Source organism: Scleropages formosus, unplaced genomic scaffold (genome assembly GCF_900964775.1).
Source record: "Scleropages formosus unplaced genomic scaffold, fSclFor1.1, whole genome shotgun sequence".
NCBI lineage: Eukaryota > Metazoa > Chordata > Actinopteri > Osteoglossiformes > Osteoglossidae > Scleropages > Scleropages formosus.
The window spans coordinates 140,762-212,384 of record NW_021641046.1 but is presented as its reverse complement, the minus strand read 5'-3'; the positions used below and the strand labels follow the sequence as shown (position 1 = coordinate 212,384).

At 45.9% G+C, this 71,623-nt stretch overlaps 3 protein-coding genes across 3 annotated transcripts in view; 1 reads left to right on the top strand and 2 right to left on the bottom strand.

Annotated features, from left to right (window-relative positions):
* plekhg7 (pleckstrin homology domain containing, family G (with RhoGef domain) member 7) overlaps nt 1-5,789 on the bottom strand; it is a 13,944-nt gene extending 8,155 nt beyond the window's left edge. The window contains exons 1-3 of the mRNA XM_018751233.2: nt 5,558-5,789; nt 4,161-4,898; nt 3,266-3,288 (exon numbers count right to left, since the gene is read on the bottom strand). Of these exons, the coding sequence (XP_018606749.2) occupies nt 3,266-3,288; nt 4,161-4,805 (668 nt within the window). The 5' untranslated portion in view covers nt 4,806-4,898; nt 5,558-5,789. The remainder of the gene's footprint in view (nt 1-3,265; nt 3,289-4,160; nt 4,899-5,557) is intronic.
* Nucleotides 5,790-37,971: 32,182 nt separating this feature from the next.
* LOC108933879 (class E basic helix-loop-helix protein 41) lies at nt 37,972-41,095 on the top strand. The gene is made up of 5 exons (XM_029249581.1): nt 37,972-39,205; nt 39,345-39,408; nt 39,512-39,619; nt 39,731-39,842; nt 40,135-41,095. The coding sequence occupies exons 1-5, from the start codon at nt 39,144-39,146 to the stop codon at nt 41,058-41,060; spliced, it is 1,272 nt and encodes a 423-aa protein (XP_029105414.1). The 5' UTR covers nt 37,972-39,143; the 3' UTR covers nt 41,061-41,095.
* A 4,467-nt stretch (nt 41,096-45,562) lies between these two features.
* LOC108933935 (ras association domain-containing protein 8-like) lies at nt 45,563-70,254 on the bottom strand. Its single transcript, XM_018751360.2, has 5 exons — nt 70,123-70,254; nt 52,584-52,747; nt 50,869-51,818; nt 50,095-50,230; nt 45,563-47,015 (listed from the first exon to the last, which is right to left on the bottom strand). The coding sequence occupies exons 2-5, from the start codon at nt 52,699-52,701 to the stop codon at nt 46,894-46,896; spliced, it is 1,326 nt and encodes a 441-aa protein (XP_018606876.1). The 5' UTR covers nt 52,702-52,747; nt 70,123-70,254; the 3' UTR covers nt 45,563-46,893.
* Nucleotides 70,255-71,623: the final 1,369 nt, after the last annotated feature.

Below are 71,623 nucleotides of genomic sequence, written 5' to 3'. Positions count from 1 at the left end.
AAACTCTACTTGCGGTGCTAGGAGTTGCATAACGTTTTTGACATTCCCTGGAGTGCTGACGTAAATATAACAATGTTGATTTCACCTGCAGCACTGGCATGCGTAGACCTGCAGTCCCAGATCTGACCGAGTATGTATTTAGAGATTTCTGCTGTTTTTGTTTATTCTGTCCTAGCCTTTCACTGGCACAAACTGGGGGGGGGGGGGGGGGGGGGGGAAATCAACCACACAAGTCCAAAGAGAGGAAAAACATGTTCCGGCCTTTTGGCCTCAGCACGCATTAGACACCCCTGGCAGGGCGATTTACATTTATTCAATCTGTGAGCACCTTTCTCCAAAGTGATGTACGTCTCAGAAAACAATACAAGTACTTTACGTAAACAGCGGGAGAGATGTCAGGCTGATCCGGCCCTTTGAGAAGTACTGACAGCAATGCGTGGCGATAGATCTCTCTGTTGTGTCGAACCTGCTCATCACGGTCCCAGCTCTCGCAGACACAGATACGCAAGCATTCTTACTCATTCCCCTGCTTACCGTCTACTTGTTTCACTTCCTCTACAGTATTATACTTTTTTTCTTCATGAAACAGCGAGGACAAACATGACAGCTGAGACTTTTCTGGTGTGGCTCTGCTCAACTGCCATATAGCACAGGCAGGTGTGTTCAAAGGAATGCAACCCTTTCTAACAAAAGCCACATCACCCCGCCTGTGGCAGGTGAACAGGTTAGCGCCGCCCCTGCACCTGATTCTCCTGGGAAGCAGCACACATGCTTGGTAACCCCCACAGCTGCCCTCCTCCCATATTCCACTCCCCTCCGGATGGTTGTTTCGAGGTTGAGCACATAGTACCAGAGGCTCCACTAACCGTTCTCAGGCCTGGGTTCGAAGCGCTTGATAGCAGGAGCTTAATATTTTATAGCATCGGAAGATCTTTGAATGGTATGGGAAAGTCAAGGGCCTAAAAATGCACAAACTCTTCTTTATCCTGACCTGTGGGCTACAAAAAACACACTGCTGAATCACACAAACATACGTAAACACCCTAGCTCTAAAAATAACTCTTTCTCCAGCTCCCAAGACAATGAAACAGCAAGGATGTTTGTTACACTCTCAGATCAGCTATTTTGGAACGCTTTGTTCTTTGCTCAATGCTTTTCTGTTTGATGACCATTATAAATGGCATATTATGCTGTCAGAGAGTCTGATATCCAATGTTTTTTTTCCACTTGGGATGCTCCGAGTTACTTATTATTTTTTTAGGACTTAATTTGTGGGAGCTGTGGAATGGCCTATATGATCTCAGGCCACATGTCCCACCCTGCACATCTAAAACGTTAGAGTAAACTTGTCCGTACGTATTGCAAAATCTTTACTGTATATCCTTAAACTCAATTTTTATAGACAGTTCAATTTCAAAGGGCAGGACAGACATTTAGCTGAATCAGTCTTGACTCATGGTGGGATTATAGTCGTTTAAATAAGATAGAAGATTGTTCTTCTAAATGAACTTGTCACAGGTTACACACGGATAACGACGGTTTGATCTCATCTGATTAAATGCATTTTGTGGCTGCAAACAACTCAAGTTTCTTGGAAAGAGTGGCACTGCAGATTTTCTTCAGCTGTCAGACCTGCATCTTGTATAACAGATTTAATTCATCAGGCATTATATCCTGGAATTTGAGAGGAAACCAGATGAACAGGGTACTGTACAGGGAAAGACATACAGTAACACACTGAGTCTAAAACAATACAGGAAGGTGGAGCACTTTGATTCTCTCAGAGTAAAGTCAAATTTAAAATTAAAAGCAATTAAAATCAATTTCATTACAATGGGAGGGGTCGGGGGGGGCATGGTGGCGCAGTGGGTTGGACTGGGTCCTGCTCTCGGGTGGGTCTGGGGTTCGAGTCCCGCTTGGGGTGCCTTGTGTGTGTGTGTGTGTGTGTGTGTGTGTGTGTGTGTGTGTGTGTGTGTGTGTGGGAGGGGTCATAACAGTTCTCGTGCCAACGCTTCAATTTGCTCGGGCTCCTCTCTGGACCGCTCATGTAAACATAGTGCTTCGTCTGGAAAAGTACCTGTACCTCACACTGTTGCAATTATGGACTGACTACACATCTTTATATAATAATGTACACATGAAAATCATCAGCACATGTAGTATATATACAGTGTATTGATGAATGTCAAGCAGTTGATATGGATTTATATAATATGTGCAGTACAGTTATACTGATCTATACTCTGCAGTATGTTTATACTGAATCTATGCTATTTGTTGTATATTTGTATCAGCTATTATCTGAGCATACTTCTGTATTAGATGTTTTCTGCAGGACATCAGATTATGCTGCCTCCACAGCAGCAGTTCCCGTAGTTCAAATCTGGCAGATGTACAGAGGCAATGCCTTCCCTCCCCACACAATCCTCAACTTCCACCCTAGTCACCATTTCCACCACATCCACTATATCTTTCATTGACCTTTCGGCTCAATACGGTGGTTGGTCTGCTATGGACTTATTTAGGCTTGATGTGATGGGAACTGCTACACAAACACACACACATAGTTTACTGGCACATCGGCGAAGACAGCTAAAATTTCGTAATGTGCTGTAACTGGGTCAACAGTAACAATCTCCTACACACCCTTTCACAGTGGCATCCTCAGGCTAACGGGATCAGAAAACGCCACTCCTTACATCGGCCCCAGCATGGCTTCTGTCTGATGTGTACCGCTGACGCCTCTACCTCACTGGGCTCCAGCACAAGCTCCTCTTGATGGCTCTGACACGCTGCTGTGTGAGGCAGCGCCTGAAGCATGCTTTATCCTGGAGTAGGGCTGGGCAGGACCAGACCTCATTAATGGGCAGGGTGGCCAAATAAATATTCCTGGGGGGCCCTTAGGCAAACTACAGTCATGAGTAGGAGGTGCACTAATGAGGTGTAATGCAAAATGGTACATGCATTACTATCCATCCACACAACAGAGCGATGCGATTAGTTGAGTGCTTATCTGGGAAGCATAAGAACACACTCTGAGAGGCACTATCACCAATACAAGTGGAGAATGGCAATCATTTTCTTAATTCTAGCATTTACATTATATTTATCTTCTTGAAGGCTTCATATTTGTCTACTCTCAGCTCTGACATGCAAAGGAGTGTCACTAGAGCAACCAGGGAGACTGCTCTCAATCTAACCAGACCTTTGTTTTCTATATATACAAAATATTCAAATTATTCTTTTAGATACTGGGCTCACCTACCATTTGTGGGATGATTCCTTTGCCTATAAAAGTAAGAAGACATGAATTCATTAGTGGATGTAGTTCAGCTGGTAGACAGACTCATAGAGACTACTTTGGCACTGATATGATGAACACAGTAACATGTAATTTCTGCTGCTTCTACAGGAAATTCAAACCATCTCAAATGCTAAAATAACATTGTTTTGTAGACAAAATATTAATCTTTCAGACCTGGCCAATTTTCAACACCACAAAGTCTGTTGGCAGCCGTGGCATCACATCACACAATAAATAAATGATAACATAAATGTCATTAGGGGGAAAAAAAAAATTTCATCAAAGAAAGAGTGCCGCACTGTACTTGTCTCAAAGCGAAAGGGACTTTGTGAGAAACCCGAACGACCACTTATATTTTCAATATGTTTCATAATTATAAATTGCAGTGATAATTGTTTGAACGTATACTTTTTAACCTGTCAAACTGAACAATTAAACCAAAAAATTTGTAAAGCTTTGGATCAGGCACAGAACTTGAGCTCTCTGAACGCGATGCCTGTCCCCCAGGCCCATGTCTCACACTGCAGTGAAGTGGAGCACTACGGTGAACAGCTGCCTGGATGAGCTGTCACTGCTTGTAACTGCTGATCCACTGGCTGTCAAAAGATCTCCTTCTGGGTGGCTACTTTAGGAGGTCAAGCATAATAAGTGCAAGTCTATGAAAGAAAGCAATGGGAGCAAGTAACTACACCTTTCAGACGCAACAAAAGATCCACCAGTTGTACATACTGCCCTTACTATGTACGTTACCACTGGAAGGAATGACAAATTACAGACAAATTATGTATTTTTTGAGTAATAGTACCTTAAACTAGACAGACCTTTTAATACATTTTGAAATACATTTTAAAGGTACCTGATCAGAGTCATCTGTTCCTTCAGAACTATTAGATTCTTTTACGTTGAAGGACTCCTGTCTTCTGCGAATTTCACTGTTGTCAAGAGTGTTGGCTCTACTGGATCGATTTCTCACTTCAACTGGCGACAGATCAGGCTGGGCATCACGATCGTGTTTGTGGGGAGGGAAATGCTGAGGTTCAGCTAGTGGAGATCTTTGCCTTTCAGCAGGTGAAAATGAACTCCCTGACAAAGTCACCCCACACGTGGCCGAGTCCTCCCTTGTACTGTTCACTTTAGAGGGCTCTTGTCCATCAGTTCTAGGAATTCGAATGCTTGTCCTCATCCTCCTCAGGGTCGGAGAAGTGGAAATCCGAGCGGGCGCCTGCCTGTCGAAGTGGAAAAACGGAGCGACCGTTCCATCGGTTTCCACAAGAGATCCATGCTTCGGTTTCGACGGCGTCCTTTCTAAATCCATCCGCAATATGACGGGGCTGCTGGTTTGCGTTTCCTTGTCCGCCTTGGGTAGCAAGGCCGTCTGCGTGTGTATGCTCGCACGGCCCAAGCGGCCATCCCTCCGCCATCCAGCACACTGCCCATTTGGGGCACCCTCAAAGGTCGCTCCATTTTCGCAAAGTGTTGCCGCCTCTTTCACAGATGACATTTTATGCAAGAGGGCATCGTATTTGAAGTCAGCAGATGGCGATTCGTGAAATTTTATTTCCTCCTTCTTTGTCCTATTAATCCAGAGCTTCTCCTGCAAACAAGTGAAATGGAAAACAATTTCCAAAGGAAGAAGGGCAATAATAATGTTGCACAGCGAGTGTGTAGAGCACATGATTTCTAACATTGCCGTGTATTCTTTTGGCACAGATGCATATAATCTGACAGGGATTTTATGGGGAAAACAAGAGGAGCAGAGCAGCCCGTGGCACTGCGGCGGAGGCTGCGCTCCTCATCACACACACACACACACACACACACACACACACACACCTTCTTCACTCGCCAATTTCGGCGTAAAACACATAAGATACTGTTACACACTATTTGCGGTCAGGAATACAGTTTGAGGTCTTTAGTCGCCTAACAACTTGTCACGGGGCTGGGGAGTCAAACATAACATGATGATGTTGGCAACAGTAATGAATAAAGTTACACGCAAATACTGGGGGACAAGAAGACAAGTCCCAGCCCTGTCTATTAGTCTATGGCTAATAATATAATATTTCCCGTTCTTAACGCAGGCGTAGCTACAACAAAAGGAATATTTTTTTTATCGACGCGGCTCTGGCATTGAGTAAGTAACTCGTAAATAATTCGTTCGGTGATAGCGGCGCTTACACTCAGAAACAGTTACTGTGTAAAGATACGTTGTCTTCTTATCCTAAAGTTGCCAAATGTTTAATAACTTACAGTAAGAGCGTCCGTCTCCAGCTTCCCCGCGAACGTCGAGCCGCGGTCTGTCGATCGCGAGAGCTGCGCGTGCCGAGACGCGACGAGCGGCTCGAGGAAGGTCCGCGCGCGCTTCGCGTCCTTCGCGCTCGGTCACCTCCAGGTGCGCTCGCCCGCGGAAATGAGGGCGCGCGCCTGCTCCCGGCGGCGTCCGCGTTCCTCGCGCCGCTGCAGCTCCCGTCTCGAGGCAAAGGTCGCGAGATACTGGCGGCTGATGCCACGCGAGCACCTCTTTAACTTTAACGGCCGTTAACAGCTAAGTTTCAGCGCCGAGTTCGTTGCCACAAACACCGTGTGACACGCAGCGGCGGGACACAGAACTCCGCCTTCGGCACAGCGAACCGATGCGACATTTCTTCACCGTGACACACGCTCGATTTTGGAAAAAAAAAAAAAGTTGTATAATATAATATGGAGGTTGTGATACTAGATTTTTTCACGACATGATCATGTGCCCCAGTCGACATGTATCATACGTGTTATGAAGCAGAGTTTATTATTCTGCTTTTTGTGAACAGTTATTTCTACTAAAAATGATAGATACCGCGTATATTACAATTCTTTTTCACAACTGTACGTCAAAGGGATCGAAGGCGGTGAAGTCAACTGTCTAAACGGTGAAATCTGCGATAATAATTTTCAGTAATTTTGAGGTTCGGGTTGCGTTTGCCGTGAAACGTGCGGAAATTCGTGCTTAGCGGTATTCGCTGAAGCCTAATAGAGCGGGGCCCCCAGTATTTTTGCGCGTAATTCCCTTGCGTCCTATTTGCTCATGTCTTTTTTGGCCTTTTTGGAACCTGACACCTTCTCAGGCCAGTTCGTACACGACCCTGTCAAAGAGCCTGGGAGAACTGGCGGCGGAAGCGAAGAGCCGCCGTGGACGCAGCGCGACGCGCCTCACCCTCACCGTTCCCGCCAATATGGCCAACGGTTTAATTGGGGCCCGTTGAGAGCAGCGATAAGGCAGTGGCGGAATGTACTGCGAACACACGTTATCTTCACTTGGAGATATGGTATCAGTACACAATGGGAAGAAAATGTAACTCTAGGGGAATGGAGAACTAAATAAATTGCAAGATTTTTTTCTGAATATGGTAGTATATTGGTTAGTGGGGCTTCCTGGGTTCCACTTCCTGCTGCTGTACCCTTGAGAAAGGTACCTCAATTGTCTGAACCGCTCATCCCGTACGGGGTCGCGGGGAGCCGGAGCCTAACCCGGCAACACGGGATAAGGCTGGAGGGGGGAGGGGACACACCCAGGACAGGACGCCAGTCCATTGCAAGGCACCGCAAGCAGGGCTCGAACTCCAGACCCACTGGAGAGCAGGACCCCGTCAAACCCACCGCACCACCGCGCCCCCCACGTACCTTAATTGCTCTGGTAAAAAAAAAAAAGCTGAGCTGTGTAAATGGGTGACTAACTGTAGGTAGCTGAACGTTATGTGTTGTTTTGCAGAAAAGCAGCAGCTACATTTATTCATTTGGCAGACACTTTTCTCCAGAGCAACTTACAATAAAACATGTTGGTGTTTAACAGATGCCTTTTCAAGGCACCTTACAGTGATAGATACACTACCTACAGTCATCACTCACTCACTCACTCATCTACTCAACAGGGTCATGTAACACATTGTCTCATATTCTATGGGCAGTTGAGAGTCACCAGGTGACCTGAAACACAGGTCTTTGGACTGGGAGAGTAAACCCACGCAGTAAATACCATACAGGCTGAACAGGGATTGAACCCACATCCTCTCACACTATTCAAGCAGTGGGAGACAACAGAGCTGTTCGCTGCACTGCTGTGCCAGTGTGCTGCCTGCTCATTGAAAAAAAAAATGGAGAAATGTGGAATTTGCATGTTCTCCCCGTGTCTATGTGGGTTTCCTCCGGGTGCTCTGGTTTCCTCCCACAGTCCAAAGACATGTTGTTCAGGTTCACCCATAGTGTGTGAGTGAGTGACAGAGAGAGTGTGTGTGTTCCACTGATGTATGGATGAGTGACCCAGTGTAAGTAGTGTATCTAACAGTGTAAGTCACCGCGGTGAATAAGGTGTGTGGGCTGATAACACTACATAGAGTTCATTGGAAGTCACTTTGGAGAAAAGTGTCTGCTAAGTAAATAAATGTAAATGCAAATGACAGATATACGAAAAGTAAAGCACAGAGGTTCTCGGTTCTGGCTCCGCTGTGGTGGAATGACCTTGCGCTCTCACTCAGAACTCCTGAAACTCTGTCTACATTCAAGATGAGTCTGAAAACTCACCTTTTCCGGACCCATTTCGCCCAAGATCTCTCCAGCTCACGTGTGGTCTAAAAGTTTATGCACCATAACTTTGCAATCTTCCCCAGATAGGCCTTTACACAGCTGCTACTCTGGCATTGTATGTGATTCTTTGTTTGTGTACCTTATTCTTTAAAAAATAAAAACATTTTGGTAGGAGGTTATCAAGATTCACCTGTCCTGCATTTTATGCATCTACTCGATTGATGAACATCGGTACATCAAGTGGAAAGTAACAAACTAGGTTTACTTAAGAATCATGTTTCTGCAGCCATGTCTTTTTCTCTTAATGTAAAGGACAAATTGCTTGGGGTCCATTTAGAGGTGTTAGGTGTCCTGCACTAAGCTGTGCTGATAAGTACCATTTGGTACAACTGGTGGCATAGTGGTTAGAGTTGCTGCCTTTAGATCTCAAGGTCACAGGATCAATCTTTACCTCTGGCTGTAGTGTCTTTGAGCAACATACTTACCCTAAAATGCTCTAGTAAAATTACACAGCTATATAAATGGGTAAATAATTGCAACCTTAACATTGTAAGTGGCCTTGGAGAAAAGCATTAGTAACATCTAAGTGTTGCTGTGTTCAGTTTTGAACTGGGTGGTGAAACCCTCTTGTTAAAATAAATATCTAGCAGTGCCGAAAACAAAACGACTGGCAGTAAGTATTGGGCAAACGTATGACATTTTCAGTATAAGTCAACAACAGACATTCAGTGATATCCGCATTGCTGGGTGTGGCTGTAGAGATTTGTGAAATACCCACATTTGCAGAGCTTATATGTAGAGAGAAAGCTGAACCATAACAATTTACAAGTCGAAAATAAGTTCCTGTGCGACGAGGGATTGTTACTCTGACGTTATAGATATGAAACTTGCTTTGGCAGAGAAGTAAAAACTTCTGTTCCTGTAATCCAACTGTCTCATAACTGAGTTTGAAAGTTTGAAGGGTCTTTTTTCTCTGGACTCCCAGCAGTTCTAAAAAAAAAACAAAAATCGAGATTTCAGCTCAAGGGTTGTCTTATGATCACACACACACACACACACACACATTTTCAGAACCGCTTGTCCCGTACAGGGTCACGGGGAACCGGAGCCTACCCGGCAACACAGGGCGTAAGGCCGGAGGGGGAAGGGGACACACCCAGGACGGGACGCCAGTCCGTCACAAGGCACCCCAAGCGGGACTCGAACCCCAGACCCACCGGAGAGCAGGACTGCGGTCCATGTCTTATGATCACTGAATTCTATTAAGAAATGTACACTTCAAAGAGTCTGTTGACACGTGCTGTGTTCCTGTGTGTGGTGCGTGTATAAATGTGTATACTGAACACGCCATTCTGTTTTTCTTTTATATTCACATTAAAGGAATAACAGGCGATTCTGTTTTTGCACAGTTCAGTATCTGTAGGAGTGTGTGAAACACGGTATTCCAGCGTAAGGCCACTTCCTCTCCATTGATCTTATGAGGTATTTTTGACAGTTAATCTGCGGAGCCAAGCCCGTTCCTGCCGCACGATCATTTTACACTCATCCATTATGACGGAGGACAAAAGCCACCTGCTGCAGGGTTCACATGCTGGGTGTTCTCCTTTAACCATACATGTAGTCATTGCCACAACGAGAAAAACCTGACTTTCGCACAGTTGTCTTTGCTTGTACATGTTGTTTTCGTCTAAATACTGCATAAAAGGTGTATATAGAATAATGTGTACAGTGGCATTATTAACTCGTTTGCAAGCATGTTCTAGAACTCTGAACCCGATTGATGTTATTATAATGTTCTGATGTTATAGTTAAAATTTAGTATTTCTCTATTTCGATGTATGTTGCATTGTATGCAAATAGCTTTATCAGCAGTTCCAATAATAGGAATAATAATAAGGTAAGAGGTTTTGATGATGCTGCTCCTCACAAAGAAACTGTTTGCAGCTGTCAATGGCAGCTTTTAGTTAATGTAATTTTGTTTAGATCCTCTAGGTGCAAGGGGGTGCGGTGGCACAGTGGATTGGACTGGGTCCTGCTCTCCGGTGGGTCTGGGGTTCGAGTCCTGTGTGGCGTCCCATCCTGGGTGTGTCCCCTCCCCCTCCAGCCTTATGCCCTGTGTTGCCGGGTTAGGCTCCAGCTCCCTGCCCTCCCCCCATGTGACAAGTGGTTTCAGACAGTGTGTTTGTGTGTCTTCCAGGTGCTCTGTGGGGCACTGCCAATTACTGGAGCAGCGCTACCCTGACAAAAACTGTTACCTTACCTGTTAACATCATGTGCTTTAATTATTTCTTTAATATGATATCTTTGGAAGTGTATCTTTATTCGAAGGAAAGTGGAGAAATCTGGATGTTTGTGTTCTATTCTCTGAGTCCTTGGTGTAAATTCAACATGGTAAATTACTACAAGGGGTGGCATTCAGCCAATTGGGACTGTGGGATGCAAGATGTCTGGCCATAAAGAACAGATCTGTCACAGGTGCGGTGATAAATTCTGGGTAGCTGTTGTGGGCGGATGGGAGGGAGGGAAGGTGGGTAGGTGGGTGGGTAGGGGGGCTTTGTGGCACAGTAATCCTCTGTGGGCAGCCTTGTAATAGTTTACTGTTACTGCCCCCTAGTGGTAAGAGCGAGTTCCCGCTGAATTGATATATTAGTTCCTGCCATCCAGCTGACAACTGCAGTATATGAGGGTAAATTACATGTAAATACTATGTAGAACAGGCGTGGTGGTGCAGTGGATTGGACCGGGTTGTGCTCTCTGGTGGGTCTGGGGTTCGAGTCCCGCTTGGGGTGCCTTGCGGCGGACTGGCGTCCTGTCCTGGGTGTGCCCCCTCCCCCCCCCGGCCTTACGTCCTGTGTTGCCGGGTTAGGCTCCGGTTCCCTGCGACCGCGTATGGGACAAGCGGTTCAGATAGTGTGTGTGTGTACGTGTACTATGTAGAACATAGTATGGGTCCCTAAATGTCTGTGTTGAACATATTCTCTGTGTGCTTATAAATATATGTGCTTCTGGCCTCATTTGTGATGCAGATGCTGTCCTTGTACCTACAAATGTCCTCTGGTTCCTTGTGTCATGAACATTTGTGCTATGAATTTTCAAAAATACCAGCATTTTCTAGTTTATTTATGTATACTTAATAGTGTTTTGTTAACTGCTGTGTTTTCTGAGGTTTCTCTCTTTTCTGGAGTAAAATGTACATGAATGTCTGCATCCTACTGTTAGTTTTGAGCAAAACACACTCAAAAGGAATTCAGCCCTTTATTGACTAGGGGTTAAAACTTAGGGGTTAAAGTGATTTGTGAGTTATGAACAAATCAAGTTACAAACAGATGTCTGGTCCCATTTGTGTAACTTGAGGACCTAGTGTGTAACACCACTTAGGAGGTGTTGTCTCTGATGTAAATATTATCTCAAGTCCCACAATATAGACCTTTGGGCTAAGGATGCCCATGACACGTCATTCAAATTAGTAAAAAATTAGATGTAGGGAAAAACCACAGGTGATAAACATACACATTTCTCATCCTTTTTAACAACATATTCTTTATTTCCATAGCACAATGTCTTCCTCTGATGTGATTTCTCATGACAGACATTTGGTTCAATAAGGGGTCAAGCAAAACTATCATCCATAGCAATTTTTTGTATAATTTACAAGGCAATAGGATATCCGGGGGAATGTCTGAAGAAAAATCTCACATGGTAGCACTATACTGATCCCAGGATGGCCACCACTGACCAGCATGTCTGGAATTTGTCATGGGCTCCAATTTAACAAACTCAGCACAACATTTCCCTCTGCATTGTCAGTCTAACTCCTTACAAAGAAAAAAAAAATCACGTTACAAGCAGGTATACAACTTCTGTTTGTGAAATGTATTCCTTTAGAAGTCCCCTACTTTTTGGTTGCATTTCCTTTGTTATCCTACCATCTTTCATTTTTCTGTTGCTTGGAAACCAGAAATGCTAGGGTCTCCTGAGGCTTTCTGTGCAACTCCAAACTTGTGGGAAATTTGTTTCCAACAACTTTTACTGCTTTTCAAAAAAAAAGTTAAGAAGTGTCACGGCTTGTATACAAGGATCAGGTTGGGATACCGTGCGACATGCACTGTATCTCCCCATGGAGCTCTTCACCAAAGGTGGTGAGGGCCATGTAAACACCCTGCTGGGGTTACTGTTAACTTCTCATTTGAGAGTTTAATGGCAGCAGGTGTCATTTTCTGTGGTGTTCCCAAGAGCAACTGGAATTCTATAGCTTGCAACATTGTTTGTAAAATAGCCTGGAGCAAATAGCCAGTGATTTGATTTAGTGTAAAAGTTTTCAAACGCCAGTCGTGGGTTGAGTGAGGATGGTGTTAAAACATAGGAGCCTCCTAATCTGATCTTGTTGCCCTTCACCCTCCGAGACCCGGTTTCAGCACTGGAGTACTGGTCCCGGTGTGCGATGAGGTCAAAGCCCCAGTGCTGAGCTCTACGGTCTTCCGCTCAGCAGAAGTGGGGTCACGACTCTCTGTGCACCAACAGGGAGCCAACAGTGGATGGCAGTGTTTTCACTCACATCCCCGAGTCCCTGCCCTTGGTAAAGGACCATGCTGCTCGTTCTTCTGCCAGGTGGTTTTGGGTTCACTGCAGGTCAGCAAAACCGTTCAGTGCAAGTCACAAGATGTTTTGCTGCCAAAGCAAGCCTTAAATCTGTATGAGGCTATGTTTCCTTCTTTTTACCATGGCCAGTTTACCGAAATCACATGCGGTTCATTATGTAATACTGTTCCTTCTTTGAAGTGTGAAAGATTGGCAGGTTTCTAGGGTCTCGCATCAGGAAGAGTTTTGCGAGCCGTGAAGGATAATTGAATGGTTGGATCCGCCACAGGTGACTCTCGTATCCCTTGAACTTCAGAGTAGCTGCAGTCGCTGACAGCACAGTGCGAAATTTCCAAGGCTTATCAGGTGGGTCTTTGTGTGTATGTGTGCATGACCGGCTGTGTTTGCGCACACATTCTCCTTTCGCATCCCTGCCGGTGTGTACCTCTGTGTACCTGTGCACATGAAACACACAGACCTCTGTGTGGCGTTGGCTTTCTGAGAGGCTGCAGCCGGAGCAGACAGAGCTTACATAATGTCTGTGTCTCGTCCGCAGTGGGAGTGGGTGAGGAACGTGCTGTCTGCACTGCGATGGGGATGAGTCACTGACCGTGGGGGGCGGGGGGAACGGGGGGGTGAACGGGGGGGTTGGGGGGGCGAGAAGAGATGTGCATGTGATGGGGATCGTGACTTGCTGCAGGAATTAACCGTTTACGTGCCGCGGCCTCCTCTCTGCAACAGTCGGGCAGTGCCGCAGTCCCAGGTGAACAGGTGCGCTCGCAACTTGGCTCAGTAACGCTTTTGCACGTTGGCCCTCGCTGAAGTGCATCGGGTGTCCGCCGAGTTTCTTCGTCTAGGTGCAGTCCAGGTTCCTCGGATCCAGTGGATCCAGAGTGATCTGAGACGCTCCAGCTGCGTTCGCCAGCTAACACTGAGCATTCTCCGTGTCTCACTGAGACCGCGGGGAGCCCGAGTCCTGCACGATGACACACAGCAGAGTCCTGGATGTGCCATATGTGTTATGATTTGTGTAGATTTCACCTTCTGATGTGTTGCTTTGTAGCGTGGCAACCGCTTGCCACGTAGGCAAGCTGTTAGAGTGCCAGGAGGAAGTGATGGCAGCAGAGATCCCCCAGCTAATGGCACATATGCGGACGCATGCGCAGGCCTGCATCCGCATCTGCAGTCAGAGCGGGGCACACTGCAGCTTCGGCAGCAGCATCTCAATGAGCCACTGGCTAACAGCCGGCCAGATTGCCGGTCTCTGGAGCTTCCTGTAATGCACACACACACACACACGCACACACAAAGTGAAGCAGGGAGATGATGTAAAAGACACCCATCTGCCAGTTGAAATTCAAAATTACATTTTAATAATTCACTCTCAGCCTCTTGCTGTCAGTATGTGCGTTGATGGCCTAGACAATTAATTGTACATTATTGCATAAAAAGTGTTTATTTAAAAAAAATAGCTTTTGAGCAAATGTGTTTTCTGCATGTTGATTAAACAAAAAACATACGCACTGTCAACAACCGCTTGTCCCGAGCTGGGGTGCGGCAAGCCGGAGTCTTATCCAGCAACCTAGGTCGCAAGACCGAAGGGGACGCACCCAGGACGGGATGCCAGTCCGTTGCAAGGGACCCCAAGCAGGGTTTGAACCTCAGACATGCCAAACAGTGGGCACCAGCTGAACCCACCACACCGTACACCACACCATACACCACCCCACACCACCGTGAAACTAAAAGCAAAGTAATTACTGACATGAGTTCCTGAGCAGTCTAGCCTGGAGAAACGCTCTCCGCAAATCGCACTCCAGACACACAGTCCCCACCAGACCCTGACCTCCACTCACACTGATGCTGCTTGTTCACCACACTAGTCTTGCTGCTGTTGGCTTTCCAACTCACACTTGTTTTTTTTGCACATTTTTAGGGCCCTGCGAACTGCCTGCAGCATTATGCAAATGACTAAATGTACACGTGCCGGTTCTCTGCAAATGCTTGAGAGTGCAGAGTGTGTAGATGCGATATGACTACTGGGGGGGGGGGTTCATGCTGCAGTTTACAACAGCAGTCAAAAGCTGCCAGTATGAGTGCACTGCTCTCTCTAAAGGTGAGAAGCAAGTTTAGATCTACTGTCTGTATTTCCACGGAGATGCACATATAGATGGTGCTTCTCGGCACATGATGCCATTTCAGTGATGGACAGGAAAACCACATGGAAACCAGAGCGATCACAGTCAAGTGCTTTTAAGCAGCTGCAATAGCCGTCATGGTGATTTGTATCGTCTCTGTCATTAGGACCGTGGAGATCCTCCCAGAGCAGCCACTTCTGGTGGAGCACTCTCACGATCACATGTTTGGTGTGTTGCGCAAAGCAGCTCAAACGCAGCAAGGTCAGCAGGCAGAGAAGATCCCCTATTGGAGACTGTGGGGGTGAGGATTGTGGGCACAAACCAAAGCAGAAGAACTTTCATTGGGAAGTTCCCTTCTCCTTTCCAGTAAATGAAATCCTTGTAATGATTCCTCCTGCCACCAGTTGTCAGTGTTAGAGCAGCTGAAGGGTTGGGGCCGAGGGCCAATCGCCGTCACCTTGAGTGGGTCTAACCGATACCTCCGCGCCAGTGGCGACCCGGTAAAACCATAGCCTTTGAGATTCCACATGAAATATTAGAGAAAATGTCAAGCGCATGGTGCAAAGGATGCTGTTGGTGTGAGAGGGGTGGGGTTGTAAATGTCATATAAGTGAAGGTGGCCATTAAGGCAGACCAGCTGTTGCAGGGCATGAAGGAAAGGAGACCAAACCAGGGGCCTAAAAATGAGCAAAAGACCATAATTTCTGCACCGACGCTTGTCTGACTCGCGGACACTGCGTGGAAACTGAAGTCTGTTTTCCATGAGCTTCGTATTTTTGTCCACCTTGGTAAAATCCTTCATGCTGCCGCAACATTTTTCTTTAATAATCACTGCTGTTTACCAGCTTTTTTACCAGCACTTCACACAGGGTAGATGCTGACCTCTGAGCCCTACTTTGCAGAGTGTCTCCCTGTGGCTGGAGGCTCCTATTCTGTCCAGCAGAAGTGCGTGACTGCACATGATCTTAAATAATCGCAGGCTCGACCGCCCTGTCCCATGGTTTTTGTGTGAATACCTTACTTCATTTCGGTTTCTCGTGACTCTTACAGCTCAAAGCTGAAAAGGCCTTTTCACCGATGTTGTTTTCTTCTGGTCATATGGTAGTGAGTAAGACGCTGGTGACATTCCTGCTCGAATGACGGGGACGTCTGCGCGGGACCCCTGACCCGCAGTTTTGCGTTCGGTGGAGGAGGAGCGCTTGCGCTGTTGCGCACTCTTCGGTGTGTTGCATTAGGAATCACGTGTACTCCTCCCTCTGCTACCGTTGCGATCACCCTCGTCCACATTGCAGCCGCGGGGGGTATAGGAAGCAATCAGTAGACCGGCCCACCTTATGTGCTCAGTCAATAGAAACGGACAGCGGGGTTCATCATGAGGAGAGCCTTCTCGGGTTATGACAAGACCATTGCAAGGAGAATATACCTACATAGACTGTAGAGAATATACCTACATCACTATAATATACCTATACAGAGGTCAGAAGTGTGTGTGTGTGTGTGTGTGTGTGTGTGTGTGTGTATTTATATATATATATATATATATATATATATATATATATATATATATATATGCGGGCCTGTCTGTGTAATGTACATGTGTCTCCGTCGTCCACCTTTAGCTTTAGGGGTGATAAGGGGTTTCTCATAAGAGAAACTGTTGGACGACAGCACGCGTGCGTTGGTACTGATTTTCGTCCAGACCGCTGTCTGTATTGTAGTGCTGCAGCAGTGTATCTGTGCGTATTTCACGTGTGTGTGTGTGTCTGTGTGCGCGCTCGCTGCTGTCTGCAGTGTGCGCGTGTCCTCGTTGCCCTGAGTTTGGAGCTCCAGGCTGACTCACTGCCCTGGCGAGTGCGTGAGGCTCCCCCTGAGGGGCGGGGCTGGAGGCGGAGCATGTGACAGGCCATGTGAGTGGCAGGCTGGCAGGATTGGAGCAGGCCGCGTCTGCTGAGTGACTCGGGAGCCGCGAACAGCCTGTGGTTACGCAACAGCCGGCGCAGCCTGAGCCACCATCACGAGGCCTGCCATGTTCACCCCTTCCTTTTCAGTCCTTCCATCTCCCTCCCTCCTTCCCTCCCTCCCTCCCTCCCTCCCTCCCTCCCTCTCGCTGTCTCACTCCTCTCTCCCCCTCTTCTCTCACCACTGTCTGGAAACTGCCCTATCAGCAGAACGGTGTCGTTTAACCGGTGCAGGTTTCCAAGGGGTTTGGAGTTTCTTCTAGTTCGCTGGGGTTGTGTCAAAGAGTGAACGCTGGTGACTCGGTATGTAACTGTGCGCACGTGTGTCTATCAGTCAGTATCTCCTTCAAGGGAATTTTCTTTGTTGTTTTAAAACAGTTCGCAGCCAATCTTTCTCCCACACGGCCTCCTTCTGTACCCCCAGCCTGGTTCTTTCTCCACGTCTGCCTCCCTGTGTGCCCTGACTCCCACCTGCACTTGTAGCGTTTGTGACGGTACCTTTCTAATCATACCTCTTTGACTCTTTTCAGTGCTTGAATGACTGTCTGTCAATCCTCCTCAGTGACTGGTCTCTTTTTTCCTCAGCAGTATAATATACTGTCGGTTGGGTGGAATCATGGTAGATTGGCTCTCACCTGGGTGGTGCGAAGACATGGGTTCAATCCCCACTCAGTCTGTGTGGAGTTTGGATGTTCTCCCCGTGTCTGCGTGGCTTTCCTCCAGGTGCTCTGGTTTCCTCCCACAGTCCAAAGACATGCTATTCAGGTCCACCCCTAGTGTGTGAGTGACAGTGAGTAACAGAGAGAGTGTGCGTGTGTTCCACTGATGTATGGATGAGTAACTCACTGTATGTAGTGTATCTAGCAGTGTAAGTCACTGTGGTGAATAAGGTGTGTGGGCTGGTAACACTACACAGTATCTATTGTAAGTCGCTTTGTAGAAAAGCATCTGTTAAATAAATAAATGTGATATAAATGTAGATTGGAATATAATCAGTATAGTAACAAGACACGGGTAGACTAGGTGACTAGAAGATTGGAAATGCTTGGTCTATGTTCTGTGTTACTTGCATGTTGCAAATTCATTTGTCCTATAGGACAGGGGTGTGGCTAGGAGTTATTGCTGTACATATTACATATTTTTTTGCTTTCCTTCCTAATAAAATTACCTACTACTGGAATTTTTGTATGCCCTCTCCAGATGTGAGCCACTAGAATCATCTTCAGCATCACCGTTATTATCTTTCACCCCACTAGCGATGGCCCTGCTGTAGGAGTACAAGCTTCCTGTGGTTTGTTTTTCAGGACTTGGCCAGTCCCAGTGCTAAGAAAAGGGCCTCTATGGTCAGCTGACCTCGTGTGCCTCGCGTTGAAGTTATCTGTTTGTGAAGTCCCAGAGTATCGTGTCTCCAAGAACAATGTCAGTTTAGCTGGAGTTTCTGAATCACGTCCTCCAGTTGGACTGCACGTATTTCTGCCCAAAATATCCCCTTTGGATCTTCTACAACCTGTGATCTTATGTTACTCATAATAACTGTAACTGATTCCACAAACCCTGTGATTCCAAGTCATTCCAGATGTTATTAATTGGAATGTTTAACCTGGAAGTTCACGGCCTGTCACTTTCCATGCCCGAATGAAAGTCTGGGCACAGCGGTGCAGCAGGTAGCACCGATGCCTCACAGCTCCTGCTCGTACGCTCTGGGTTTGGACGTGAATTTGAAACTCTGCCATGCTTGCATGTTCTCGTCTTACATGGGTTTCCTCCCTCAGTCCAAAAACGTGTTTCAGGTGACTGTGAGAGTAAGTGTGTTACATTGGTCTGCTGTGTGGATGGATAAATAATGGTAAGTGGATTAATGCCGCATGGTACATCTAGCCTTGCAAATCATGTCGAACAAAGGAGTTGGCTAAATAGATACTTTGATGCGTTACTGCAATATTTCAATAAGCAGTCACTTTGTTGCTTTTTTAATCTCCAGGTGACATTGTGTGAATGCGCACTGATGTCTCACACAACCCTCCATCCAGAAGTTTCACATACATACACACACACACATAGTCTACAACCGCTTGTCCTAAGCAGTGTCATGGCAAGCTGGAGCTCAACCCGGCAACACAGGGCATAGGGGGCACACCCAGGACAGGACACCAGTTCATGGCAAGGCACCCCAAGCAGGACTCGAACCCCAGAGCCACCAGAGAGCAGGCACAGACCAAACCCACTACGCCACCGTGCCTCCCCCCAGCCAGACCTGAAAGAGCGAAACTGCACATAAACAGTCTACCTGTTGACTGCAACCCCGTGCAGTTACAAACTTTAATCGAAATTGCTCCGAAAATATGTTGTTTTTATTGCAATTAGGTAATTCTGGAAACTGATATTTTTAATGGAAAAATACCGTTATGGGGGGTGTGGCGGCACAGCGGGGTCTGCAGGTGCCACCTGTGGGGGTGGGTCTGGGGTTCGAGCCCTGCTTGGGGTGCCTTGCGCCGGAATGGTGTCCCGCCTTGGGTGCGTCCCCTCTCCCCTCGGTCTTGTGCCCTGTGTTGCTGGGTTAGGCTCCGGTTTGCCATGACCCCCCTTGGGAGAGGCAGTTATTGAGAATGGATGGATACCAAAATGTTTCAAAACGTAACTGATCGAAAGTATGTGTTCCAAGAAGCCAAGGTGAAATAAAGGCTGAACCTTCTGTTTAAGAGCTTTTAAAATGGAAATAGGTTCCACAGCATGGCCCAATGGCTGACTGGATGCTTCCTTCTGTTTTTCCCCACTGTGTATTGTGTCCAATGATTTCATGTGTATTATTGTATTGCTTGTGTCTCAGCCTCTGTAATTTGGGAATAACCCATGTCTTTGCTTCCTGTATCACTTGCATCGCCTAGTTTCCTCTATAATGTGTTTTATAGAGACTGGTTTCAGCTCAACCAGTGGAGAAGTTGGGTAATAATTGTTTCTGGGACTTTGCTTTCCTGACACAGAAGTGATCCATGAGAGTCCTAACAGATGCGAATAATCATCACGCAGCTGGCTTTGATTTCAGTTTGTACATTTATTTGTATTTCTAATGTATTTCTGCTTGTAATTATAGTTTGATAAAACTCTGCCAACAGATGTACGAATGTAATAATTATAATACATCACAGCACACTGAGAGTCACCAGTCAGTATAACATGGATGGATCTCCCAGCATGGTTGTCATGGCAGGTGTGCAAAGGGTCTCCTGATCCAACATTCCCCCTTTTAGAATATGGGTTTGTAAATGTTTTTGCTGACCGTGTGGTGACTTTCTTGAGGTCGGTCCCCATGGTGATGGTGAACCCTGAAAACAGATTTTGTGGAGAAATCCCCATAAATTAAAATGTTTTTCAAGTTTTTTTACGTAGTTATGCAAAAATGTTTTTGTCTGACCTTAACTTTTGTTTTCTATCTGTGATGGGGGGAGGGGCTGTTAGTCATTCATTGTGTGTGTTTGTGGTAAAGGTCTGTGTAAGTGTGTAATTGTTTGTGAGGTGGGGAAACGGTTGTGTGTGCAGTCTGCTTACGTATGCATGCAGGTCAGGAGAAGCAATTTGGCTGCACTTGGATGCAAATCTTCTGACATTTTTGTGGGTATTGTGTGTGTGGACCTGCCACTCTGTCCTCCTCAAGCAAAGTGTGTTCATGTCAGGGTTGTCTGCTAAATATCACATAAAGCAGTTTCTAAGGAAACCGCCACTTCTGATCTGCTGTTGGACGTCTGGGACCTGCGGGTTCCTTGGTCTCACTGGATGCCAGCACTTTCCCGGCAATTCCTCCCACACCCCGACGTCGTAGATCTCACTTAAGAATGACTGCTTGGTTTACAGTCAGAACCTTGATAAGCTTCAGTGGAGAATTTCAGCGAGTGATATCCTCCTTGCATTCTTTCATCGAAGAAGCAGCACAGTCTGCTAGACTCGGCCTGTGACCTCAGTGCTGGACGTGTATTTTAGGGTGTTATTCGGACACCGGTGTAACCTTCCAGAGTTGAATCAAAATTGAGTCACGCATTACCTCCAGATTCAGTGTCCCCTTAAATATAGTACATCCTAGTTCATTCTTACAGTCAAAGCAACACCCAGGTGCAAGGACAGGCAAGAATACCACTTCAGAGCTGCTGCAGGATTGGGACCATTAGTGACAGTTTGTCGTAGTTAATGTCCAAATAAATCCTTGGCTGTGAATATACCTGTTGAGGTGCTGGGTGTGGATTCCTGCACTGTAAGTATGAAATGCTGACAGGTGTTTGAAGAGTAACACTTTAAGCCAGTTTTATTATCGTTTCCCATACAGTATTATTTGCATGAAAATGGTGCCTGCCCATTTTATTACGTGTTGTGGTGAGGTGATGTTTTATTTTAATTAGTCATACATTGCTGCTGAAGAGTGTCCCGTTGGGCCTCTTCTTATTCCATGTCTTTTGTTTTCTACAGTGGATGTACGAAGGCTTGAGTTTGCACCCTGATCATTGTATGGGAGATGGAGTTGGAGGTTTATGTTCTATATATGCAGAGGGGACTATTTCAAGCAACAGACTGCAGTCTCACCAGCAGATAAGTTAGAGGAATCAAGGTGCTATGTTGGAGTTCAAACATCCAGGGCTTGGCTGGAATGAAGCTTGGGTCAGGTTCAGGGTCAAGGTCAAGCACAGAAAAGCTTTGGCTGCAGCTTGTTTCCCTCTTTGGTCTGCCTGTAGAGGAAGCCCTCCTCATGTGAAGCAAACCAGGTGACAGTGATCTAGCAGATGTGCCTTGCTGGCCAAAGTCTTGTCCCTGACGTAGGTCAGGTGAGCTTGCAGAATGCTGCCATATGGATTGAGGGGGTGCAGTGGGCAGCCAGAGAGGTTTCACAGACACACAAAGGTTTGGAGGAGGATTCCAGAGCTGACACACAGGTGAACCTGGCACTTTGATAGAGAACTGGGAGACAAATGTACAGGGAGTGTGTTCAGAATGGAGAGATACATCTTGCCAGGTATGTCTGGGAGCATGTTTCCCTTGGGGAAAACATTTCTGGAAATGGCTTTTAAAAATCCTTGTTTTGCTGACGTTTAAGAAAACAATAAAAACACATTTTACCGTAATGTTCAATAGAAGCAAAATACGAGGCTTCCAAATGGGCAGTTCATGTAGTCATGGGGCCGCTCTGCACTGACAAGCAGGATATGTGTTAAATCAACCCTCAAGGGAGCTCATTTGAACACGTTGAGACGAGAAATTTGCAGGTGCCTTGTTGTGCCTTTGAGTCAAAGACTCAGCTAAAACTCCTTAAGAAAGTATTAAGCTGCATAATTTAATAAAACGCGATGTAAAGCTTTGATGAAAGGTGTCTGCCAAGAAGTTAAATATGAATAATTAAAAAGCTTACAGTACAACTTCAGCTCACTGCATGTGGGAGTTCCACTCAAATTAGAGGCCCTTGAAATAATTCACTATTTATTAAATTATCCATCAAGACTCAGATATGGAAAAACATTTTCCCCTACGCAGTCCACTTTGGTTGCAGTATTTAGAATGGAATTTGCCATTTTTTTAGAGTTAAACTGGGCCACTCAAATAGAAGTCTTGGGGAATCCTCGAGGCCAGGAGTTGGGGACAAAAGTGACACATCAACACCTGTTCATGGCTACAGCTATGCAGGTATACACATTTCTTAAATAATTACTTTGCTGATACAGATTTGTGTATTTATCAGGGGTAATGCTGCAAATGGCATTGCGTAATATGGCTCATGGATCCGCAAGAAGATCCAGTAGTACTGGTGTGTGTCTACGTGCAAGGAGAATATGCGAGTGCAGTAGCGAGAGTGAGACAGCAGTGTTGATTGTGCTGGTGTATACAGTAGTGTGAGATGGCATTGGTGTGTATGTGCAGTAAAGAGAGTGAGATTGCGTTGGCTTTTGTACAGTAAGGAGGACGAGATAGTAATGTTTTGTGTGTGTGTAGTAAGGACAGTAAGAATTGATATCTGTCTGTATGCATACAGTAGGAAGCGTAAAATAGCACTGGTGTATGTGTGTGTGTGTGTGTGTGTGTATATGCGCAACTGGGATAGTGAGACAACCCCAAGAGGGACATAATGTCTTGCATGTACATGGTGCGCCTACATTGCTATGGTGTCTCAGCTCTCCTCTGTTCTCCTGCTTGCCCTGGGGGGTCATCAATCTGTGAATCGCTTTATCGTTAATGCATATACATGGTGCCACACACAGGCGTGGCAGCCGGAGCCAAGACTCTTTCCTGCACTTGGTTTAAAGCAGCAATTTTCACTTCAGGACAGTGATCTAACAGACTACATGGGCCACCTGCACCTGCATGTGCATCAGCTGTATGATCCATTGAAGTGAAGCTTCTTGATGCAAGATTGTGATTGAGATTGAGTTCACTTTGTATTTGGGAGTGTGAGGGGACATCTGCAGGTCCAAAGTTTAGCAAAGGCTGCATAGTTAGTCACACAGTCAGGTACGGTAATCTGTAAACCCAAGATGCAATGACACCCCAGTAATCAAAATAAGAACTGGGGTAACATTTCATGTCTGGCTCTGGAATTGAGTCCTGTAGCTGATTTTCAAAGATTTTAGACTTACATTTACATTTATTCATTTAGCAGATGCTTTTCTGTAAAGTGATGTACATCTCAGAAGGCAATACTAGTGTACTAAACCAACAGACAGAGAGGTCTAGATGCAGACATGCGATTCTTGCAGTCCAGTCAATTTGAACAATACCACCGTTTAACCAGCATGCATCACACGAGTAGCTGCGTACATAATTGGTCAGGAGTAGAGTCTTTTTTAAAAATTATTATTCCAATCAATCCATCCATCCAATTTCAATAACCGCTTATCCTGAGCAGGGTCACGGTGAGCAAGAGCCTATCCTGGGATCATTAGGCGCAAGGCTGGGTGGAGGGTACACTCCGGACAGGACACCAGTCCATCGCACAGTAGCCACACGCACACACCCCCAGTCACACACTAAGGGCAATTTAAACTCACCAATCTATGTGAACTGCATGTCTTTGGGGGGGCACCCAGAACCCCACACAGACACCGGGAAGACATACAGACTCCACAAAGTCTCACCAGGGATCGAACCTGCATCCTCTCGTACCACCCACACCACCCAGGCTTGTGGCCTTCTTTGGCTCTCCTCTGCTCTGAGGACAGAGAACAGAAGCTATTGAAACGGCAGCCTCAGGGACAGACGGAAAGCCTGCACGCCTCTCTAATCTGTTATGTAACAGGGAAAGCCCTGTGTGCCATATGGAGTTTCCTGTGTCTCCACACTCATGGCACCTTCAAAACCCTCTTGTCGACGGAACTGTCTGGAGGATTACATAAGGACCTCCCTGCTGTGTCCTCGTGTTCAGTGTGATCATGGGCCCAGCATGGTGTCTAAGCTGACAGTCCACGCAGACAGTCCGTGGTCCCTGTGTGTGATCCCTGCCCATGCCTGTATAGCCTGTGCTTGCGGTCTGTGCTCATACTCTGTGTTTACAGCATCTCTGTGGGGCATGTGATACAAACAAGTCACATGCAGAGGGTTTTGGAGATTAATGCACCTCTGCTTAGACGGAACTTTCCCAATCTAGAAAGAGCACATGGGGAATTCACAGGGAAGTATATTTTCCCTTGCCTTCAGCTCAGTGCGCACAAACTGCGCATTGTTATTCAGTAACTGTACACCGTTTCTTCAGTTACTGTTACGTGGCACTTACACAAATATAGAACACGTCTCACATTTGAGTATGCATAACATGCACTTCACCGGTAACACATTATGTGGGCATTTACTCCTCGCGTTTTTCTGAGTTTGTCTTGTGAAACGCAACTGAGCGGTTTGGCAAACGTTTGTATAATTTAATTAAAATTGATTGCTGTTTGAGGAATTTGTCATGTGCAATGCTCTCGTCTCATCTCAAATGCCAACAGAGAGACTGCTCTCTGTTGTACTGGGGGGTGTGTATTTTTCATACCACCTTTATTACATAACAGCTGATCAGGAGCTCTGTGAGCAACTCAATCTAACTGTGGGCAACAAGGCAGTGTGAGTGGCTTCGCACCTCTGGAACTGTGGCAGCAAGCACAGTGGCCGCATGTGCCTCTCAGTGTAGAAGGTGCAACCTGCAGTGCAATTTGTCACAACAGGGTATCATTTCACTTATGAGATTTTAAAACATTGTCACAGACATTTCTTGTTCATTTCCCTTTACTTGAGGAATTGGACGACTCACACAATTTTTCTCTTTCCTTCTTACACTTAATAAAATGGTGAGTTACCTGAGCATAAATATCCGAGAATTACTGATATATATGTAAAATATCAGTGTGTGTGTGTGTGTGTGTGTGTGTGTGTGTGTGTGTGTGTGTGTGTGTGTGTGTGTGTGTGTGTGTGTGTGTGTGTGTGTGTGTGTGTGTGTGTGTGTGTGTGTGTGTGTGTGTGTGTGTGTGTGTGTGTGTGTGTGGAAAGGGAGGTGTGGTGGTGCAGTGGGTTGGACTGGGTCCTGCTCTTCAGTGGGTCTGCGGTTCGAGTCCTGCTTGGGGTGCCTTGCGACAGACTGGTGTCCCGTCCTGGGTGTGTCCCCTCCCCCTCCGGCCTTACGCCCTGTGTTACCGGGTAGGCTCTGGTTCCCCGTGACCCTGTATGGGACAAGCGGTTCTGAAAATGTGTGTGTGTGTGTGTATATATATAGAAAATCTAAAAAAAAAAAAAAAAAATATTCCCCATTTGCCCCCCTTTTGCGGGCGGTCTTACTCCTTCAAGCTCGGGTCCTCTACCAGAGGCCTGGGAGCTTGAGGGTTCTGCGCAGTATCTTAGCTGTTCCTAGGACCGCGCTCTTCTGGACAGAGATCTCGGATGTTGTTCCCGGGATCTGCTGGAGCCACTCTCCCAGCTTATGGGTCACAGCCCCAAGTGTTCCGATTACCACGGGGACCACTGTTGCCTTCATCTTCCACATCTTTTCTAGCTCCTCTCTCAGTCCTTGGTATTTCTCAAGCTTCTCATGTTCTTTCTTTCTGATGTTGGCATCGCTTGGGATGGCGACATCTATCACTACGGCTTTCTTCCTCTGTTTGTCCACCACTACTATGTCCGGTTAGTTAGCCATTACCAGTTTGTCAGTCTGGATCTGGAAGTCCCACAGGATCTTAGTTTGGTCATTCTCAACCACCCTTGAGGGTGTATCCCACTTTGATCTTGGGACTTCCAGCCCATACTCGGCACAGATGTTCCTGTACACTATGCCAGCCACTTGGTTATGGCGTTCCATGTATGCCTTACCTGCTAGCATCTTACACCCTGCTGTTATGTGCTGGATTGTCTCAGGGGCATCTTTGCACAGCCTGCACCTGGGGTCCTGCCTGGTGTGGTAGACCCCGGCCTCTATTGATCTTGTACTTAGAGTTTGTTCCTGTGCTGCTATGATTAGTGCCTCTGTGCTGTCTTTCAGCCCAGCTTTGTCCAGCCACTGGTATGATTTTTCAATATCAGCCACTTCTTCAATCTGCCGGTGGTGCATACCGTGTAGGGGTTTGTCCTTCCATGATGGTTCCTGTTCTTCCTCGTCCTCCTTCTCGGGTTTCTGCTGCCTGAGGTATTCACTAAGTATCTCATCAGTCGGGGCCGTCTTCCTGATGTAGTCAAGGATCTTTGTTGTTTCATCCTGGATAGTGGCTCTGACGCTCACTAGTCCTCGGCCTCCTTCTTTCCGCTTAGTGTACAGCCTCAGGGTGCTGGATTTGGGGTGAAACCCTCCATGCATTGTCAGGAGCTTCCTTGTCTTGATGTCAGTGGCTTCTATCTCCTCTTTTGGCCAGCTTATTATGCCAGCGGGGTATCTGATGACCGGCAGGTCGTAGGTGTTGATAGCCCGGACCTTGTTCTTCCCATTCAGCTGACTTCTCAGGACTTGCCTTACTCTCTGCAGGTATTTGGCGGTTGCTGCTTTCCTTGCGGCCTCTTCACGATTCCCATGCGCCTGCGGGATTCCAAGGTACTTGTAGCTGTCCTCAACATCTGCTATGTTGCCTTCTGGTAGTACAATCCCCTCAGTTCTGACTACCTTCCCTCTCTTTGTTACCATCCGGCTACACTTATCCAATCCGAATGACATTCCGATGTCACTGCTGTAGATCCTGGTGGTGTGGATCAGGGAATCAATGTCTCGTTCACTCTTGGCATACAGCTTGATGTCATCCATGTAGAGGAGGTGACTGATGTTTACTCCATTCCGTAGTCGGTATCCGTAGCCAGTCTTGGTGATGATCTCGCTGAGGGGGTTCAGGCCTATGCAAAACAGCAGTGGGGACAATGTATCTCCTTGGTAGATGCCGCACTTGATGGTGACTTGTGCAATTTGCTTGGAGTTGGCCTCTAGGGTTGTTTTCCACTGCCCCATTGAGTTCCTGATGAAGGCTCTTAGTGTCCTGTTGATCTTGTATAGTTCTAAGCATTCCAGGATCCATGAGTGAGGCATCGAGTCATAAGCTTTCTTGTAGTCAATCCAGGCGGTGCACAGGTTGGTCTGTCTGGTCTTGCAGTCTCGAGTGACTGTTCTGTCTACCAGTAGCTGGTGTTTTGCTCCTCTGGTGTTTCTACCAATTCCTTTCTGGGCCCCGCTCATGTATTGAGCCATATGGCTGTAACCAGCCATATACCTGAGAGCAGCTTCCATGTTGTGCAGAGGCAGGTTATCGGGCAATAGTTGGATGGGACTGCTCCTTTCTGGGGGTCCTTCAGGATCAAGACTGTCCAGCCTTCTGTTAACCATTCAGGGTGGGTCCCATCCATTAGCAGCTGATTCATTTGTGTTGCCATGGGCTCATGGAGTGCAGTTAGCTTCTTTAGCCAGAAGGCATGGATCATGTCAGGGCCTGGTGCTGTCCAGTTCTTCATACGTGAGACTCTTTCTTGGATGTCTGCCACTGTGATGGTTACTGGATCCTGTTCAGGGAGGTTGCTGTGGTCTGCTCTTAGATCCAAGAGCCACTGGGCTTTGTTGTTATGTGATGCCTCCTTCTCCCATCTGTTTTTCCAGTATTGCTCAGTCTCCAACCTTGGTGGGTCCACTCTCATGTTATTACCCTGCCACTGAGTACACTTTGGATGATTCTGTGGAGAACATCTGGTTTATTCTTCTGTCCTCTATCTCTCTTGTGTACCTCTTCAGGCAGTTAGCCAAGGCTGTGAGTCTTTGCTTGGCAGTTTCTAAGGCCTCAGGTATAGACAGCTTGCTGTACTTATGCATGGTCTTCATCACCCCTTTCTGCAGTTCCGATAGCTGGCTAACTTCCCTCCATGCTGCCTTGATCTTGGCCTCTAGCCTTTTTTTCCATGGAGGATACTGCTTCTTATGCTTGGTATTCATGTGCTGTACATCAGCTGGTTGGTCTCAGTAGGAATTGTTCATAGTGCTGCATTCACATCTTCTAGTAGACTTTCAGTAGGTACTTCACTTGGTAATCAGCCACAGGGGCTCCAGGTGTCCTTCTTAGCCATGATCTTATCTCTTAGGTCAGCTGCTCTTGCATTCATCTTACAAGGGCTCATTGTTCTTGGGGCTTGGTACCCAATCTCAGAGTGTGGGGATGATGATATCTCCTCCCTGACCTGGCTCCCCCTTGCCATAACATTTGTGTTATACTTCATCAATCTCTAGTTGTTATAACACTGAGCTACTAGTTGTTTAGGCATTAGTCTTGATGTTGGGTTTCAAAGTATCCATAGGTCCCACATCCTCTTCATGTAACCCCTTTCACTGGGATTACTTGTGTAGTAGCATTCCAACAGTTCCCTATTCTCATCTCTTGTCCATGCATGCCTTGTTCTAGTAACCCACTTATCATCAGTATGTCCTGGTTCCCCAACATCTGGCAAAGACCTTGTTAATCCAGGCAACATCTGAGTCAGCATGGCTCTCTTTGTTTGTTTCACTCCAAGGTAGGCAGAGCCAAGCATAAGGAGGTCTTGCCTATCAACCCCCCTATTGGAGGTAGGCCATGACCAGGATTCAAACCCCAGTTTCCCATGTGAAAAGCAGCAATCTTACCAGTACACTATCCAGCCACTCATATATATAAATAAATATATATATATATATATTAAAAAAATAAATAAATAAATAAATATTATATAATAAAATATATAATCAGTATATATATATATACACACACACACAGTGATTTTTCTGTGTGCGGCTAGACAAGTTTTTGTGATCTTCCCCATTTCTCATGATAGCCCGACTGCCTGCAGACTTTACCCCACCTGACTCTGTGCTCTGGTGCCAAGATTATTTCTACAGGTTTAATATGACACCTGTTCGGTACCAGGGCTGTAGCTTATGTAATATGAATAAACACTGATAGATATTGTTACTCTGTGCTTTTCACACAAACCCATTTATAAATGGTGTTCATGAATAGACTTCACCCAAAAACCCATCCCAGGAAATTTGAATATGGGCTCTGGTAAACAGATCCATATTTACCTCCTTCTTATGACAGATGGCTTTTGGTAACCAACTACAGAGCAGGTCACCCTTCAACTGCAAGTTACAAACTCCAACAGCTGGTCAGACACTGACACTGTCAGTCACACACTTTATACTGCACATTATACTCTTGGACAGAGTTGCACTCTACACATGAGGTAATTTTATGTACAAAGTACAAACATACAGGCACAGGGTGTGGTGGTGTAGTGGATTTGGCTGGTGCCTGCTGTGTGGTGGGGCTGGGGTTCAAATCTTACTGGGGTGCCTTATGATGGACTAGTATCCCATCCAGAGTGTTTCCCCTCCCCCTCTAGCCTTGTGTTTCTGGGTTAGGCTCTGGCTTGCTGCTACCCCAATTGGTGCAAGTTGATGTTGGTTAGAAGTGTGGTCACCAGGTGTCCTCCATGGTGCATGTCCCTCTCATTATGTTTGGTCAGCTGGGGTGGAGAACAGGAATTTCAAAAAGCTGAATCGGTGGCACAGCAAGTAGCACTGCTGTCTCACAGCACCTGGGTGGTGCGAGAGGAGATGGGCTCAATCCCCACTCAGTCTCTGTGGAGTTTGCATATTCTCCCTGTGTCTGCAGGGGTTTCCCTCCCATAGTCCAAAGACATGCTGTTCAGGTTCACCCATAGTGTGTGAGTGGGTGACAGAGAGAGTGCGTGTGTTCCACTGATACATGGATGAGTGACCCAGTGTCAGTCTATCTAGCAGTGTAAGTCACCTTGGTGAATAAGGTGTGTGGGCTGATAACACTACATAGGGTTCAATGGAAGTTGCTTTGGAGAAAAACGTCTGCTAAATTAATGAATGGAGCTCCATGTCGCTCTACCATAAGGCATCACTCACTGAACAGTGACTGCTTACATTTATTTAGCTGACACTTTTCTCCAAAGTGACTTAAGTTATCTGGAGTCACCCATTTACACAACTGGGTAATGTTTACTGGAGCAATTTAGAGTAAATACCTTGCTGAAGGGTACTACAACAGGAGGTGAGATTCGAACCACCATCCTGCAGATTCAAAAGCAACAGTCCTAACCAGTACACTATCAGCTGCCCCTGCCTTTCATATAAAAGTAAAAAAATGTAAAGAGGAACTTTTCCAGTCTGAGCAGTAACCAAAGTTATGCTAATGAAATTAAACAATGTAAGCATACTGTCATGTCCACACCACGATCTACAGTACCTGATGCAGATCAAGCACCTGATGACAATCAGAACTTCTGGCTTTAAAAGATCCTACTCAGCCCCTTTGCACTTGTGGAATCTCACTGAGACAACTGACCCCCTTTTTGACTATGGCCTGGGCTCCTTTGTACCTACTTCCTTTTCTTTGTTCTCTGGCTTTGGCTATAGATCTTTCCTCCCAATCTGACCGCCAATTGACTAATTCTTTGCCCGTCCCCGACAATGAAAAGTCACCTGATCCCTCACTTCTAAATAAATGATCCTGCACTTGGGTCCAGCCTTCCCTGCATCTTCTGTTTCGAGTGGCAGATAGCATGTTTCTTTCAGCTGGAAAGCGCTGATTTATTTAAAATACAAAATGCAACGATTACCTCTTCCTGGATCGGGGCCTTGTCGTGGCAGAAGGGCTTGCGTGATCTAGGGATCTCCAGAGTGATATCATCGTGAGCAGTATGCTCCTGGTAGGGTCTCCCAAGGCGAACAGGTCTGGAGTGAAGGTCCAGACTAACACAATTCAAAAACTCCCCTGAAACAGGCAGACAAGACAACATTTACCCTGCCTGGAATAGGGTCACTGGGACCTACCCCTGGAGCCAGGCCTGAGGGTAGTGTTCCTAGGTGAGCGCCTGGTGGTCAGGCAGCCCATGTAACCTGGCCGGGCTCAGCCTTAAAAGGCACACCACCCACAAGGTCCTACATGGGGATCAGGTCTAATCCCTTTCAGGCAGCAGGAGGGTGCGGGGTGGCGTGTGGCATCACGGCCCCTCGCGGCAGAAACTGGCTCTTGGCACGTGGAATGTAACCTCACTGGGGGAGTAGGAGCTGGAACTGGTGCCGGAGGTTGAGCGATACCAACTAGATATAGTTGGGCTCACCTCCACTCACAGTGTTGGCTCTGGAACCAAACTCCTCAGTAGGGGGTGGTCTCTCTCCTACTCAGGAGCTGCACAGGGTGAGAGGCGTCGGGCGGGTGTGGGGATACTCACAAGCCCCCAGCTGACACTGTACAGTTGGAGTTTGTCCCGGTGGACGAGAGGGTCGCCTCAATGCGACTTAGGGTTGCAGAGAGGAAAATTCTGACTGTTGTGTGTGCTTATGCACCAAACAGCAGTTCAGAGTATTCTGCCTTCTTGGAGAAGGTGGGTGGGGTTCTGAACAGGGCCCCACCTACAGACTCCATAGTCCTGCTGGGGGACTTCAACACTCACGTTGGCAATGACTAGGAAATCTGGCGGGGGGGTGATTGGGAAGAACGGCTTGCCCAATCTGAACCCGAATGGTGAAATGTTATTGGACTTCTGTGGTAGTCATGGTTTATCCATAACAAACACCATGTTCGAACACAAGGATGCTCATAAACGTATTTGGTATCAGAGCTCCTTGGGCCAAAGGTCAATGATTGACTTTGTAGTCATTTCATCTGACTTGAAGCATTGTGTTCTGGACACTTGCGTGAAGAGAGGTGCTGAGCTGTCAACTGATCACCATCTGGTGGTGAGCTGGATCAGATGGCGAGGAAAACTGATGGACAGACTCGGTAGACCCAAGCGCATAGTGAGGGTATGTTGGGAACGACTGTTGGAGGACCCTGTCCGCAGTGATTTTAACTCCCACCTCTGCGAGAACTTCTCTAACGTCCTGGAGGAGGTAGGGTCTATGGCGTCTGAGTGAACCCTGTTCAAAACCTCCTTTGTGGAAGCAGCCAGGTGCAGCTGTGACCAAAAGCTTGTTGGTACCAGTCATGGCGGCAACCCAAGTACCTGTTGTGGACACCGGTGATGAGGGAAGCCGTCAAGCTGAAGAAGGAGGCCTTTAGGGCCTGGTTGGCTCTGGGGACTCCTGACTTAGCGGATAGGTACTGGCAGGCAGAAAAGGCAGCAGCAGCAGCTGTGGCTGCAGAAGTGAAATACAGACCATGGGAGGACTTTGGGGAGGCTATGGAAAACGACTTTCGGTCGGGTTCTGGAGAACCATCCGGCAACTCAGGAAGGGTCGGAGGAGCTTCGCCTAAGCTGGTGTCAGCAAAGGTGAAGAAACTCTGACCTCAAATGAGGATATTGTTAAGTGGTGGAAGGAGCACTTTGAGAAACTCCTAAACCCGAGAGATATGTCTCCCTTACAGGAGTCAGGGCCAGATGCTTCTGGGATATCAGAATACATCTCCCTGGTGGAAGTCACTGGGGTAGTTGGAGAGCTCCACAGTGGCAAAGCACCGGGGTGGAAGAGATTCACCCGGAACTGCTTAAGGCCCTGGATGTTGTGGGGCTGTCATGGCTGACACGTCTCTGCAATGTTGCATGGATCTTGGGGACAGTGCCTTTGGACTGGTAAACTGGGGTGGTGGTCCCTATTTTCAAGAAAGGGGACCGGAGAGTGTGTGCCAACAATCGGAGTATCACACTTCTCAGTCTCCCTGGGAAAGTCTATGCCAGGGTGCTGGAAAGGAGGCTCCAGCTGATAGTTGAACCTTGGATTGAAGAGGAACAATGCAGATTCCGTCTTGGCCATGGAACAGTGGACCAGCTATTTACCCTCTCACAGATAATTGAGGGGGCATGAGAGTTTGCTAATCCAGTCTACATGTGTTTTGTGGACTTGGAGAAGGCTTATGACGAGGTTCCCCAAGAAATTCTGTGGGAGGTGCTTTGGGAGTATGGGGTGCCAGGGCCACTACTGGGGGCCATTCGGTCTCTCTACGCATGGAGTGAGAGCTGTGTCCACCTGTCTCGGCATTAAGTCAAGCTCGTTCAATACGGGTGTTAGACTGCACCAAAGTTGTGCCTTGTCTCCACTCCTGTTTGTGATTTTCACGGACAGGATATCAAGGCGCAGCCGAGGTCAGGAGGGCATTCTGTGTGGGGGCCGGATGTCTCTGCTTTTTGCGGGTGATGTTGTCCTTTTGGCACCATCACATGGTTGCCTCCAGCACGCGTTGGAACAGTTTGCAGCTGAGCATGATGAAGTAGTTGGTATGAGGATAAGCACCTCCAAGTCTGAATCCATGGTTCTCTCACAGAAAAGGATGGCACGCCCCCTTCATGTAAGGGGAAAGAATCTGCCCTAGGTGGAGGAGTTTAAGTATCTTGGGGTCTTCTTCACGAGTGAGGGGAGAAGGGAGTGTGAGATCAGCTGCAGACTGGGTAGCAGCTGCAGCAGTAATGCGGTCACTGTACCGGACTGTAGTGGTAAAGGGGAAGCTGAGCCATAAGGCAAATGTCCCTACCGTCACCTATGGTCATAAACTCTCGGTAATGACTGAAAGAATAAGATTGCGGATACAAGCGGCTGAAATGAGCTTTCTCCGCAGGGTGGTGGGACTCACTCTTCATGACAGGGTGAGGAACTCGGCCATCTGGGAGGAACTCAGAGTAGAGCTGCTACTCCTCCACATTGAGAGGAGCCAATTGAGGTGGTTTGGGCATCTGGTAAGGATGCCCCTTGGGCGCCTCCCTTTTGGGGTATACCAGGCATGGCCAACTGGGACGACACCCCGACGTCGGCCCAGGACCCACTGGAGAGATTATATCTCCCAGTTGGCCTGGAAGCGGCTGGGAATCCCCCAGGTTGAGCTGGAGGAAGTTGCGGGGGACAGGGGCGTCTGGACTGCTCTGCTCTCCCTATTGCCACCGCGACCCTAGTAGGACAAGCGGATAAGAAAATGGATGGATGGATGAATGCAACGATTTTTGATTTGATGAAGAAATGACACCTTAAACAGGGCCTGATCTTTAAGTGTGTATCATTAGATAAATTAATCATTCTCTGTGCCAAATTAACAATAACAACTTTATAAGAAAGGCAAAAATGCTTTACACAGTGTGAGTGCACTCATCTTTACATACCGCAGGTGTCACCCAACACTCAAACTTTGGCCTGCCTGTGTAAGGATCGGTGTGTTTGTAAGCTATGTGCAGGCAGTCTCTCCTGTACCAGCCTCCTCAGCAGTTCCATGTCTTCTTCTGTTACCTTCTGCTCATTTAGCACATTATGATTAATTGCCTGTATATCCATCTGTAATCATACTTCTGCACATTCTTCAGAGACCTTGTGTTAAGCATTCTGACGAAACCATGGCAGGAAAGCTGCTATGTATAAATGAGGTGAATGGGAAAGATTAGGGTGAAATCAGACCTTTGGTTCCAACAGGCTCTTTGGCTATCAGGGCTGTCTCTCCTTCAAGTGTCCTGGTTCACTGTGGGGTCAGTGTCACTGGCCGCACAATGAGGAGGACTTGTGCAGCCTTGCCTCATGCTTGACCTTGGCCTCAGTGAGGTTGGTTGGGGTGAATCTGTGCTTCCCACAGACCTCTGGATAGTAGAACAGGCTAAAGAGCTCCCTCCCCCCAACATGGGCCCTGTCCAGAAACTGCTAGAGCCAGAAGGAGGCCTGGCAACAAGTTCCGCCGGCTCTCTTTTCCTTCTCTGGTTGTTTGCCCTGAGATTCTCTTTCCAGTTGTTTATACCTGTCATAATCTAACCAGCAAGGCTAATACAGTCTTGCAGCTTTACACAGGTGGAGGGTGTGGTGGCACAGTGGTGCAGTGGGTTTGGCCAGGTCCTGCTCCCTGGCGGGGCTGGGACTCGAGTCCCACTTGGGGTGCCTTCCGGCAGACTGGCGTCCTGTTCTGGGTGTGTTCCCTCCTCCTCCAGCCTTGTGCCCTGCATTGCCGGGTTAGGCTCCGGTTCACCGCGACCTTGCTTGGCACAAGTGGCTTCAGCCGCTGTGCGTGTGAGCTTTACACAGTTATGACGTAGAAGAGGACAAGTAGTAGCTATGAAGCAAAACCCACTTAAACTCTAAAATTGCAAGTAGTGTTTGCAAAGTCCTCTAACATTCCCAGCTAAGTAGCTAGCCGGAACACTTTTCAGTAACAGCAAACACACCAGGGAACTGTTTCCCTTTGTTGTCCAATATTCTAAAAAGTACAGTAAACAGTGAGGAGCACAAGACTCAGTCTGACATCACATTTTCCCAAAGGGGATTCAAGAGCTTGGTGAGGATGGCAAAATTCTGAAGCAATCCTGCCTATTATTGTATTAAGGCTTGAGTAGTTACATTTATCTAATACTTTTCTCCAAAGCAGCTTACAATGTTGAGATATTTACAATTATTTACCCATTCATACACACACACACGGGGTGCCTTGCGACGGACTGGCGTCCCGTCCTGGGTGTGTCCCCTCCTCCTCTGGCCTTACGCCCATTCATACAGCTGGGTAATTTTACTGGAGCAATGTAGAGTAAGTACTTTGCTGAAGGGTACTACAGCCAGCAGTGGGGATCAAACCTGTGACTTCTAGGTCCAAAGGGAGTAGATTTAACCACTATGCTACAAGCTGTTTCCAGACCTTGTTGGCTTGGCAGTCATGCATTGTAATTTTTGGTATAATTGTTGGCAATAATAGCTGTTTAATATCATGAAATGAGTTTTCAAACATAGATTTATATTTTATACAATATTTATTATGCTAATTTAACTCTCTATTAGTGAACTTTATGAAGAAGCTTGTGAATGTCGTGCACGACGAATTCTTAACATGTAACTGTCGGTTCAGTAGCCTTCTGTTGCTGTGACACAAGCCTCTTGCAAAGTCTTGTGACTGTCATACAGCACCTAATTGGACTGTTTTCCCCAGACTGTTTACAGATGGAGAACAATGCTGACATTGCTCTTTTCCAAATCACTGTCTTGTGAGAAGCTTTCTCTGGTTAATGTACATGTGCGCAGCTACCCGGTGACTTCTGGTCCACATGACACAGAGATAACGACGTTAAGCAGGTAGATGCAAGACAAACAACGTGTGAGTCTCTGCGCAGACAGGTGGAACGTGCAAGAGCAGTGAGAGCTATCCTCACAAATTGCCCGTGCGTCACATTACAATGTCCAGTCGCAGAGAAATGATTACGCCTTTCAACGTGTCTGCATTTTAACAACACGATTCTGGTTTATAAACGGAGTATCACAATGCGTACGGCTTAAAGTCTGTATCCAGCATTGCAGCAGACAAATTAGCTGAATACGATACAGCCTGGCCACCAGTCACGGCTGGATTAGCTTCATCCAGATCACTGTACAAAACTGGCTTAGCTACCCACAGCTGCATTAGGTATGGCCAGATCACTGGCAACGCAGCTAGAGTATCTATAACAAATGATTATTATTTCTGTATTTAACTGATGCTTTTTGAAAATCAGCTTAGCACTTATGGATTTATATAATGGACTTTTTATTCTATTTCTTTCTAGTTACGTCAAGAAAGCCGACAGTAGCTTAAAGGGTCCGAAGGCTAATTACAAATTTTGCAATTTGGCATCATGCTAGGTCATGACACAATATTCAGTTCTCGTAAGTTGAATTTAAAAAAAAAAAGATCTGTAGCCAAGAAGATTGGTGGGTATCTGGGGCACTTAACACCAAGTTTTAGCTGAGGTCTGAATAAGTTATTATAGTCATGTAGTTCGAGCAGGGAAGCCAGCCAAGTTCCTCCGAGAAGATGTTGGTCTTGCCACCAGCATTCAAAACACGTCAGTTACTAGAATATATAAAGTACATACTGTTTTGTAAACCTTACAGCTTGTCAGGCTTTGGGAGGACCAAAACACTTACCAGTGATACTCAGTGGTGTTACACACAAATACAGGAGGACACTTTATAGGCTAGCATGAATCTTCCATTTGTTTTTTTATTTATTCAAAACAAATTAAAAATGTAAGCAAATTTTGGAATCCTCACATTAATTCTGATGTAATGAAATATGAGCGGGATGTATAATGAGGCCGACTATAATGAGACATCTTGCTTTGTTATTCTTCTGTTACTGTGGATGTAAAGCTGCAGAACATATCAGCCTTTCCCGGAAACATACCTGGTAACATATTTAATGGACATTTTATGTTGAAATTAAAAATATAAAAAAACTGGCAGAAACATTCACTTGTAGGTGTTTTTTCAGAATTACCTAAGCTCAGGCAAAGGAACCCCAAAGGTATTTATAGCCGAAACTCAGAGAAGCGTGGTAAAACTCGATGGGAGTAACAGTGATGCTAAAGGAGGGCTCTCAGTGCAATGGTGGGTGGCGGAGAGTGTTGTTCTCTCTGACACCAGAAAGCGAGCAGGTCATGTTAGGATAGCACTGTTTTCTGTGTCTCCTGTGGCACCTGTGATTCTAGCAGCATCTGTCGATCTGCCCCTGTGGACAGCGGACAAAAAGCTGAGCCTCCTCAGGGGGATATGGAGGATATAATATATTTACAGTATTGGCAAAATAAGGTCCCCTCAGCATTCAAGAAAATCTAATGTACCCCCCAAAATATTTGTGTATAACTCCACTAAGTGCTGTTGCTAATGTTTTGGTCCCCCATTACCTGACAAGTTGTAACATCTCTTGCATGTTAAACAACCTTTCCAGAATAACTGCATTGCAGCGTCTAATGTTTTGCATGTTGAACTTACGGCCCCAGTATTCTGGATTAAAAATGCCAGAGACTGAGTCTCCGCTGGGGTTATAATATTTATTCATTTAACTAACACTTTTCTCCAAAGCAACTTAAATGTTACTTACAATTATTTACCCATTTATACAGCCGGGTAATGTTACCGGGAGCATCTTTTTTTTGGGTAAGTACCTTGTTCCAGGGTACTACAGGTGGAGGGTGGGATCAAATCTGCCACCTTTGAAAGGTTATGAAAGGCTAGTGTGACCCCCAGTATTTATGTATAACTCCACTGAGTACTATTTCGTAATATTTTTGATCTCCCCATAACACCTCAAGATCTTGCACCTGAGTGAGGTTTTATTAAACAAAAGCCACTGTACTCCTCATACTTGAGAGAACTTCTTTGATACATTTGAAAATTGCAATACAAACTCTGATATGTGGTATCTGTGTGAGTTTTAACAGTCAACCATGTCTGTTATAAGAAAATAAGAAAAAGCAGGTCTAATGTAGGATTTGTTCCACAGCTAAATGGGAGTTATTGTGAGGAACATCTGCTGAGCATAATTACTATTCTCATCAACAGAAGCTCTTTAATTTGCCAAGGCTAGTATATTGGTAGTCAGACCGTTTTTAAAGTAGTATTTCAAGTAGGCATTTGAGGTTAAGATCTGACGAGATGCACAGTTGTACTCGTGTAGACAGTTCTACTTTCCTCCATGAGCAGTGTTCCCTCCTTCAAGTCCAGTGCGATTTCACATTTAGGACTCACACAACGAAAGCAAAAGTAAAAATGAAATCCCCCCCTCGGAAAGCCATTGGAAGATGAAAATATGGCGATATCCAATGGTGGCAAGCGCGTCCTTTCTGTCCCACGTACGGCACGTGCTTGAACACGCGGTTATCTCGCTGCCATGGTTACCTGCCACAGGCTGGCACGAGGCTGGCAGGCAAGAGTTAAGGAGCCGTGTGCCAGCAGGACAGCGGAGCTAAACGCTGCACATCACAAAGGCGCCGACTGCGCGTGCCCCGGCACATTGGCGTCCATGTGGTCTCTGCAGAGGGACGAGTGCTCCGGGACCGCGCGCACTTGCTTGGACAAAACTTTTAAAGGGGGACATTATTGTTTTTTTTTTTTTTTTTTTTTTTTTTTTGTCCTCCTGTTTTGGGGAATGTTCATCTCGGGCAACCGCAGCATCACGGACTGCACGGCAACGCCACGACGTCAGCACGCGACATTTAATTAGTCGCTAATTACAAGCCCGCGCGAGCTCGCGCGTCCTACACGTGAGCTGGAAGCCGCTGGGAGATGCGCGTGCGCCGTGCTCGCGCGATTTTGTTGCAAAGTGTCGGCGGAGGCGAGCGCTTGTCAGTCTAAAGTGGGGCTTAACTGGACGTGCATCTGCTCCCTCCTTCTAGGAATAAAAAACACAAAAAAAAACTACTGCAAAGGGAGAAGTTATGGGTGACAGAATACCGCGTCTTCAGGAGAGACAATCTATCGATCACGCAAATTTCCTCGGGCAAGTTTTAATACATGATTCTTATTATTTTTCTTCTCCTTTGTTGTTATTACAAGGGACTTGTTACTCTTAAAGCATTTTGTTTGCATGCGTTCGACAGCATCTGTAACGTTACGCGGATTTAATGTTTTAATAACAGGGTGGAATATTCGTCGTTGTACATGTGCAAGTCGAAGAGAGGGATGAAAAGAGAGGAGAGCAAAGTAAGTCCGCTATTTTGTCTCCCTATTGTATTGTTCCTCTTGTTTTCATGCATCACTATGTATGTACTGTTACCGTCCATCTGAGAGTAATTTCTGTCAATAGGATGCCTATAAGTTGCCCCACAGGCTGATCGAGAAGAAGAGGCGGGACAGAATTAACGAATGTATTGGGCAGCTGAAAGATCTGCTGCCGGAGCATCTTAAACTGACAGTAAGTTTGTTCTTGTTGCTTTCTTACAGCGTGGACAGATTTTTCTTGTGCTTTAACGACTCAGCCACGGTTGCGTTAGCTGTCACTGTCGCCTTGTGTCTCTTATGACAGACGCTCGGACACCTAGAGAAGGCTGTGGTTCTGGAGTTGACCCTGAAGCATTTAAACGCGCTCACCGCCGTCACCGAGCAGCAGCACCAGACGATCGTAGCGCTGCAGAGCGGTGAGTCCCGGAGCCGCGCGACACACAGCCCGGTCAAGGGGGGGTGGGGGTTCGTCCGAGAAATTGTTAATGCTTGAACTCGTCTCAAACGAAACGTTCTGCTGAACGTATCCATCAGTGACGCTTAAATACCTGGTGTGGAGTACGAGTATTTCTGTAAAACTACACTGAATATTATTGATAATTTTGCACACCCCCCCCCCATAAAAAAGGGAAAAAAAAATTTAATCGGTTTTCGGAGAATGTGTCGAGCCGGATCGGTGTGTTTCACTGCCGAATGCTTCGCTCACAGGCGATCGATCCACGACTAAATCGTCCATCCAGGCCGATGTAGAGGCTTTCCACTCCGGTTTCCAAACTTGTGCCAAGGAAGTGCTGCAGTACCTGCGGAGGTCGGAGAAGTGGAGCGCGCGCGAGGAGAGGTGCGCGCAGCTCGTGGGTCACCTGCAGAAAGTGTGCGCTCAGCTGCTGCCCGGCGCCCAGCTGCTCCCGCAGCAGCTCCTCTCCGCCGGCTCCGCTTCCCCTCGCGCGCAGGAGCCGCAGGCCAACTGCGTGCCCGTCATCCAGCGGACTCACAACGGCGAGCTCAACGAAAACGACACGGACACCGACAGCGGCTACGGCGGGGAGGCGGAGAAGCACGAACTAGGCAAAGCGGAGCTCGAATGTGGCGGCGCGAAGGCGCAGGGAGCCGCGGCGCTGCGGATCAAGCAGGAAACGGAGGAGGAGCCCCGCGCGAAGAGAGCGAGGCTGGACGGTCACGGTCCGCGTCCCGGCGGCGCAGCCGTCGTGAAGCCGGAGCCGAGCGCCAGGTGCGGGCCCGACGCCGGTGTCCTGAACTCGCTGATGGGACTGGGCGCCGCGGCGCCTTTCGGACAGGGCTCCTTCTGCATGCCTTTCTACTTCATCAACCCTTCGGCGGCCGCCTCCTACGTGCCCCTCATGGACAAGTCCACTCTGGAGAAGTACGTCCTTTCCGCCACGGCCGCCGTGGGCTCCCCGTTCCCGCTGCTCTACCCGGGCTTCCCCGCCACCTTCCCGGGCGCGGGCAGCGGCCTGTGGGGAGGGAGCCCTGGCGCCCAGAGCCAGAAGCCGGAGCCGGAGCCGGACACGGACTCCTCCAACGAGCTGGAGCTGGAGTCACTACCTGTGGAGGACCTGGAAGAGTGTGGGGACGAGGAAGAGCCGCAGGAGGAGAGGGGAAGCGACGGGGATTAAACATGTGCCCGTGCTCCTCCTCCGTTAGCTTTGTCGATAAGCAGAAAGAATGAACGAATGAATGAATGAATGAATGAATGAAAGAAAGCGGAGAAGAATGGCTCTTTCAACGTGTTCTGGATGAATGTCATGATTCCCATTCCCATGAAACAAAGCGGGTTATTTTCTCAGAATATACATATTTGTAACATTTACTCGCATTTAGCCAGACGGTTATAATATTCTGCTTAAAATAACGTGCTTTGCCTGCCGTTTCTAGGTCCCACATTTGTGTTTACCGTGTTTGTAAGTCGGTGTCATATTGTGAGCGGAAGTAGTGGACCACGGCGAGGTTTCCCTCCATCTCACCACGAGTCGCGTCTCGCGCGCGGACGGGAGCACGTGACCGCTACTGGGGCACGTGCACAAAGTACCCTGTCCGGGCTTGGCACCCTCCCTCGTGAAGTTTTGATATTGAATGTAATTATTTTCTAAGAATACACGAGTGTATATTTAAACCACGTCGGATTCCAGGTGTCTGCTTTTTCGCAAAGTGAAGTGCACTTGTTCCTGCCTTTTAAAGATTATTTTTTACACTCTCCCTTCTCCCTGATGTTATAGTTCAGGAATTGTAATTAAATATATTTTCCTAATTAGATGATGTAAGCTAACAGACAAAATGACATCTTTAATATGTGCCTGCGAATTGCAGACACACATTGTTTCAGACGTGGAAGACAGAATGGGATGTAAAACAGATTTAAAGCACACATCTATATATCTACAGTATATATACTGTAAAAGAACTATTAAAACCAGAAAATGTAGCTCCAAATGTTTTGTGTCATGCAGGGATGTACAACTGGTAAAGGAAATGAAATACAACAACAACCCTTTGCTGTTGACTTTGCTTTAAGCTCTTAACATAACAAACCATTAGACTACTATCATTAAGATATGTTCACCGTCTCAGTTGCTGCTGTTCCATAAATGTGAATTTGTAAAGTACTGATGCGCGAAATATATCAAAATAATTTAAAGCAGCTCCAGCTTTCAGATGAAGCAGTCCATGTACTAGGTTGGTCAGGCTTCTTCTGCTGCTTCACATGCATACACACCCATACACCGAGAGCTTACAGGACATGCGTGGAGCAGGAAATTTTTATTTTTTTTTCTTCAATCATCTTCTACCCAGAATTTGATCCATCTCTCCTCAGTGAGGTGGCTATGGGGTCTATACCCATGATCCCACAGCACTGCACGAGTGCTGTCCTAGAATGTTTAGTCAGAGAGGGTAAAATCTCACAATAAGTCGTTCATGTAAATATTCATGTATATAGTTCTTTACCTTTTAATATATAATGCTGCTTTCTGATGTTTCCCTCAAAAGCTGCATTTTCAATGGTATCATTGCCAAAAGAGTGGTTTGTTGTGTATATATATACTTTGTTAATACGCAATTAAATGTCTGATGTAATGTTGTAGGTTAACTGTGCAGATTTTTACAGGATTTCAGTGAGCAATGTGCATTTTTTTGTTAGTTATTCTAGGCTAAAGCTGCCCTAAATTATTTTATGAAAAGTTATTAAATAAAAATCAGCAAGAAATACTTGTTTGTCTCTTGTATGAATGTCCCCGGGGAGTTGTTTGGTGAAAGGCCTCTCTGCATGCTGAGTTCCTTCAGCTTCTGCTGCTGCTTAAAACAGTTCTTTGCTGGGGTCTCAACCGAGGCGCAGGGAGGGTTTTCCTTGAAATATTAGGCTGGAAAGTGAGACCGAAGCATAAAGAAACATTCTCTCCATAAATGAACTAAATTATCCTCATTATCCCTGAGAAATGGTGTCGCACAGCTTTCCCAGAATTCCACTGGCTGTGGCTCATATGGCAGGTGTGCTGCAGCTATTTTTGTCTCGGACCAGGGGAGCAACATCTCCAGATCATGCACATGGAAGACGGAGCCAAATCACTTGTTTTAAGAAAGTATATAAAAGAATATTTCGCACAGGCAATTTAAACACTATTATCATACCTATTATCATGTTAGGTGATACGGTACACACCACCAAAAAGTTTTTTTTTTTGTAGTATTTAAAGAAAGTTAAATTCTTCTATTTAAACTTCACCAGATACAGAGGTAATTACAAGTGTGATTTATCAGTGTAAATCGCATTTGCCATTATGTTATCGTAGCTTATCTATGATGATTATGTAACTGCATTATGTGAATGACAGAGATAACTACACTTAGATAATATATCGGGGACCTTATCTTCTGTACTTGGCAAGATGGTGCGGGACAAAGATTTTCTGAAAAAAAAAAAGCCCTTTAGCAACAGTGTTATCAATAATGATGTCCCTCAGCAGCATGATGATTTTTGCTGTTAGGCAAAGTTCATAATCATGTAAAAAAAACAAACTGGGGAATAAAGATAATACGTCCGTATCCTGTCACCTATCAGATTATATGATATTTGAAATTTTAGCACCTTTTTGTTTATGCGCTTTTGGTAAATAGTTAAAGGGCCGAACCGCAGTCTCAACACAGTACACTAAGTTGGTAATAAAGACGACGGCGACCACCTGTTACCCCCGCACGTCCGTCCCCTCCGCCCACCAGGTACTCGGGTTCAGCAGTTCATCGCGATGAAGTGGCCCGAGACCGTGACGTCACCGGCCCCGCTTAGCGCTCCAGGGTCACCGCAGGATTGTCACGTGCGCTCGCACAGGCGCGTTCGCAGACACGCAGCCGTCCATGTGCAGCGGCGGTGTGGCAGGTGTGGGGGAGACAGGTGATCGGAAGGGTTACCTTGGCCGCGGGACTTTGCTGAATGGAGAACGGGGACTCCGCCCTCGCAGGAATGTAACTTTTTCGCCTGGGTGGTCTCGCGAACGCGACACACAGGTGTGTCCATGCGCTTTATGCGCTTTGATCACACGGCAGCGCGGCGCAGTTACATAAGCAGGCGCGTTATTATTCGTGTGACGGCGGGGCGCCTCTGAGCGGCGTGCGGCAAACGTGACCGGACCGGTGCCTCTCTCTCTCTCTCTCTGTGTGTGTGTGTGTGCGTCAGAGAGAGAGAGCGCGCTTCGTGTGAGTTCGGGGACACAGTGAGTGAGTGCAGGAGTGCAGGGGGGACTCCGCTACACGACTCCAGTTTGGACAGAAAAAGTGACGCAGATCCCAGAGTATACCGGGGGTGCCGGCGTCGTATAGCAAGAAATATTTCGTTATCATAAAACACACAATAATATCATTTATATTAGTTTTAAAATATCTCTGAAAGCTATCTGGACACGATAGGAATCCGTAAAACAACTGCAGTGAGGGAAGTAGTAAAAACAGCGCATGCGTTTGAGAACGGTATTTATGAACCCAATAACGGGAAAGATTAACAGGTTATGGGGGAAAGCGCTGCTATAGATTGGAAAATGTTCAGCAGCGATATATAATTCATCATCGATAGGTAAGGAGTTGATTAATATTGGGCTGATCATCGCTTTCTACTATGCGGTATAATTGCAGGACATTTTATTGACGTTTGCAAGACAGTTGTTAAATAAGTGTTTTGTATTTTTTTGTCAGACTTGAAATGTGCAAACCTTTGTTTGCAGACTTGGAACTGAGGGAATCATGTATGAACTAGGAATGTCAAGGAATTTAGTACCGCAGTACCTGAAAAAAAACATACACACGTCCTCTGTGTAACTGGTTGCTCAGACATGAACATAAACACAGTCCTACTGTGATCTGGTTGGGAAAAGCGTTCCAAAAAGTGTAGCTAATACACACAGGCGCATACCACCAAATACAAGAACGAACATTTCACACGGATAAAAAGACTAATAAATACTATTGCGATTACAAAGCGCTCGTGGGGAAATGACGCACTTGCGCCATCTGGTGGGCAGTATAATTTGTTACGTGTCACTACACTGTATTTTTAATGCACCTTAAGTGTAATTTTTTTTTCCTGATTTTCCCCCATCAAAGTTATGCGCCTCGGTCGCCTGTCGATCCGTGATGACCGTGACAAGACGGCTCACGTGTTTCTTCTGCAACAGCTCAAGTGACACCGGTCAAGCAGAACAGGAAAGAGCCGCGGAGCCCACGCCGAAACCACAGGTCGGCCACTAGGGGGCAGTGTAGCGCTTGTATCAATTTGAATGGGGCGCATAGGGAATAACGAGCGTCACACATGTAATACAGCAGGAAAAAACGTTTCGTTTAATCCAACCTCTTTTGGTACATGAGCAGGGGTGTGGGGCCAGGAAAATACATACAAAGTATTTGTCATTTGTAAATAAAACGGTAAAAAACACACATACGCTGTCTCAAGCCACTTGTTGCGAGTAGGGTCGTGGCAAACCGGAGCCTAACCCGGCAACACAGGGCGTGAGGCTGGAGAGGACACACCCAGGACAAGACATCAGTCTGTCGCAAGGCACCCCAAACAGGACTCGAACCCCAGACCCAGCACAGCGTAGGCACAGGCCAAATCCACCGCGCCACCACACCCCCCCTCTCCGTAGAAATCAATAACAGGGAAAACATGAGATAACAGCAATATTTGTGTTCTACTCGTACATAAGTGGAAAAAACACACAATCTTATTAAGAAAACATTTGCATATAATAGAACGTGACATCTGCTTGCTTCAGTGAAAAAGGATACAGGTACAGACCTCTGTCAAAAATGATGCACCTGTTTTGGAGAAAATGCATAGTGGACAGTGTAACATTTCGCTGTATCTACAAACCTCATTATTTGGGTCTTGACTTTAACAATGAAAAATTGAACACAAGATCCCTAAACTAAACATCTGTAAATGCACGGCCGCTTATCGTAAGTGGTTTGGCACCTCAGACCTGTGACCACGAGTAGCCATGAGAGGTGACGCCGACTCCCGAGTGTGTCCACGCGCTGGACCACACCACTTGCCATAGAGTGAGAATACAGTAAGGGAAAGTGCTGTTGGTAACTCTCACTACCATATGATGGTAAATTCAAAGTTCTGCTTTTAAGAGGAAAAAAGCTGCACCTTTAAAGCAATTCCCTCATTAATGGGAGCGAACGACCATCGCGCGCACTGAACAAACTGCGTCTGAGTCCATTAGTGCGCAGGGTCTACGTTTCTGCGTTACCTGAAGGCTCTTGGTTCAGACCCCACCTCCTACTGCTGCTGCTGCACTGCCCGTGGGCAATGTACTTAGGTTTGATTATTCCAGTAAAATACCCAGGTGTATGAAGGGGTCAGCTGTGTTCATTGCTCTGGATAAGAGCATCAACTAAGTAATTAATAGTAGTACAGTACTCTTTATCATTGGCAATTTTTACTACCAGCCAGACAGGTTTAGAAAATACACATGGCTTTTAATGTTAGACTTTTGGCACTGAAAGTAATTCTAAACGAAGGTTAAAGTATTTCAACCGCGTGGGTACAAGGGCTCTTAACCGTGATGCTCTGCATTTCACCAGCATGTCACCATCCGGTCAAAAATGCCGTTGCTCATCGCACGGTCACCCGCATACTGGGTCTGCGAGACCGGTCTGCATGCTTGACATTGCGGAGAAGCTCTAAGTTCAGCTAGAAGGTCTCGCACGCTGCAGGTGTTTGAAAGTTAGTCCATGAAATTAATAAGTGCAAGAAAATCACAGGTAGTATGCCTGTCAGTTAAGACTTGAGGAGCATGCCAGACATGCTCTATGCTCTAATTTGAGCCAATAAGATTCCTTCTATGTGACTGACAGACAGTCTGTGCTGCACCTCTGTGTGGCCACAGGAGCGACTTTTCATTCTTCAGAAGAACGGGGAGCTCATAGTGTTGCTGCTGCAGGACTTCAGTGCTCAGTGTCTCAGACGTAGATGCCCTCTGGATTGAAGCCGAGCAGCGGGGGGCTCTGTGGATGTCGCAGGTTCCCAGGCAGCTGTCGGGAGGTCGCCGGACACTTCAGGGAGCCGGACTGGGGGGCCACATCTGGGGAACCCTCGCAAGAGGCAGAAAAGAGATGTGGGGAGAAAATGTAAAAAGTCTGCCGAGATATTACGCAATAAGATGCATCGCAACCCATTTTTTTTATTCAAAGTTAGACGAACAACGTGCAAAAGTGCAGCACTGGAGACGAGCCGGGTGTTAAAACGCTAATTAACGGGGGAATTGTGAGGGGATTCCATCACCCAGGCTCACCACAGCGAGTGTCAGCAGTGACAGCATTTCAGGAGGGTATGGGCCGAGTGGGGGGGTGTCCAAGATATACGGGAGCAAAAAAGAGAAGACGGAGCAAATATGCACATTGGACATAAACCCTTCATAATGGCGGCCAATGAGAGTGAGGGAGGAGTTGGTGTAAGAGCTGCAGTTCTCTATGCAGACTCTTAGTCTGTGTCTCCACACCTGTGGATCTGTGGACAACAGGGAGCCCATGAGAGTGGAGGATGAGAGGAGGGGCAGCGTGCTGAGCAGGCCACACTGCTTGTCTCTACACCCTACTGAGAGCCATTTATAGTGAAGGGGTGAAAGGTGACAAGGAGCACAAACCTACACCACTGGTAACAAACATAGTTCAGCATCACTGAGTTTGTTATTTACATTTTTTAGCAGATGCTTTTCTCCAAAGCGACTTCCAATGAACTCTATGCAGTGTTACCAGCCCACACACCTTATCCACCATGGTGACTTACACTGCTAGATACACTACTTACAGTGGGTCACTCCTCAAATCAGTGGAACACACACTCTCAGTCACTCACACACTATGGGGAACCCCAACAGCATGTCTTTGGACTGTGGGAGGAAACCCATGCAAACTCCACATAGACTGAGCAGGGATCAAACCCACATTCTTTTGCACCAGCCAGGCTGGCACTGTGAGACAGTAGTGCTACTCGCTCTGCCAAGCACATTATCTGTACTTATGGGTGAAGAGCTCAGTTGTGAACATTTATTCATTTAACTGACACTTTTCTTCAAAGCCACTTGCAATTATTTATCCCCTTTGCTGCAGTGACCGCGTTTTCAGAGCACGACTTTGCATAAAAAGTCTTGCTCAGAAAGCATGTGTGCATTGACAGAAAATTTTAATCACCTTCTCAACCAAGATGGAGGTTTTAAAAAATTTAATAGCTTTCACTGGCTGTCAATCTCCATCACGCAGTTCCACCTGAGCGTGAGGAGGGATCGGCCTGCTGGGAAGCACAGGGGTGCCACGCTCTGCCATGCGGTCAGCTCCGATTGCAATAACATCTCTGCAAAAGTGACTTTTCCACACATGTTGGACTGGAACAGAGTCCAATTTGGTATTTATTCCAAATCCAGGGCTGGGCGGCACAGTGGCAAAGTGAGTAGTGCTGCTGTCTCACAGCACCTTGGTGGTATGAGAAGACATGGGTTTGATCCCTGCCCAGTCTGTATGGAGTGTGCATGTTCTCCCAGTATCTGTGTGGGTTTCCTCTGGGTGCTCTGGTTTCCTCCCACCCTCCAAAGACATGCTGCTCAGGTTCACCCATAGTATGTGTGTTTCACTGATGTAGGGATGAGTGGCCCAGTGTAAGTAGTGTATCTAGCAGTGTAAGTCACCACGGTGAATAAGGTGTGGGGGCTGGTAACACTGCATAGAGTTCATTGGAAGCTGCTTTGGAGAAAAGTGTCTGCTAAATAAATAAATGTAAATATAGGAGGACAGAAAGTGGGAGATGTGAGTCAAACTGCATTACACAGTAGCGGTGGAGAGTTTTATAACAGTTTGGCTCAGGCAGACTTGATTTACAATTTTGTTATAAAAGGGTTTGACTTTTTTTTGTGCTTTATATTATTTAGGTTTATTCGTTCAGGTGATGCTTTTCTCCAAAGCAACTTACAATGTTAAGGTTACAGTTACATTACAAGTTATTTACCCATTTATACAACTGGGTAATTTTACTGAAGTAATTTCAAGTTCAAGTTCAAGTTTTATTTGTCATATACACAATCATACTTGGTACAACGTGTAGTGAAATGCTTTTCCGACTGTCCGTAATACAGACTAATAGTAGAGATAATAAAAATAAGGCAATACAAATAAAATAGAAATTAGAAACATACTACAGAAATATGAAGATTACATAATGATGAAAATAGGATAAAATAAAGAAAGTTAGATAAAAATACACATACACTTTTGGAACCCCTTGTCCCATACAGGGTCACAGGGAACTGGAGCCTAACCCGGCAACACAGGGCATAAGGCCAGAGGGGGAGGAGACACACCCAGGATGGGACGCCAGTCCGTCGCAAGGCACCCCAAGCGGGACTCGAACCCCAGACCCACCGGAGAGCAGGACTGTGGTCCAACCCACTGCGCCACCGCACCCCCTTACAGATAAAAAAAAAATATTGTGGTAAAATAAAAATATAGTGGTCTACACATGTGGAATAACAGAAATATAATAAAAATGTATTAGAAATATACAGCAAAATAGAATGTATTCAAGGAGAGAAAAATGCTATATATATGTGGAATTCAATATTAAAGGTTAAATAAAAAAGTGCAATGTGTGGGGGAAAAGAAAGCTGTACCATGTAGGGTAAGTACATTGCTCAAGGGTACTACAGGAGGAGGGGGGGGGGAATCAAACCTGTGGCTTTTGGATCCAGAGGCAGTACATCTAACCACTACACTACCAACTGTCCCATATTATTATATGTTATCCATTATGCACTTGGGGGGCACTGTGGCACAGTGGGTTTGACCCAGTCCTGCTCTCTGGTGAGTCTGGGGTTTGAGTCCTGCTTGGGATGCCCTGGGATGCCCTGTGATGTACTGGTGGCCTGTCCTGGGTGTGTCCCCTCTCCCTCCAGCCTTGTGCCCTGTGTTGCTGGGTTAAGCTCTGATTTGCCATGACCCTGCTTGGGACAAGTGGTTTCAGACTATGTGTATATATATATAATGCACTTTTACACCAGAAGCAAATTAAGTGTGATACCCATCTGGAACACAAAAGCAAACCACGAAAGGTCAGTTCTTGTGGAGAGACTCCATCTGCTGATGCATGGACACTCCTCAGTTCTCTGGACTAACCTGTGTCCAGCTGGACGTGGATGGAAGTCTCCTCAGTCGGCAGCACGGTGACCTTGGTGCCTGTCTGCTGGATGAACTGTTGAAGGTTGACCTGCCGCAGCTCCTTGGTCAGCTGTTCCAGCTCCTCCTCCTTCTCCTGCAGGGAGGTGTGCAAGCGCTTATTTAACTATTCTCAGTGAAAGTGACCCACTCTGTCATTGCTGTAAGATAAAAGGGTAGATAACAGAACAATACTACACCAGCAATACAGCTGCAGTGGGAATGACCATCTGAGTGTGAAAGCAAATACAATACTATATGGTGGTAATCACTATATTCCATTGTCTAGTAACCCACCTGATATGAAGACATGCGGTTACTAAAGGATGTATAATCCACTGTTTTGCCTGCATTGGCTCTAGACTAAATACATTCCTCCCTTCCTTCATCCCAGCCTTCACAGAAACCTCCTTCTCCGTACTCTCTGTTGTGACGCCTGTGTTTTCTTGCAGACCAGAATGGTTCTCCAAGGCCCTGCTCACACCCTTCCCTCCTGCACATCCTTCTCTCCATACTCTGTGCAGGCAGGTCCATAGAACATGCCACAAGTGTCAGTGTCTCACCCTTTAAATAAAACATCTATCTTTTTTCATGAGCCATCCTTCTCCTCTGACGATCCTCTTAAGCAGTACTGCAGTGACGCATTGATTCTCCCCGTTTTCATCTTTGTACAAAGACGTTTCTGACAGTTGTTTGCTGCTCCTCAAATGGCTGCGAAGTGCAGGTATGGCTCACCTGTAACCTCCGACTGGAGTGCCCCAGTGACCTCTCCACGGCTCTGCAGCTGCATTCCAGTCTGGCACTTTGTTGGGTCTGCGCATCCAGTTCTGTCTTCAACTTCAGCACCCTGGCATGAACCTCTTCCTCTTTCACCCTTTGCACTTCCTGCGTCTCCTGTTGCATTCGCTCCACCTCCATGCCGGCCTCCATGCTTTGGATGTGGGTAAAATAGCCGCTCAGCTTTGCCTCGCAGTCATAGATCCGACGCAACAGATCCTGTAGCTGCTCCTTCAGCTGTCTCTCGTTTTCTTGCTCGATCTGCAGCTCGTTCTCCCAGAACTCCTCCTCATCGATCTCTGCATCGTTCCTCCGCACCTTCTGCTCCAAGATCCGGATCTCTTCCTGCAACCTGACCGCCCCACCTACCCCGGTGGTGACTCCGGCACCACGTGCTGCCCAGGCACGTAGCTCCGTTTCACAGCCCCCGATCCTCCGCTCCAGGAGTTGGAGCTTTTCCTTCTGCAGCTGCACCAGATGGGCCAGTTCACCGGCTGGACCTGCCCTCACCCCGGGCACTGCGGCAATGCTGTTACTGTGGTGTAGGGCTCGATGTTTGGCCTCTAGTTCCCGTGGCCTCCCGAAGATATCCAGAAAGCTCTTGGCCCCGCCGGTGAGGGTGAGTGACTTGCGCTTCGGCTCCTTGCGCCTAAGGGAACGGTCTCCAAGGGGATGGAGCTTTGCCAAGGGTGGGAGGCTCTGGCGATACAGGGTGCGCTCAGGGATGCGCACGCGGCCATCAGAAACAAGGCGCTCACTCGGTGAAGATCCTGTATGATGAAGGATGAGTTGCACGTCGCCGGCATGTTGGCCCCACCGATTTAGTGAGATCACTGGACTCTCAAAGGGAGCTAGGGGCCGCTCGGTCCCCTGCCACTTCTCTGTCAGGGTGTACCTCCCAGTGCGGCCTGTGAACAATACATGCAACAATACATGCCACATCAGAGCTATGAAGACCACATTCAAGAAATGCGTTTAAAAAAACTCATTACATATCATTGTTGTATCTTTGACTACTACGTACACGTTGACCTCAAAAGTTAGAATGTAGAGATCCAACATCTACAGGCGCTTGGTTTTGGGTGGAATGATCTCCCTCAGTTCCTCAGAACTCCCAGGGGGTCTGTTTTGAACCCCCTTCTCTCCGGATCTCTTAACTGCTCCTCCATAAACTTACCTTACAGCATTTATCATGATCACTTCTGTATTTCCTAGCAGTTGTACAGGTAGCTACTTGTGCGCTGGAATAAGCAGTAGAACTGGACAAACTGATTGTGTCACGAGAATCACGTGTCTGGATCAGTACCTCTATTGGCTGGTCTCAGTTGTATCTCTTGGGAGAAAACTGTCTGCTAAATGAATAAATGTGAATGTTTCAGAATGGACGAACAGAGAATTATGTGGAACTGAACATCGCAGTGAATGTCCCTGCACATGCCTCAGATATTCATCCATGCTTGAAGAACATTACTGTTCGGCCACAGGCCAGCGCTGCTGATCGGACAAGATCTACTCATTTTTGGAAGAATAGGACAGCCCTCTGGAAACGGTTACTGTGGCTTTTGTTTTGTCCAGTATCGATCTTATTTCCTTGGTTGGGTCTTTGTGGATAAAATATATATGGTGTTCTAGTAAACAGCTCTAGTCCTTACCCTCAGCAGATGCTCACTCACCTATGGCTTGAGCGAGGGCTATCACCACCTCTTGGCAGGTTGTGGCCTCAGTGACCCCACAGACGACACGCTGGACACCATCCACCCACACTTTCAGCTCCATGCTGTGGCCCTTCATTCCTCCATGTCAAATGAGGGGAAGCTCCTGGAGTCCAGCTGACATGCTTGAGAAGGAAGAAGAGGGGTCAGGCAGTGTACATGTGCTTGTTCGGTTTTCAGGCTGTGGGAATAGATGGCCAACAAACCGAGCTGGTCTCGGTTTGTATCCGTCTCTTGCTAACTGATGCATCCAAGTGGTGTTGTTGGTTCACCAAAAAAAGGGTGAAAAGAAAAGCAGAAACAGAAACAGTGGAAGGGCAATGACAGGTAACCTTTGTGGTGTAAAAAAACAACAATATTTTGAATGTAGTCACGATCCTGCCTCACCCTGCTTGTCCCAAGATGTACCTCTCTCCAGATTTCCCTAAAAAATATATACAGTTGACCCTTGGACAGCACGGGTCTGAACTGTGCGGGTCCGCTTACCCGCGGATTTTTTTCTGTATTATGAATATGACTGTAATACTGTATGCCATGAACATTTTATAACGATCCGTTCATTAGTGTGTAAGTTAGGCTACCGTGAAGCAATCGTATTGCTGCGTCTTCGTTATCAAGACTGGGGAAAACTTTCTTTTTTACATCAGTCTATGTTATATACGCATGAATCGTTATACTTGTATATAAATATGAATTTCTTTTTCGGATTATCTTTTCATTTTTGATGTCTAGTGTTAGTAATACGTATAACATCTACAGTGTTTTGTATGATGTAAAACAGTACCGATGTTGGTAACGACAGATAGACAGACGATTCCTCTTGTAAACGGACGATGTAAACCTACGGTATCGATAAATACAGTAGACTACCGTAAATGTATTTTCTCAATAACATGTTCTTTTCTCTACCTTACTTTATTGTAAGAATGGAGTATATGATACATATAACATACAAAATATGTGTTAGTCGACTGTTTATGTTATTGGTAAGGCTTCTGTTCAATAGTATGCTCTTAGTAGTTAAGTTTTTGGGGAGTCAGAAGTTATACGCGGAATTTCGACCGCGCTGGGGGTCAGCGCCCCTGACCCCCACGTTGTTCAAGGGTCAACTGTATATAACATAGACTGATGTAAAAAAGAGAGTCTTCCCTCTGTTAAGTCTATGGTTTTACATATCAGTTGCCCCAGACTTCTCCATCACACCAAGGGAATTCTATAAACTACATTTACCTTTACATTTATTCATTTAGCAGATGCTTTTGTCCAAACCGACGTACATTCTCAGCAAAAAGTACAATTTATGTATTACATTGAGAGAAGGAGACACAGCTGCAGACATGAAAGTCTCAAGCAAACCTAGTTTGTTCCCTGCCACTTGCTGCACCGAGGTTCATCGTTCGAGTAGGTGCATAAGACACAGGATAGACACATCCTGATACCCACACCAATTTTTTTTTATTTTAATTTTTTTTTATCAAATATTATAAGATACACAAATGAGCAGTACAATACCAGAGTAATGGCTGAATAAAGGGTGTATCTGGGGATGCTTCTGGAGTTACGATGCGTGAACAGTGAAACCATAGATGAGCTGGAGAGATCTTGGGGCGAAGTGGATCTGGAAAAGGTGGGTTTTCAGACCCTTCTTGAAAATAGACAGTTTCCACAGTTCAGAGTGACAGGGGAAGGTCATTCCACCACAACGGATCCAGAACCGAGAACCTTCGAGCTTTGCCTTTCGTGCGCGGGACCACCAAGCGAGCAGAAGTAGATGAGCGAAGGGGCCTGGCTGGGGTGTACCGGTTGATTAAGTCTTGTAAATAGCTGGGAGCAGTTCTATTGATGCATTTGTACACAGTAACCAGGGTTTTGAATTTGATTCGGGCAGCTATAGGAAGCCAGTGCAGAGAGATGAGTAGAGGAGATACATGGGAGCACTTTGGCAAATCAAACACAACTCGTGCAGCAGCATTCTGTAAAAGCTGCAGAGGTTTGATGGCATTAGCAGGAAGGCCACACAGAAGAGAGGTGCAGCATCCAGATGGGAAGTCACCATGGCCTGGACAAGTAGTTGGGCGGAGTCAGTAATGAGGTAGGGACGGATCCTACGAATATTATGCAGGATGTATCTGCAGGACTGTGTTGTGACTTCAATATGTTGAGAGAATGACAGACTCACATCAATCGTTACTCCCAGACTCTTAGCAAAGGAGCTAGGGGAAATGAGTGAGTTGTCCAGTTTGATTGAGAGGTTGTGACAGGAGGACAGGCCAGCTGGGAGGTAAAGAGTCTCTGTTTTGGATATGTTGAGTTGGAGCTATTTGGCAGATACCAAGTGATAACACTGGATTTTCTCATCTGACTTACCTAAAGGGTACTGAGATTCTCCTGTATTTATACCCACAGCCGATGCCTGACTTCCTGCAAGATGGCAGGTGGCTGTTGGATCTGGAGGCCCGCATCTATGCAGATGCAGTCATACGTCATAACAGTGGGTGGGGCATCAGTTGCGGAGCCCCACAGAGTCTCTGGGTTTAAGCTGCCTCAAAATACCCATAGTGGAATGTTATGGCATGTTTCATTTGTCTGTTGCATGAGGGAGAAACCCCAAGACACATGACATAAATAATGCTGCGAAGAGAAACTGCCCAGAGAGGTGGTAATTGATAGTTGCAGGGAAGGGGCGCCGATGGCTCCCGTGCTGACATCCGAGCTGCTATTTTTGGGCCCTGCTAAAGAATCACGGGCAAGGTGTGAACAGTTGGCTATTGTGGTGGAATCCAGGCAGGGACTGGGGTACCAGCTGGCCATCATGCTGTTTCCTGCCCGCCTCCACAACACATATCCCCGAGGAGCAGGAATGTGCTGCCAAGACGTAGGCCTGGGCCACAGCCTGCTGAGATTGTGCTGCGACTGTGCTGATTATATCTCATTAAACAATAGAATGGTGTCCAACTGAATGCAGCAGACATTTCCTTCATTTTATATGGAAAATAATGGAAATAATTACTTGTCCAGCTCCATGGAATCCATTACTTGCGCACACTTAGTACTTTATTAACGGTAATCTTTGCTTGTGAACTCGGCTAGCGCTTGGACAGTTGGCCTGTGCTACTATAAACAAGAGGCCCAGTAAAATGGGTTGAGCACAAGTCGACTGCTTTTGCTTCTATGGAGTCGAGCTGGCCATGGATGGAGCGAGAAGCTCCTCTCTATATCTTCATCACTCCGGCTATGCTAGAATATTTCAGGTCATTTTACCTAAATTCATTCATTCTTTCATTAAATGTTACACATTTCACCATCACCAAGAAGTGAATGGCACCATTAACAGTGTTTGGACAAACAGATTTTATTTCATTGCACTGCCTGCATTTTCATCATAAACCTATACATTAACAAAGATGTACCACCTGTGTTCCACCCACTGAACAGCATACAAACGCATGTTTGTAAACCCACCATGGCCTTCTTTTACCCCATCCTGAAGCCGATTTTCCCAACTACTGATTAGGATTTATGTTTTCGTTTTTAATTAGACCTAGAAAACTATGAGCGAGAGAAATTATCCTGAATGGTGAGTCACCCAACTTTCCATAAAGCAGGAACTGTGAGACTCAGTTAGTCATACCAATGAGTGAGCACGGTGGCACAGTGAGTAGTGCTGCTGTCTCTCAGTACCTGGGTGGTGTGAGAGGATGTGGATTCGATCCCTACTCAGTCTATGTGGAGTTTGGATGTTCTCCCCCTGTCTGCATGGGTTTCCTCCCGCAGCCCAAAGACATGCTGTTCAGTTTCCCCTATAGTGTTTGAGTGACGGAGAGAGTGTGTGTCTTCCACTGATGTATGGATGAGTGACCCATTGTAAGTAGTGTATCTAGCAGTGTGAATCACCTTGGTGAATAATTGTGTGGGCTGATAACACTACATAGCATCCATTGTAAGTCGCTTTGGAGAAAAGCATCTGTTAAATAAATAAATGTAAATGTAATACCGAAGCAGTGTCTGTTCAGGTGTTGTCCTAAGGAGCTATTCGTTCCAGATCCCCATCCTTTGTCAGTTATGTTTGCAATGTCTCTGTGATGCTTAGCAGTGTAGTAGCAGAGATAAACCCCACAGAACCAAATCTTTCATAGTTAATAAATTGCCATTAAATAATAATCTTTTTCATTGTGCATTATTTCTCCAAAAGCTCTGCTTCAAGACTCTGCCATTCAGGTAGACTTCCTTCTGCAGTTTTTGACTGGATATGTGATATTCTCTCTAAATGTAAATGAATCAGAAATTTCCAGGTGTGTTAGGTGCCACCCTCTAATAACAATTACACACCAGCACTTCCAGTCATTTCTTGATAACTACCTATTGTTCATGTGAACTCTGAGTGTCACATTTATTCATTTACCAGATGCTTTTCTCCAAAGGGACTTCCAAGGAACACCATGTAGTATTTAGCCCACACTTTCCCACTCAAAGTCACTTACGATGCTAGACAGACTACCGACAGCAAATCACTCATCTATACACCAGAGAAACACTCTCCCTCATACACACGATGGCCAATTCAGAGTCTCCAGCTCACTTGAACAAATTTTTTTGGAAAGAAACCAGAGCACCCAGAGGAAACCCCTACAAACACAGGGAGAACATGAAAACTCCCAACAGACTGAGTGGGGATCGAAGCCACGTCTTCTCACCCATCCAGGTGCTATTTGCTGCATCACTGTGTCTTTTAAAGCTGCCTTCATATAAAGTGACTTTATCAGCCGTCAAGCTATTGGCCCTTTTATCGAATTGTGCTGAAGTGATTGGGGTTAAGTAGCCAATGCCCCCTATACAGTAATCGTGTAGGATGCTTGTGTCTTACCGCAGATGTAGGCTGCACTAAGGGTTATTGATGTTTGATTTTGCTTCTAGGCGACTGTTTTCCAGTAGCAGACCCAAAGGCATCTTCAATGGTGTTGATCTTTATTGCTGACTATTCAGTCAGTGAAATGCTCCAGTTCAATCGGTTTTCTTCTCGAGATTATTGATTGCTCACTCATTGAGTGTAATTAAATGGCTTCACTTAATAACTTAATGTCTCCAATCAAGTAATTATGAGCTTAGTGGCTGCATTAAAAAAATCTGCAGAATAAGGTAATTCCTTTGACATAAATACCAGTGCAACTGATTGGCAGCAGAGTAAAGTGTGATTTTTGTGGTGGTACAGAAACATAGTGTTGCTGTCCTCTCTCTGCCAGGGCAACAGAAGACTATGAAGGGCAAAGAACGGATGATAGCTGGAGGTCACTCTTTTAGAGGGTTTTGGAGTGTTGGACCGTAAACATAGAACCCCTTGCCTCTGAAGTATTTTGGGGAAAGTAAAAGCAAGATCATGGCCCAGATACTGGCAGGAAAAGTACACTGTCTTGAGGTGTTAGTTTGGGTGAGCTGGTCGGTTGTCCCATGATGTCCGACTACTGCAACATTAAAAAATGTGAAGTTACTGGGTTCTCAAGAACATTGTTCTCCTTCAAATAGTCATACCCTGAAATATGCTTATTCAAATTTATGAGGAGTTTCATTCAATACCCCTAGTCTGACCTAAGAGGTATTTCTCTGCCTCTATGCATGTGCCACAAGGACTGAGCAGTAGAAGACCAGAGTCACGAAGCAATCATCTTTGCAGTGATAATTTGGCTCATGCTGCATTAAGTTAAAGTTATTGGACAAACCTGTATCCAGCTTGCTTCACCTGCTTTTTCATGGCATCTGCTTGAAGTGTCCAAACAATTCCAACTTGTTTGGTGAGTATGGACTTGTTTTTACTGCTTTCCATCAATTTCTTTTGTTTTTACTGGTCTACTTTTTTTTTGCATGAAAGGTTGAATTAATATGTAGAGCATTATACAAATGTGGGGAGTGTGGTGGTGCAGTGGGTTTGACCTGTGCCTACTCTCTAGTGGGTTTGGGGTTTGAATCCTGCTTGGGTTGCCTTGCAATGCACTGGTGTCCCCTCTGGGGTGTGTCCCCTCCAGCCTCGTGCCCTGTGTTGCCGGGTTAGGCTCTGGCTTGCCGTGACCCCACTGGGGCAAGTGGTTTCATTCTGCATGTTATACAGATGCTCCTCAACTTATGATTTTTTGACTTTACAATGGTGCGCTAGTAATAGATATTCAGTAGAAACCGTACTTCAAATTTAGATTTTTTCCCCCAGGCAAGCAATATGTGGTACGATACTCTCTTGTGATGCTAGGCAGCGGCAGCGACCTGCATCTCCCAGTCTGTCATGCGGTCGCTAGCGTATACAACCGATACTCAGTGTCCTGTGTTTCCAGCATTTTTTTGCATATCCCCCATATCTAAGTTGTGATTTCTGCATCCCTCATGTGTATGAAACACTCATCCGTGTCTCCTGCTACTGGTGAAAAAAAGAGAAGAGGAAGGCAGTTACTCTTGAGACTCTATTTAGTATGTTTATATCTGTAGTATTTATTGTTATATTGTAATTTCTTCTTTTTTTTACTGTGTTTGTTTTTTTTTAGTAATTACTGCACTGTCTTGTGCTGTTTTGCACACATCTCATACATGTACATTTTATCTAGTCTTGTGTAAGTAGCTTTGTGTTGTTTCTGTGTAGCACCAGGGTCCTGGAGGAACATTGTTTCGTTTCACTGCACACTGTACCAGCCCAATATGGTTGAAATGGCAATAAAGCCACTTTGACTTTGATGAAGGCGGCAAGTCCGTGATGGCCATTGCACATGAACTTGGACTTTCACAATCAACGATCTCGACCATCTTAATGGATAAGAAGCGATGATGTTCGGTAGGTTAGGTGTATTAAATGCATTTTTGGCTTACGATGAGTTTATTGGAACGTAACCCCCTCATAAGTCAGGGACCATCTGTATGTATTATGGCTGCTCATACAGGACACCTGGTAACATAGTGGCTAGGATTACTGCCTTTGGCTCCATAGGTTGTAGGTTGGATCCCCACCTCCAGTTGTAGTACCCTTGAGAAAGGTACTTACCCTTAGTTACTCCACTAAAATGACCCCCCTTCTATAAATGGGTAGCTAATTATAACCTCATCACTATAAGTTGTTTTGGAAAAATGCAACAGATAAATGTATTTTTTGTAAGTTTGCTAAGTGTATCGCATCTTATAGCCATGAAAGAGCTGAAGAAGCGCAGATCCAGAGTCGTACAATATTACGGAGTAATTAATGAAGAGAAACTGCCTTTTTGTGCTATGATAACTAATCTTAACTACTGAAAGAATTATGTCCAATTTTATGGGATTTGGTAATATTTTAACCAAAATGGGTTTCAGTGTTGGAGCACTGGAATGTAATCAATTTTTACCATTGAACTAATGGTAATTATGTCTAATTCGAGAGAATTAAACTTACAAAGGGTTTTCCAGGAAGGCATAATGTGGAAGGTGGTGGGGGCTGTATAATTTTCCTCTGCTGGCCTGAATGGAAGCTTTGTTATAATTCTTCTTAATTTTTATATCAGTATTTTTTTAACCTGCTTCCGTTGAAGACTTCAAGAGCTGTGGTGCGTGCGTTTTGTTGTTTTAACATTTGCAGCCTCTTGGAAAACCGAAAGGAAGGCATGCTCTTTAGTATAAAGTGGATGTTTTTCCAGCCTGCATAGATGCTGTTTTTCTCTGTAGCTGTTTATAATTTAATGGCCTATATGTCTACTTACGCTTGTCTGATTAAAGAGGACCTGAATGAAAACACCAACCACTCTTGACTGCGGCAGCTGCTAATGAAAGGCTTGATGAGCGAAGGAACCTGCGTAATAAATAATTAGATGTCATCATCTTCATAGTAACATGAAGAAGCTCTCTCATTTTTACATTTTGCAACAGAACTGTAAAGGGTCAAAACCAGACCCTTGCAAAAAAAAGAAAAAGAAAAAAAAAAAAAAAAAAAACCTTCCCATAATGACAGCATTGCCCCCAATTACCTCAAGTCGGGGAAAAAACTTAAAAGCCGTTTAACACGTCTCATAACACCCGCAGAAACATAAAATACATTCTCTGAAGGAATGAAGACAATTATATGTTTCCTGGACTAACTGGATTGCTCAAAATGCAGAAGCAAAGGAAAAAAAAAACGAAATAACAGGATCCTGGATGATACTTTGATGTTCTACATGCTTGCGTTTCTTCACTTCAGATTCGGTCAGTGGAATATTTACCACGCCGTTCTCCTCAAAACAAAAACCCCACCTGAGAGGCGAGGTTCCCGACCTCCCGTTTGGACACAAACAGGAAACCCATTTCCAGCTGAGCAGGAAGAGGTGGCTGGGAGCAGCCTTGTCCTCTACCGCTCCTTGTCCGCAAGACCCAGGGAACATGAAAACGACAAGAAATACACTTCAATTACTAAGCTTATTATTTACTATCAGCTTCAATATGAAATGGAGCTGTGCTGACTGAAGGGTGAGCGCATCACCGAACACCAGAGGCCAGACCGGGTTGTGTAATGTTACACCAAATTCCTAACTACTGTGTCTGCAGAAAATATGACTCGCCAGACTGGAAACACACTCGTTCCTCACATAACACGCGACTTAATTTGTTCTGGGAAATCGTTCTCTTAGGCAAATTCCTGCTGCGACAACGCCAAATTATCTTTATTTCTTTGGGGGAAAAAAATAACCACTGCCACGATAGAGAATGTCAGCTATATTCAAAATAAAGGGTATTTTTATGTGCGATGGACACCAACCTATTTTATAATATTCTTAATTAAAACTATTCCTTGCTTGTCTTATTGATAATTGCGAGAGCAATGCAAGGCCACGCAAGTCAGAATATATCCAGGGAGCACAGGATGCGTGGCAGGGTACACCTTGATCCGGAGACATTCTCCTTATTGGGCTCACGGGTTTTCGTCATATTTCAAACATGGTTTGGATGCCAGCTGAGGAAACAGCTGCGGAGCTTTTCTCCTCTGGGGGTAAGTCTGTTAGTAACAGCGGTCTCTTTTACTGTATTTTTATCTCATTCATACCTCATTGTGTTTCTGAGAAAGCTGCTGCTTTATTATCCTATTTTAAAGGGTATTTTAAACTTTGCTGAACCGCTTCACCCGTATTCTGTTTTTTTCATGAAAACACTAATGGGCTCGTTTTCTGCATCAGGTGTGAAGAATAAAGTGTTTTAGCTGGTTTTTAAACTCTGCCTTTTACTCTTTTTAAACTGGAGGGGGGTGGGCTGCTGCAACCACCAACCAAGGTGAATGCAGTGTTTCTGACGTAAAAAACAGCACTGCAAACACACTCGTGAGAGCAAATGCACGGAACCATAAAAGAAAGTCTGGTTTTAAACTTTTGTTTTCTTTAAAAACAATCATTTTTATTGCTCACATTTTTTTATGGTTGCTTCCCTCATTCGGCTGTGCTCTAACAGTGTGTAAGGTAGCCTGAAATGCTGCACAGCAACAGGGTTATACCGTGACTGATCTGTTCCTTTTGTACATGTATGTGTGCGTGTGTGTCTTTGTGTGCACTTGTACATATAATGAACATGTTTACGGAAAATACATTGTAATTACTCATAAGTTCAGTGAAAATGTGAAACAGAAAACACTGACATATACTATACAGTCCTGTACTGTATGCAATAGCAATAACAGTAATACATAAGAGGACATATGTGAACTGAGAAAGGGGGAGATACACGAGGAGGTATTTAGGCATACACCTAAATACACCGCTACCCCCCAACCAGACCGCTTCGCTCGTCTACTTCTGCTCACTTGGTGGCCCTCCGCACGAAAGCTAAAGCGCGGAGGTTCTTGGTTCTGGCTCCGTTCTGGTGGAATGATCTCCCCCCTCTCGCTCAGAACTGCCGAAACTGTCTACATTCAAAAAGAGGGTCAACAGCTTCAAATTCCTCGGGGTCACCTTCACTGCCAAATTCACATGGACTGAGCACCATCGACCATCAAAAAGGCCCATCAACGCCTCCACTTCCTCAGGCGTCTGAAGAAAGCCAGGATGTCCACTACAGTCATCACAACTTTCTACAGGTGTGCTGTGGAGTCCGTCCTCAGGGTGTATTACATTCTGGGGTGGCAGCTGTTCCGTACAGGACAAAAAAGCCCTACAGAGGGTGGTCAAAAGAGCTCAGGAAATCATCGGCACACAGCTACCAGCAGTTGAGGACACCTACATCACACGCTGCTTCAGAAAGACGATGCGCATCATGAGAGAACCATGGTCACCCCACACGGGCACTTTTCTCTTCCCTACCATCTGCAAAACGGCTTAGGTCAATTCGAACCCGCACAGCAAAAATATTTTGTAGGAATGTGATCAGGATTTGTCTATCCTGCTTTTTATGCACCTACTTGAGCGATGAAGATGAACAAATTTACTTAAGCATCACGTCTGCAACTATGTCTCTTTCTCTCGTAATGTAATGCACAAATTTTATTTCCTTGGAGATGTATGTTGCTTTGTAGAGAACACACCCACAGGGCGAAACCGATTGTCCCAAGTGGGGTCGCAGCGAACCGGCACCTAGCCTGGTGGCACAGGGTGCGGGGCTGGGGATGGGATGGTACACACACCCAGGGTGGGACGCCAGTCCAACGTAGGGCACCCCAAGCAAGGCTCGAACCCCAGACCCATCAGAGAGCAGAGCCCGGTCAAACCCGCTGCACCACCACGCCCCCCTGCTTTGTAGAAAAGCATCTGCTAAATGAATAAATATAAATGTAAATTTCTGGCAAGATGTGACCTCAGTGTATTCACTGTGTTATCCATATGCAGAAATCCATATTTTTAAACTTTTTTCTTACGATTTTTCTTTTCCCAAGTAAAGGTAAAGGTGCCCAGGTAAAGCTTAGACCTGATAAGACAAACTAAAACTAAACTGGGGAATTGACACAGGATATACATTTAATACATTTATCGGTGCTGGAGGTAAGTAGAGGACTGTTCCATAATATATGCTTTAGCGCCTCTTCTTTATTTATGTGTGTACAATTTATAGTAAGAAAAATAGTATGGGAATTAGGGATTTTAGATGAATGATGTTATAGAATGTGTGGGACCAGCCAGAATGCTACATTATAAACAGAGAAATGGTTTACGGAGATCATGGTGTTTGTATATGGACAAGGGTGATTACGATAGCAGTTCAAGTAGGACAGATGTTTTGTGACTCAAGACCCAAGTATGACTCACAGAAAAAGGATATAATGTTAGGGGAAAAAATTCGTAATTTATACAGTCAAAACTGTTTTACTGACTATTAATGAATAATGATGTACAGCATCTGTCCTGTGGCAATTTGTTTAACAATAACATCTATTGACTGGGGTCTTGCGGCTTCTTTAGGACTTCACAAAAATTTTAAATCTGTTACCTTCAGGTTACATCTTGTCTCAAAGATTTCCAGAATTTGTATGACAGTTATAAAAAAGTGATTACTAATTCAGCTTTGAACTTATTTTAAGTCTTCCCTTTTCTCCAGGGACATTAAATAATGTTGGGGAATCTGAAAGTGGCAACCCTTAATGGCCCTTCCGGAACATTTTCAGCAATGCCATTTCTTTTAATGTTATATTTCATAACTGAAAAAAGCAGGGGTGCACATTTTCTAGGTTTCCATCTCCAGCTGCACCACACCTATCCTTGCAGTCTTCCAAGAGGTAGGGGACATTGTCCCCAAGTTGTCCTATTTGGATGAGCCAACCACATTAGTTACATGGCTATAGCTGGAAGACTAAGCTGACAGTGTGATTGAGAGCCAGGATTCTGTAGGCCTTTCTGCTCTGTACATCTGCAGTACTATGCTGCCATCATCTCTGACCCCATCACCTTGAAGACAGGATACAGGAACTATACTGGGCTTTAGAAGAGGAAGCATTAACCCCTGTATGAGCGCATCATCCTATCATTTAAACCAGACTGCTCTGCGGAATGAGCGGAAGGAATATCATAGAATGTAAGTATGCATTTGGGATTGTGACGCAAGCTCCCTCACCTACAGTAGCTCCATTACCCTCACCCACCATCACGTGCGCATTTGTGTGCCAAGTTCAGAGCTGCTAGTTGAACCAAAGAGCTGGCATGTATCGGGACGCCTCCGTTCATAAAGTCAACAGAGTGCCAGGCTCACTGGAAAAGCTTAGTGTGCTCTGGCCATATGACACATTGGAGCTCTGGGGTTCTGTTCTGGAAAGCAGTCCTCGAGCAACATGCTGCTATGGTTTTACTGGCAAATCAAGCTCTTCTCCCAGGAGTGCCAGTATCTCTGCCATTTTAATACTTTTCAAACTGCCATTAACTGCTGCAGGATGAGGAGTTAGGGAATATCAAGCGTCAGGGTGATGTTACACTTTCAGATGAAATTGAGGTGAAAAATGAAGAGACAAAGAGCCAGCCGCTGAAATTAACCCTTCACAGGGACTTGTCTTAGCTTTGTTAATGCTCTTACAGAATGGAACTGGAAATGACACGAAGAACTTCATACTACCTTTAATTGGGTAAGATACAGTGCGTTACAGGGCCGAGACAGAGAAAAATTCAGTTTCACATGACTGAAAAAAGCATAACTAGTCCTCTACCGTTCGGATTAACAAAGGCTGAAGAGTACGGCTCAACTATGATGGCAAATTGGTAAAGAGCATTGCCAGCGTACACAAGAACTTTGCCACAACCAGGTTTGAAAACGCCCTCCAGTAGGGCCACACTCACAAACTCACTCTCTCTCCATCCAGAAGGACAACACCCCCAGGCCTCACTCTCTCTGTCCCTTCGTAAGAAAATACACACAACAGCAGATCATGCACGGTGAGACTGTAGGCAAAGCAGAAACAGGGCTGTGAGCTCATCTTAATCTAATCAGCTCTGAAGACTGATTAAATGCCAGATCTTTCTGGCTTGAGTGCCACAAGCAGCCATGTGCTGTCCTGGCCTAAACCTTACTGTGAAGGAAAGACATCTTGTTCATGCCTTCATCAGGCAGCGGGCCTCAGGAGTTTCCCCTTCTGTTGCTAGTTTGTGAAATACTTGTAGCATCATCTGAGAACATAGTTAATGCAAACATACAGCTCTGTTGGCCTTGTCCAACATCACATACACAATCAGTGCAGAGCACAGTCTTGCAGTAAGACCATCTCCATTGGGCAAGAGCAGTTCTTCTCACTGCATTGACTATTGAAAAGACTTAACAGCAAACATTATTCTGAGAATAGACCTGGGGTGCGGGGCTTTGCCTTAGGACCTACGGAGCTCTGACGTATTAGTGATAAAATGTAGGCTTTGGTGAACATCAGAGAAGGTTGGAGTCTTCAACCTTAACGCACACTTTAAAAATAAAAAAATCGCTGTTCCAGCAGTTTTCGGTGGTTTGGGAACTACTACTGTCTTCAGGAAAATAAAAAATGTTCTACATCTAAACATTCCCAAAATCTGTCTACTAGTCACTGACAGTGATCTTGAGGCAGTCCTGGCAGACACTGAGCGCAAGGCAGTGCACAGAATGGGACACCACTATACCATACTTTTTTATATTAATGTACCGCACTCTGTGGTAACCAAGAATACTTTGAGAATCATGATCCCAGTTTCTTGACAAATTGAAAATGTTACTATAAGAAATAATGAAGCATGTGGCTGTACTGAGTGCTAATGCTCTGTTGCATGCCTGTCTATCCTTTAGAGAACTTGGACACTGGTGTGACATTGTGGTCAGTCTCTGAGGAGAAATCCCCCCCGGCACAGAGAAATTGTACATATAACACTGACAAAAGTCATTAACCTTCAGCTTATGGCAAATAAAGCCTATGTGTTTTTTCACTACGCAGGAAAGCCCACTCAACCAACGGAAATGCTGACGTCTGGCAACATGTTTACCAAAGTGTGCTGGATGAACACTGACTAAACTGAATGACTCCAATGCTCCAGGATTGCAAGTGTGTTTTAAGCTCTTCATCTGAAGAAGAAGAAGAAGCTGGTCCAGTCTGCAGGGATTCAACATGACACCAAACAGGTGTTAGATGACTCTTCTGCACTATACAGACATTCATACCAGTAGTCCTGGACACCAGGTGTGTGTGTATATATATAATGCTCTTTTACACTGACAAATAGTAGACCATGGTAAATTTTTTACTCTTCTTTCTAGCCTGTAACTTTTATTTAACAAGGGCTGGTTTGTTCTGAGATAAATAAAAAGGGTTAAAAGAATTGTTAACAACAGATAAGATATGATAAGCACGCCAAGGCGGCGGGGAAGGGGGCGGAGCCCGAGGTAAGACAGCTGCAGCTGGGACCGATTGCTGTCTCTCTTTCTTCCCCCGGACCCACCAGTGAAGAGAGAGAGAGAGAGAAAAACCCAGAGAAACCCCGACTGACATAGACCCTGTTCCCGAGCCCAATCACGCCCGTACCCTGGTTCCCGAGCCCCCGGACGACGCAGCCGTCCCCGTAACAATGCCCCGACTCATCTGTTCCCGGTCCTCCCCACCTTTTGTCTTCTCCCCTGCACTTCTGTAAATAAACACCAGTGATAGCCGCGCACCTACCTGGGTCCGCCTCCGTCTGTTGCAGTTACTTTGTCATTTTATGCAGTAAAGTGAAATTTTGTGTGGTGACCCTCAGAACTGCAGCAGAAAAAACACTCATACTGATAATACACACACACATTTCCTGAACCGCTTGTCCTATACGGGGTTGCGGGGAACCTGAGCCTACCCGGCAACTCAGGGCGTAAGGCCGGAGGGGGAGGGGACACACCCAGGACGGGACGCCAGTCCGTCTCAAGGCACCCCAAGCGGGACTCGAACCCCAGACCCACTGGAGAGCAGGACCCAGTCCAACCCACTGCGCCACAGCACCCCCATATTGATAATAAATAAACAGAAATAAATAAATCGAAATAATTACAAAACAAACAAACCAGAATTAGATTAGAACTTTGGAGTCCTCAGTCCTTAGCAGCTTTCCTGTTGCCCCATTCTGGGCGTACCCTGCCTGGTGCCGTATGTTTCCTGGGATTGACTCTGGGCCACTGCTACTCCGAAATGCATAAGTATCTTAAAAAAAAAAAATGCAGAAATTACCAATCACTCAATATAGCCTTCCATCCCACCACCTCAAGTTTTTATCAAAGACCATGAAGCAGTGATATTTACAGAGTCAAGACACTAGTGTTTCCATGTCAAGCTGGAATTTGAAGCACTTCCTCGTGGGCTACATGTAGTTACTTGAACTTCAGCACTTTATTCTTAAACATAATTGGACACAGAGCTCTGGTGAGAGAGGTGTCTTCAGATAGATTGAGTGTACTTAATCTAGGTGAAGGGTCCCAGGTGGCACAGGTGAAAGCATGGTGTAGAACGGCAAGACACCGCTTTAATCACAAGTGGTTGAGTGCATGTCAAACCTACAGCAAACTACAGTAGCCAGAGGGTCACTTATGCCACACACCAAGCACTGGGCATAATGTGAGACACAGGTGAAAGTAGCACAGCTTGAGAAAGACAAGTTAATGCACCCAAAAAACAAAGGCCGTTTGCCAGCACTATCAATGCTCACTGTACTCGACGGGCTATCGAAAGCTTTGCCCTTGCATCCGTTTCCATGGGGACTGATAGCATCAAGAATGCACATTCCATAGTGGTGAGGTGCTCGAGACAAAAGGACCGCTAACTCTTACTGGTTGCAGATGGCTGCTTGATGGTCACACCTTGTGAGAAATGACTTAGTTTGAACACAACAGGAGATCTTAGTCGCTTCGAGACTCCTCATCTTCAAAGCGTTACTTTTGTTTTGAAAAGTAGACTTTAAAATGATTCATGATTTTTTTTTTTTAAATTTAAATTAAAAATTAGAGCTGCAAATACTCAAAGCCAATAATTTTTAGGGTGTAACTTCAATGCAGCCAACACTCAAACTGTGACACAGTACATGGAAAGACAACGCATGTGCCGTGCGACCACGTTTCTGTCAAAGAGAATATTAACCTTTGAATACTTCGCCCAAGGAATTTTACTGTGGTACACAATAAACTTCACCATGATTTACCCGTTTATATAGCAGTGCGTTCTAACAGTATCCATTCAATGCAAGCACCTTGAGCAGGGTCTGCAGCAGGAGAGGGATTAGAACCAGGATACTTCAGACTGCAAGGCACCAGCCTTAACCACTACGCCACCTGCTGCTGAATGCTAAATGTAGACCCAAGGAGGCTGCACCACATGTGGGTGTGGGGCTAGAGCACAGGTACCTCTCGGGGACAGAATCGTGTGTTTTTGCTGGGATGATGCACACTCCGTGGCTCACGTGACACCTGGCAGTGGATGTTTTCACGTTCTTACATCAGCCTTGGATTTACCACTGAAAACATGACCTTCTTCCTTCCACAGCGCTTCTTTCAAACACGAAGAATAACCAAGTAGAAGGAACTGGTAGGGATGCCCCCTACTTTTCTAGGAAGGGCCTGCTTAGTGCAGCATGAGTAAATCAAAGCTGCCCAGGCCTGTGTTGAATCTCCAGCAGTTTTTGTAGAACTTGAGCGGAGCGATCGTATCCGGCGTCACTGCGCTGTGGTCACGTCACGGGAGACCCGCGGCGCGAGGATGCGGTAGAAACGCGGGGTGCGCGCGCGAGCCCGGACGAGCGCTCTTTTTTTTGAATGTGGGCTAGAGAGACAACAGCACGTGGCAGAGGTGATCGGAGGTGATCGGATGTGACGAGGGGGCAAAAAGTGAGCGCAGCAGCCAGAGCAGCGCAGTGTTTGCTGTAAATTAACGCACGCACACAAAATTTACCACCAAAACAACACTCAACCACACGCGCACACACCTCAGCAATCACACTGCACGCGCTCTCCAAGTTCCATCAAATCTCCGCACGAATAGTGATCGACGCGATCGTGTAAAACTCAAGAATAGAGGAAAAAAAAAAAAGACAGGGACGTCGTAGTATATTTCTAACGTAAATGCACAGCTGTGATGACTAAATTTCACACACACAGATCCCCGGCCGAGCAGTGAAGTTAAGAGCAGGTCGTACTGTGGACACTCAATAGTTCGAGTCCAATAAAATCGAAGCGCGCAAGAGACGATCCAGGGCGGTTCAATTTACTTCACTTAATTCAGTTAATCGGAGACGTGTCCGTGTATGGAAGCAACACGGACGGTCCGATCATCAATCAATGTTATATAGAAGCAGACGGATGCAGGGAAATTGGAATATTTGCCATCTTTTTACGCTGCATTGAAGAACATTTGCGGACACATTTCTCCACAAATATAAACTGCAGTCGCTAAAAACTATATTATATACATACTTTTATCTGGCAAAAATGACTCTCGAGCTCGTTCCGGCAATGGAAATTTTTACTGTAAAAGTGCTGAGACGCTCTCGCCTTCCTTTGTTACAAAAAAAAACAGAAAAGAAAAGAAAGAAAGAAAGAAAGAAAGAAAGAAAGAAAAGAGTCCAACTCAGTGCTTTGACACATGATGTGTCAGTCTTACCTGCTCGTTCGCAGCGCAAAACCGACGAGGAGCGCAGAAGATGCGCCGGGACGGGTGGTGGCACAAGGTCGCCGATGCCGCCCGCCCTCACTGAACACTGAACACACAGTCGCACCACACACACACACACACTCTCTCGCTCTCTCTCTCTCTCTCTCTCTCTCTCTCTCTCTCTCACATACACACACACGCTCACGTGTGCTGCAGTCCGTACTGTACATCCGACACTCGGCTTTCCCTGCCCGTTAAGCACATTGTAACGGAACAGGGACGGCGCAAGGCATCATGGGCTCTTTTAAAGCGCCTCTGCGCGTTCCCAGGTTCGCTGCCGAACCGCATTCTGTACGATTCCTCGCTACTGTATTAAGGAAAATAAGTTGGCACTGAACACCAGTCAGAAAACAAAATACATTTCAGCCATATTGTAGGCCTAATTATGAATCATTGACTATCAGTAATATTGCACCATTATTAATATCGCGATAGTTATGGGCGACACGGTGGCGCAGCGGGTGACGGTGATTTCTTGCAGCTGTTGATTCGGACCTGGGTTGTTAAGTCTGTGTGGAGTTTGCATGTTCTGCCCAGGTTCACACAGCTTTCCTTCCACAATTCAAAAACAGGAACTTCATGTCAGCTGGTGACTCTTCCTTCCTTGTGCTTGAATGAATGTGTGTGGTTGTCCTGCAATGGAGTGACGTCCTGCCCAGGGTGTACCCTGCCTCATGCCTTGTGCTCCTGGGATAGGATCCAGACCACCACGCTCCTAACTTGGGCAAGTGGTTATTGTTAACACACTCATTCTACTGGCTATTATATTAATAATATACATTTCTATTTAATAAGAAATTGCATTCTTTAACATCACAGATAGATACACAAACGTTCAATGTTGGTAAATAATCAGATCAGGTGGTCGGCATAGTTGCACAGCTTGCTCACATTGCCATTCTGGGATTTAAAATAGAAATCGCAGGGGTTCCAAAGTGTTCAAGATTTGCCAGCTGTAGTAATTAGCAGTGAATTTAAAATTGGCTTTGGCCACATTGCAGTTTTAGTGTCCAGGTTCCTTTATGCTGCAGAAGCGACTTTTTGGTCACCGTCCTGTGGCAAACTGTGCTCTGCAGTCCTCACCTCCATGGCAACTACCAACAAACCAAGGCCACATGCCGAGCAGAAGCAGGCTCTCATGGGAATCCACCAGCTCCTCGGTGTGCATTAACTTCTCTCCTTTGCAAACCCTCTGCTCTGACAACACTTTGCTAAATGTCTTCCGGTGAGTTTAACTTTTACTTGATCTTGTTAATATTTAGCACACTTTTTTTTCCCCTGACAGCCACAGGAAAATATAGGATAGTATTTTCTATAGCCTTCTGTTCATGTGTACAACTTCTGAAGATGAATTGTACAATGTTCTTTTGTATGTACTTTTAAAGTTCATTTTAAATATAATCTATTTCAACAATACTGGCTTTTCTGGGGGGGTGGTGGTGGCACAGTG

Coding starts and splice junctions, on each gene's coding strand:
- LOC108933879 (XM_029249581.1), top strand. CDS start 39,144: ATGGGTGACAGAATACCGCGTCTTCAGGAGAGACAATCTATCGATCAC. Junction 39,409..39,511: donor TGAAAAGAGAGGAGAGCAAA/GTAAGTCCGCTA, acceptor TTCTGTCAATAG/GATGCCTATAAGTTGCCCCA. Junction 39,843..40,134: donor GATCGTAGCGCTGCAGAGCG/GTGAGTCCCGGA, acceptor CTTCGCTCACAG/GCGATCGATCCACGACTAAA.
- LOC108933935 (XM_018751360.2), bottom strand. CDS start 52,701: ATGAAGGGCCACAGCATGGAGCTGAAAGTGTGGGTGGATGGTGTCCAG. Junction 50,231..50,868: donor ACTCCAGTCGGAGGTTACAG/GTGAGCCATACC, acceptor ACCTCCCTGCAG/GAGAAGGAGGAGGAGCTGGA. Junction 47,016..50,094: donor CCACGTCCAGCTGGACACAG/GTTAGTCCAGAG, acceptor AGGGTTCCCCAG/ATGTGGCCCCCCAGTCCGGC.